Genomic DNA, 72,089 nt, shown 5'->3' on the forward strand with positions numbered 1-72,089 from the left:
CTTATTCATTCATTCATAAATGACAACCTGGATTTAATTTGGCTGGTTTGCATTTTGAGTCGAATCACTCTCTACCTTTGTGATTTGGGGCAATATATTTAACCTTTCTAAGCCTCCATTTCCTCACCTATAAAATGGGGTTGTGGAGGTAGTTTTGAGGACCGAATGAGACATTCTATGTAAAGGGCTCAGCACAATGTCTGACACACAGATTTGCTGCTAATCTGATGCTCATTTCTCAGTGCTCACTTTGCTCAAGCTATTAGTGTTACTTTCCCAGGCTAATCATTTCCTCTCTTGAAATTTTTTTTCTTCTCGTGGCATCAAGTACAACACTCTCAGTTCTCCTCTAACCTCAGCTTTTATATCTTCTCAGTTTTTATATCGTCTGAATTTCTGTACCTTCTTTGTTATTTTTGCTTAGTCTCTAGGGGTTCTCATCCAGTCTCATGGCTTTATATACTGTCTCTAAACTGATTGATTATTCCCAGATTATATCTCTAGCCTGGAATTTGACTTTGAACAGTAGGCTTATAAATCCTAGTGGTGATCTTTGCCATTTTGTCTCCAGATCCATTCCTTGCTCTTCCTCTGCTCTACTTTACATTACAGAAGGTGGTGGGGTCCGACCCCTGCAAGGTGCACTTCTTAGGCTCCTGTGTCAACTAGCTTCAGGCTGCATTTGACCCACTGAAGGGACTGGTGGGAGTTTGAAGAGCTGGACGAAGGAAAAGCCACATTATCTTTAGCTCTTCTCTTTTGTTCTTGGGTAGTGTCTCTGGCAGTGGCTACTGCTCAACACTACAACCTCTGGTTTCTGGTGACACCATTTTCTCCAATAATGCCTCTGCCCTTCTTGCTGTTTGCGATCTCTTTGGGCCTGCCTAACCCTGTTGGGCTTCCCAGCAATTCCACTACTTTTGTAAGCATTCCCTCTGTTTGGAATACCTAGAGTGGGTTCTGTTTCCTGACAAGGCCTCAGCTGATAGAGTTCTCTAATGGGTGTCTCAAAATCAACACATTTAGAACAAACTCTTGATTTCCTTCCTACGTTGCTCCTCTTGGCACTTTGCCCATGTGCATTCATGGCGACCCCATTTTACTAAACTCATTAGCACCATCCTTGACATCTCTTTCTCATACCTGTATCCAACCACCAGCAAATCTTGTTGGCTTGATTTCATGAACATACCTAGAGTCAAGTTTTTTTCTCCACATCCACAACTCTCACCATCCTGGTCCAAACCATCATTAACTCTCACTTGGATTATTGAATTACCTTCTAACTAGTCTCCCTGCTTTCACAATTGACCCTAATAGTCAGAGTGATCTTTCTAAACTGTAAACTAGATCATGTTGCCTTTCTTTTGAAAACTTTCCACAGACTTCTCATCTCAAGTCAGAGGAAAAATCAAAGTCTTTACAAGTGGCTCCCAACTACCTCCAGGAAACCATTCTCCACCTGAGCACATTCTCTCCCAGTGACATTGACCTCACTACTCTTGCTAGAACCCATCAGTAGAATTCCTGCCTCAGGGCCTTTGCACATACTATTCTTGCACCCCAGAATGCTCTTTCACCAATAGCTATGTGGCTCTTAATTACCTGTTTGTGTTTAGATGTCACTTCATTACAGCCTGTACATATAACAGCACTCTCCTTCATTATCTCTTTATGTTGTAGCCGCCAGCCCCCGAAAGACACACGGTCCACCAGAAATCAGTGAGTCATAGGAAACACTCTCTTTATTCAGCCAGCTGGGTCTGCCAGGGCTACGCAGACCCCAAATTAAGCAGCCCCAAAATGTACAGGTACAGGGTTTTTAAGCCCTAAATCCCATTCCTCATTCTGTCTTAAACACAAAGGTCTATTTTTCTCCTGTTCACTACCTGTCAACCCACAGGTCGGTTGTGCAAGCGGGAGTACAGAAGCAGAAAGCTTATTGTTAGAATGTTATGTCCCCATGGGTGATAGCCTATGTTCCCATGGGCGATAGCCAAGCAGTAATTTTCCAGCCAGTACATTTACTGTTGTTTTCTTGTTGTTGTTCATAACACTTACTACTACTTTATATTATGTAGTTATTTATGAATGGTGTGTCTCTTCTCATTAGAAAGTAAGCAGCAGAGCAGGGACCTCGTTTGGTTGGCTGCTATACTCCAAATATCTTAACAATGTTTGGTATTAAAACGTACAGCAAAATTGTTTTGCATCAGGCACAATGCTAAATGCTTTATATGGAGCGCATAATATAGAACTAGGGATGCCGGTCCTGCAGGAGTTCCTGGGGCAGAGCTAAGAGACCAGGTGTTTGCAGCGTGCAAATGGAACTGAGAATCTGCCCTGGGACGGAACTCGAAGGCCAGACCTCGGCTCTTCTAGGGTCCGCCCACAGCGCATGCTCTGCGGTGGCCGCGGGCGGCTGGGATGCCGCGACATTCAGCCGGGGCGGAGTCTAGGCGGCACTTCCCAGTGGCTGGCTGCTCTGATTGGCGGCGCTAATAGTCTGTGAGGTGCAGATGTCTGCCCTCGGGTGGGCGGGGCCTGCCCACTCCAGGTCTTTTCTCGGCTCACCCTCCCCTGCCGACAGGCGCTACGACTCTGAACCGTGGCTCAGGAATTTGGCTCCAGGTGAGCTCCCGCTCCGATTGCACTGTTAGGCGCGGGCGCGGCAGTTTGGGTTCTGCCTCCACGGACTCAGAGGGCGGGCCGCGCACCGCCCCCAGGGGCTCAGTCCCAACGTCCCTGAGCCTCTGAAGGCCAGTAGCATCCTCTGCGCTTGACCTCCGGCGGGTCTTGCCTGGAGCACCTGCGGGCGGCTGGAAGCCCCTCCCAGTGACCCAGGTGTCTGGGGGGTTCTCTGAAGATGTTCTCCCCTCCCCAGGCAGGCGCGGTTGCCACTCAGTAAAGCTTGCCCAGAGGCCTTGGAGTGCGGTGACAGCCAAGATTCCTGATTCCCAGCTCCTCTCCTTACCCCCAGTCGGCAGCCGGCCCGACCTCTAACTTGTTAACTCACAGGCTGGTCAAGAGTGGACTGTGGCATCTGGCCTTGTGAAAAATCCCAGCGACACTTATTTACCCAGCGGGCACTTGGCTTTCAGTACTTAACTCGGGTGAATCTCAGTTTCTTGAGAAAAGGATTTAAGGGTACAGCATAGAATGGGTGGAGGCGTAATTAACATGGTAGGTCAAAAGCGCTGCCTGCGAGGCCTGGCGCATAGCAAGAACTTAAATGGGAGCCGAAATGTTTATTGTTGCTGTTGTAATTATTATTAATATTATTATTGCTGTTATTATTAAGCTAAATGACAAGATGCTTTGGGGCTTTTCTTCAGCCACTGAGTTGTTGGACCGCCCCTATCCCACATTGCAGAATCTATATTGTGCATCTAGTAGGTGCTTGGCACTTAGGTCGTCGGGGTTCAAAATTGAGTCAGACACCCTAAGCTGAATAAAATGGCTGCGGTGAAGTACTTAATTGGATTGTTAAAATATAGAAAGAGATGAAATAAAGTTGCTAAGAGAGCCCAGAAAAGCACAGGTAATCTAGCCTGGAAGGGCATTTTCTAGAGTTTTATATAAATGGAATTGTATGTATTTATTTTTTTGGAAGGGAAAGGTCTGGCTTCTTTCACCATAATTATTTTGAGATGCATTCATTTTATTGTGTGTTCATTTCTCTGTATTGCTTAGTAGTATATATGTTCCACAATATGTTTATCCATTCACCTATTTGGGTTCTTGCAGCTTTGGGCTATTATACTCAGTCTGTTATAAATATTTTTGTACAAGTCTTTATATGGGCATACATGCATGCATCTTTTTAAATGATAATATTTATCTTAAAAAATGTAGGTGGCCTGGGCTATATAATTCCAGCCTTGCCTCTATCCACCTGGGTGTCTTTGAGAGAGCCACTTCACTTTGCCTTTAATCTATCCCCAAGTCTTTGCTATGTTGTGATTTTGTACCTTCGCTGCCGGAAACTAAATGGTCTTTGTTTATGGTTAGAGGGTTTCAGAAGAAAGGAGGGGATGGTCTTCTTTCCCTGTTTTTTTTTACAGACTCTCTTATTTCACTTTTTTCCCCCTTGGTGACAAAATTGAATCCTGACATATAATTTTGAACAAGAACAGAAGTGAGTAGATAGTGAGGGCCAAGAGCTAATATTGGCTGAACTTAAGATGTTGAAATCACAATAAGATGGCAAGAGGTGAGAGGTTAACAGGCTCCAGACTTTTGTAGATCTTCCTTTTTCTCAGCCTAGTTTCTTCTAAGTCCTTCTGTTATTTCTCCCAAAATATATTTTTTAAACCTCGTGGTAAAGAAGTGAGTAGATGTGCTGGGCTCCAAAAGTCATATATTAACAGGGGTGACCAGTGGGGAGGTTTCCAGTAAAAAGAAGAATTTCTCCTTTTTTTGCTTCCAGATATGACTGGAGTCATTTGTTTCAGATTTGCCCTTCACCTAACTTTTGCCTTAAACCTGGTTCAGAACTTCTTATAGGAACATTAATCTACCAACATAATTGTGTGTAGTGAAATTTGGACAAATAAGAATAGACTGTTTTATACAGAATGAAAATGCGGCTCTTGGGTTTGGTGTTCTGTCTGGTTCTTGGGACCCTGCATTCCAAGACATCTGGAGGAAAAGTGACACCTGTGGATCCTGAAACAAATATGAATGTGGTAAGTTTCTCAAAGTCACCTGCTTTTAAAATGAATATGACGAATGTTAATTATTTTCTTAAATTTAGTTATATGGGCTACATGGAATCACAAATTCTAATCTCTTTATATATCGTTGTGCTTGTCATGTTCTCTGAATCTTAGATTCAGTTTGTTAGACTTTCCCACCAGGTAATGTATATTTTATTGATTGTATCTTACTGTTAAAACTATATACTTCTTAAGTGATAAATAATATTTTTATAAATTTGTTTCATTTTTAAGTATCATTAAATTTGTTTAAAGAACAATAAAAATTATCAAAACTTTGCAAGAATGTTACTATTGAGCATTGCTTTTTACAATATATCAAACAAGGATTGTGATTAGCAATGTCCAGGGAGCACAGTTTAATACAAAAATCAAAATATCTGGGTAAATGTCTTATTAGAACAAATAAGCAAACATAACCCCTTGAGTAATTAAAATATTTAAGAGTTATTAATCTTAAGTAAACAATAAAATCTGGAAATGCCTCACTTAGGCATAAAATATTGGGAAAATAGAGATTAATAAAGAAAACAGAAACTTTAAAACATACAATGGAGTGACCCAGTTGAAGAATCAGTCCACCTTAGAGACTGAAATCAATTCATAGTGAACCAAGAGAATATGACCTGACATCAGGGTCTTAAAATTAAATTTTAATTCTTGACTGAAATCTTTTACCTCTCCCCGTCCTTTTATTTTTTTCCTTTAAAAATAATAAAATTAAATGCTTTCACGTATTATGGCAGAGAGGGTAATGAACACTTATTTACATTAAATCTTCTGGATAGTTGAGTTACCCATATCCTACTGAGCTCCTATTAGCAATTGCCCCATGGATCTTACGGAAAAGTGAATTTGATCACAGTTCCATATTTTTAAGCTTTTCTCACTCTTCAGCTTCACCTTGCCATTCTGTATTTTATTAGTGTAATTTGTTGATTCATTGATTAATGCTCTTTATGCTTCGTTTCCCAGGGTGGGACCTCTTAAAACAAGAAAATCAGACTGTTGATAGATCATAGTATTATTTGGCATATTTAGAAAAGAAACAAGGGTTTATTTGTGCCTGGGAGCCAGGATGGAAGCAAAGAGGCCCAAAGCTATGGTAAAATTAGACATAGTTGGTGTAGAATTTGCTAGAATGATGAGACCAAGGTTTAACCAAAATTTGTGAGTAGAACACATGGGTAAAACAAGTGGAAGATTTATTCTTGTCATGGGTGTGCTACTAGATTCAGCAGACTAACATTTCAATTGCAATTGATTTCTTAAGTAAAGCCTAGAGAATGTCATTGACATTTTGTCTTCTGCTTTGCCTGTTAATATGGAATATCTTGTCAGATTTTATCCTTAGAATTTCCATGATTATTACTCTTTTTTTTCCACAGAGTGAAATAATCTCTTACTGGGGATTTCCTAGTGAGGAACACCTAGTTGAGACAGAAGATGGATATATTCTTTGCCTCCACCGAATCCCTCATGGGAGGAAGAACAATTCTGAGAAAGGTATGGATGTTTTCTGTGTCGAGGTAGGAAAGCTCTGACAAGTAACTGCTTTCCTGGAATTTGGTCAGTTTTTATGTCAGTAATCAGATTAAGGAACTTTTAGAGAGACTATTTGAAATTGTTAAACAAATATCAGAATAAGGATCTGACCCTCATTCAATCATCTCTCCAGATGTAGCTTACTCTTTAACATTTTCTGATTCTAGAAATTTTCCCTGGTAAACTAAGATTGATGTTAAGATAATTGGATAAAGATCTCTTCTTTAGTTAAATTTTTATATGAGCAGAAGGGCTTTTGTTTGCTTCAATTCCTTCCCAGTAAGAACAAGCTTAGGGAAGGTGCTTCCTCTTCTTTTTCTATTGCCACCTCTAGGCTCCTCTCTCCATGCGGCAGTTAAAGCTAATAGTGCCACACGCCTTAGGTGTATGTGTCATGATATTGCAAAGGAAGGCACTGTGCCCTGGAATATCAGAAAAGTGAGCATGATTCTTGACTTACTCTCGGGTGGTAGGAAAAAGAGTCAGGAGAACTCAGGGCTAGATCTGTGTCAGCCCCCAAGTGCTCACATGCTTTTCACATCTGTGTGCCTTGGGTTCTTCATCTGTAAAAACAGTTGATTGGCTGGGATGATCTCAAAGTTCCCCTTTAGTCTTTATCACTCTCTGGTTCTGTGGGTTCTATTCGATATTGGTGGGGATTGGGGCAGTAGATACTCTTGGTCTTTAAAATGGGAAACATAGACTGAAAGTGCTCTAGATCTGGTCATAGCATTAGGTTCCCACCTTCTTCCTCTCTTCTGCATTTTCATGGCCCAAGGTAGAGGCCTTTCCTCTTCCTTCTCTCATATTCAGGAGCAATGTTGTTACTTTGGCTCATCTAAGCCAAACAGATAAAAAATTCATGAGGTCCTTCACAACCAATGTGACATTCATCTTCTTCTTATTCATGCCACTTCCTCTCTTGACTTCCTCCTCTATTAATAACACCATCACCCTCCTAACGACCTTCATGGGAAAGTGCAGAATCATTCTTGACTCCCATCCTCAAGGCAAGTCCTCTCTGGGCTGCCCATGTTACATGGCTGTAGTTCATCCCTTCCTTGCTCTGCCAGGCCACCACCCTACTTTATGTTCATGTTACCATTTAAGGAGATGCCTGAAATGAGCTCAGAACCTGAGAGAGGCTTATGCCACCTCCATTTTTGAGGCTTCTCATATATTAAGAAATCAAAGAATTTCATAAAAGAAATATGAAAATTCAGTCTACTTATCTTGTAAGAAATTAATGCTTTTAATACACACAAAGATAACACCGTACATCTGTACTACTTATAAGCCATTACAAGATAACATCAAACCATTATTTATTAGGGATAAAGTGAAACCATTCCTCTTTCCCTTTTTAAAGTAGTTTTTTGTTTTTGTTTTTGTTTTTTGCTCTACTGTGGTGCTGTCACAACACAAGTTTAAAGCTGTATGGTGAGCATCCTTCAGTTCTGTCACAGTGGTCCTCTCTAATTGTATGTAGAGCCTCACTTGAAGATTATTGGAGGTTTCATGATCACAAAGCTTAGCCACATGGCTCTTCTACCTATGCCAACTACTCTCTCCCTGTTCTCGTCCATCTTAACGTAGTTTTGCAGGATTAAGCTCTTTAGAGCCCAGGCATCATTACGTGATATTGCCATTCAACAGTCTTCAGGAGCCTACACATGAAGATACACATTCTTCCTTAATATTCTGTCCTAGCTGTTGTCTGTACCGTTCACTCCGTTCTGTACAGCAATGAGCCTTTGAAATTTACCGTAGTGATCTTCACTGCAAAAAACTTCATGATTCTCTGGATTAGTGGCTACAGTCATAGGCTATGTCTACGTTGTCTTTCTTTATAAATGGGGTAGAATACCTCTTTCACAAGGTTTGTGAGGAGTTCTTGAGCACTGTTGGTTGCCCATTGTCTAAGAAACACTTATTTATCAGCTGCACAAGTTTAAATTGGCACCATAGTCAAATTATGAATGATGATGTAGTTGAAAGTGTGTGTGTGTGTGTGTGATGTTGATAAGCAGCAAGGAACTGCTTTCTGACACTTGCAAATCCAACTGAGTTATTTTCTTTTTGCTAAAGTCTCTCTTGACTTCAGCTGGTGAATGCAACCTCTAGAATGCTGCTCATCCTGCCCACCATCTTCATTTCTATACATATTTTAAAAATAATTTTTTCCATCCTTCCAAGCCCAGCTTAATTTCCAACTCTCCGTGATTGCTTGAGCAGGAAGGAGACATACACTTCTTCTGAACTCCCCAGTGCCTTGCTAACATCCTTCTTAAGGTGCTTTTCTTATTCTGCTTTGGGGTTGCCTTATTTTCATACTTCTCTCTCCCCACCATCCCTCCCTTAGCCACTCTTTGAAGGCAGAGAGGCTGTGTCTTTTTATCTTTGTAGCCCTCATGGCAACCAGCAGCACCATGTCCTCTGCATGGGCACTGAGTGAGAGTTATATCAGGACAGTCTTCAGAATTGGGGTACATAACTGAGTGAAGGCAATGGGCCTTCTCTCTAGTAAAATAATACAAACACTCGTGCACACACAAATTTTATATGTATTTGTAGAGTTTATGGACCCAGTAAAGAATCTCCTGATTTAAACCATCATTTACCTGCCTGGTCAAACCTCTACTAACTAGGCAGCTTGGAATGCATATTTAGAAAGCCCTTGGTGACCTGTATAGTATGTGTGTGCTGTTTTTCACTGGTAAGCAAACTTCTCGATCAAGTGTTGAGCTACTCCTGCTTTGCACTAACTCCATAAAGGAATTGAAATTCAGAAATTCATAATTTATAAGGAAGTGGTTCCCTTTTTGTCTGCTTAGCCTTATTTCAGAAAGTCATGGGACGTTAGCTCTAGAATGATCTCAGTGTCCTGCCTGGGCCAAGGATTTGGAGTGCTTACATTTTTAACATACTCCCCTGTGGATTCCAAGGTAAAATCCTTGGTGTTGGGAACCTGCGTTATAGATACACACCACTTTTTACTGGGTGAGACAGACAAGTTCAAAGAGGGAAAGGAATTTGTGTTAGGCCAAATTCCTAGGTAGTGGGCTGACTAAAGTACATAAAACAGCAACAGCAAGGCAGACTTATCTTCTGCCTAATTGAGAAATAAATTGTCTAGTAAACAGTCATCAAATAAAGCATCATTAGTACCTGAAATGTTCTGTATCTGATGGCCTGATCTGATGGTGTTCTGGGATGTGAATAATTGCCATCAGCGTGCACCAGCAGGCATTTTGAACTTTGCTTTGGCAAAGAGCCCTCAGGGGCCACCATGAATCTGTTTTGAACATACCTATGGATGGGCTGCAACAGAAGAGCCAAGGGAACTTGTTGAAAATATTTCCAGGCTCTGTTCTTGGTGTTCCCGATTCCATAAATCAGGACCAGGGCCGGAAATGTGTGTTTTCTATGTCCCAGGTGATTTTTATACACAGCCAGTTTTGGGACGAGTGTTTGGCTTGCTTTGAAATGGCTGGGTACAAATGGAATATATATGCTCACATTTCCTCTCCCCTACCACTTTGATTTCTAATTTTTTTTTTTCTTTCTTAGGAGTAGTAGTTAAAAGCAAGGACTTTGGAATGAGGCTGACTTGAGTTTTAATTCTGGCTCCCTGCTAGGTGTGTATTCTAGGACAGGTTACTTAATTTCTGTTTCTAGGCATCAATTACCTTATCTTTAACATGGAATGAATCTTAACAACTCTCTTGTAACAGTATAATTTATGTAAAGGGAAGTGTAGAGTACATGATCAGTAGCTATTATGACAAATACTAGTACTAATAACAGCGAATCAGCTAGGTGCCAGCATGCTTGCTAGGGTTTATCTTAAGTATCCGGGTCAGGTTAAGGAAGCCTCCCAGGCCCCGGAGCTTTTAGTAATCTTAAGCCTGTCTTGATAGTCAAACCAGCCTTTGGAATTTGGGATTGTGCCGTGCCGAGGGCCGACTTTGCTGGGCCTTGAGCTTCCTTGAGTTATTCAGTCTTATAGATGATTGCAGAGAGGCGTAAAGTGAGAGTGGTTCTGACTTTGCATTACTCACTATAGAGCGGTGGAGATGCTTATGTACCATAAGTCCTTGATGCAATTTTTCCTCAAACCTACCTTTGCAGAAGAAGAGGGCTTCCTTATGCAACTTACAGCCTATCTTCTAAGCAATTCTGAAAGATTTTAGGTTATGCAAGCTCCTCCCAAACTAGCAAGGAGCCAGGTCTCTCTCTTCTTTAGGACCAGGAGACATACTGCCTGCCTCTGAATCCTGGTTTGGGATTGATTGGTGGCTAAGCAACTGTGTGCAAATTTTTTAGCCACACTGTGCCTCAGAGTCCTTATCTAAAAAATTAGGATAAAAACTTGTCCCCAACTGTATTAGTTTCCTATTGTTGCTGTAACAAATTGCCACAAAATTTGTGGCTTAAAACAACACAGATTTATTATATAGTATCTCGCCTTTTCCAATATCTAGGAGGAGACTGTATTTCTTGGCTTCTGGCCCTATCCTCCATCTTTAAAACCAGTAGTGTACCAGCTTCCTGACTCTCGCTCTGTCCCTCTTACCTGTGCTTGTGTTCTAATAATACTTTATTACAGTTACACATGTATTGTTTTTTTCTAAGTCACTATTATTTATTGAACTTCATTGTCTATTAGTCACCGTACTTTAGAAAAGGAAAGAGATTGAATAAATCCTACAAGGTTTCATAACTGGTAAGAACCAAGGTCAGTTTGGACACCCTGCTCTTTGTGACTTCCTCTTTGTTTTTCTGTTGGTTCTTCCTTGGATGTCAGCTGATTGCTCACATTGTTTTAGAACGTACTGGGGGCCTGTCCAAACACTGCCCTGGTAGAGAAGGCCAGTGCCTTGGAGGTAGGAGGAACTTCCCCATCCACCAGGTCATCTTCCTCTTGAGAGACTGTGGGCTCAGCAGATTCATTTTCGGAGCCTGAGTAATTCTCTCCTCACTTCTACCCACGCTTGGGCCTAATCGGACAGGCAGCACCACAGTGGGACGTTATGGGGCTGCTTTTTGATGGCTCTTTGCTAACTATTTAGGTGACCATGATAACGTCACTTGCCCTCTCTGGGCCAAGGTGCTCTTAGGCCTTTCCCTCAGGCCCCAGCCCTCCTAGAGCCAGTTCGGAACAAACAAATCAATTATAGGGCACAGCCAGGGGAGGTAGCCCTTGTCCTGTTGTACTGGTTTGTTGCTCAGACAAACCAGGCCCCAGGTGCTGTAGTGCATGGATCAGGCTGCTCCTGGGAAGAATTGCCTGATCAGGCAAGGTTGAGTACCATGTCCCTGCCTCCCATTCTCTATCTCCTCCATCTACTAGATATAGCTTTCTTCCAAGGACTCGGTCCAATTCCCTCCAAAATAGCTTCCCCTCTTTGGGCTGTCATTCTCTGAGGGCTTTCTGTATGGTCTAGAATGACTTCTCTCTGGCTAACCTTCTTTCCCATAGCAAATCAGTTATGAGCATGGATTCTGGCATTAGACATTCCTGGGTTCATACCCCAACTCCCCCACTTACTAGCTCTCATTCAGCCGTGGTCAAATTACTTGACTTCTCTTAGACACAGTTTCCTGTCTGTTAGATGGGAATAGTACGAAGTTCATAGGATTTTCACCATAGGACCTTAGAGCTTCTAAGCACATAATAATAGCTAGCTATTATTTTAATCAGCTTCTCTCAGCAAGTTGAAAAGAAATCCAATTAAAATCATTCACTGGAAGATGTGAATGGCACTAGGTGTAACCACACCCCCAGAGTGAAACTTCTTTTGCTAGTAAATGTTTAAAGCTTTGATTGTTGGTGGGGTGGGAAAGAATGACATAATGTTTCCCTTTCTTCCTCCTGGTGGGAGCAAGTGAGAAGGTGGGTAGGTGAGTAGGCCTGTTTCCAGTGTCCTGTATTTTGGTACCCTTTTGTATTCACCGAGTGCCAGAGGGAGGGGACAAGCAACTTAGCACCCATTTTCCACTCCAGGCCAGGATTGTTAATATTTTCTCTTTGTTGATGACCCATCATGTCTAATGGAATCATGGAAGTCTGGTGGGTTATGTCTTTTGCTGCTCCCAACACAGAAGGGCCCTTTTGTTCTGAGAGGAAAGGAAATGGGCCCAGCTTGGAAGGATGTGTACCCCATGAGGTCCTTCATATCCCTTCTATCCCCAGTCAGACAAGGCACCGAACTTTACCAGTGGTTCCCCAACCTGCCTGTGCATCAGACTCATGCAGGGGAATTTAACGTAGACTCTGGGTCCCATCCAGCTGAGGCGGTGCTAGTTCTCTTCACATCCAGGCTCCCGCTTCCTCACCAGAACCCTCTGTGGGGCAGTCTGTCTTTCATTTAAGAGCCAGCTCAAATATTTCTCCTCATGGCTGAGTAACTTGCTTTTCCCTCTGAGTTTCTGGTGGTGGTCTGGCCTTTTTCTTGCTGAGCTGAAAGGTAATAATAGTGTCTGTCTCCTTGACTGTAATGGAGCCCCCTGGGGGAGGGAACATGCTTTCCCCAGTTTGTGTCCCCTGCGTGTAGCACAGTGGCTAATACACCCTAGTTACCAGAAAGGTTTACGCAAAATGTAATGTATGTTCTGAATCACTTCTTAATTTTTTAACTTCAGTGCTCTGCTTAGTGTACAGCAGGTTCTCAAAAAAAAATTCTTCAGGTGAATGAACACGACACAGCTGAGTGCCTCAGTTTGCTCTCAAGCCATGACATTTGTCAGCCATTTACTTCTCCATGTCATCCCTTTTCCTCACCTGCTGGCATTTCCCACATGAAAGCAATAGAGTCTGTGATACACTTTGCCATTCTTGCTCCAGGTCCTCTGTATTTGAAAATATCTGGCTTGTAAAGAACAGATTCATTATTTCCTCCCTATTCAGTGCCATCTCTTGTATCTGGTTGTAATTGAGCTTTTGTAATCAGCTTGGAGTGAGAGATGGGGGTACTCCAACAAACAAAAAGAGTTAGAAAAACAGTGCCTTCTTTTCCTATTACAGTTGTCTTAACAAATCATCAAGTTTTGTCCACCATTCCCTCCCCCTCATGCACACTGGACAGCTTTGCTGTCACTCTGGAGTCTACACAGGAGGGTCTGTTTTTGTGTGTGAGCATGTGTCCATGTGCACAGCTGTGTTCTCTTTATTTCTCCGCACGGTCACTTTGATTTTGTAGCTACCCAACTGTGGCATAGAGTTGGAGGTCATGAGTACCCACAGATGACCCCTTAATGTAAATTTCCAAATTCCAAAGTAACTGAGCTGTTATTTTCTTTGTTTCTTTTTCTGTTAAACACAGACTCTTTATAACCTAGATTGCACTAGTGGTTGTTTTACGCAAAGCCAAATCCACAGAAATTTAATGTAGGGGGCAAATATAGGAGCTTTGGGAAATCCAACTAGTGTAGAGTGTGGGGCTTGGGAATATTTTAAGAAGTCTCTTAGAAGGCTAAGTTCACTCCCTGAAATAACTCTAGTGCAGGAGTGAATGGTAGGTATGGACTGAAATAGAGATATTTATGGATGTTGTAAGAAGCCTCGGAGCTGTCTTAAGTGGCGCAAATGTATGATGAGCACATGCGAGAGTTGGTGGCCTGCATTTCCTCAGATTTTTACAAACTCCCAGGAACGTGTCAGTGGTTTCTAGATGCCCATGGTAGGCTAGGAGTTACGTAAGGGTGGTGGTTAAAGGCTTTCCTGCTATATCTTCAACTTGCCGACTCCCATATTTCTCCTGGGGATTTAGGGAGGAAAGTATAGAAAGGTTTCAAGGGAAGTTTAACATTCCTCATCAAGAAAAGGTAGGGAGCTGACTGACGCCTGGTCCCCACAAACTGGTACCTGCCTCTCCTTCCAGCCTCAGTCCTGGCTGCCCCACTCATCATTTTTCTCTCTCCTCTGCAGCTCTCTCTCTCTCCCTCACTTAAGGCATCTCTGCCTTTCTCAGCACTCTGCCCTGAGATGTCCACTAAGCAGCCTCACGTTTTCCAATAAGGAGGCACAGGTTGGAACAAGCAACAAGGAATTTGCCCACCTGCCATGCTTTCCTTGGCTTCACTCTAACTCTCCTTCCCCCAGGGGAGACCACTGCAGGGGCAGACGCATGGTTATATGTTACCAGTGACCAGTAGGAAGGGCCTCTTGGAACAAGGCAGTCCTGCCCCAGTGGTCCCCATATGCTGTCACAATCTTTCCTTGGTCAGTCTGACTTTCTGATATTTTAAGGTCATATCTTCCTCGTGTTCCAGCCCCAAAGCACCTTTGAGGGGTGAAAAGTGTTTTAACGTGCCAAAGGAAGATGTTAGTACCATCGCACAGCTCCTGGGCGCCCTTTGCCTGGTGTGGTGTGGTGTGATGCCTCCTGACATCCAATGAGGCAGCCCGGCTTAGGAGGAACTGTCATTAAAACACATTTCACCAACTACAATTGGAAAATGAATTCATTTCAGTAATTATTATCGTCACTTGCACTAAAGTTTATAATTATGAACTTTTTATGATTATTATTTCTCTAACTGGATTAGCATCTTCTTCACGGAAAGCAGGGGGCCTGTTCATAGTAGGCCATATCTACCACAGTGCCTTGAATGTAGAACTTTCACGGTCAATATAGACTTGTAAAGGTAGCACTAAAACAAATATTTGATAGCAAAGAAATGCACATAAATCTGCTCCAATCTTGGCCTCTGCTTTCTATTCTCTTTCCACTAGTAGAAGGTCACCTACATGGCCCTGTCAGTACAGAGAACTGCCACTTTGTGATTAGAAAATCATAGCCATTTTGGACCTTTGCTTGAGAGTCTCACTATTTTTACAAATGAGAGGAGCAGCACTCCACATTACATAGCTCCAGAGTTACCATCCATGTCGTCAAGCACATGAATGATGCCTCCTGGAGCTGTCTGTAGGGGCTACCCTACATCAGAGGGACAGTCATTTAAAAAGCAATTTATTGATTACCAAATCCATTTTAAGACATTAACAGAAACAAAAGTTTGTCAGTTCACTTGCCATCTGACTATCTGACAAATCATTCTTTCCATTTTTCCTGAAATTTTACACTCCTCATTTGTGTACATCATTGATACATAGCCGTAGTCTAGATAGTCTATCATTTTATACTTTGTTCTTTTTTCTCTTTCAAGGCTACAGTATAAGTTTGTCTGTGCTGATATAATCCTTGTCATTGTTGATGGCTTAATTATTGCATCAAGTGGATTATAATTAATTATTTGACCACTCAAAAATTAGCTTATTTATGGTGTTTTTACTATTATAAAGAATGGCCAAAAAGCAAAGGAAACTCTAATTTATTCATTTTGACCTATGGGTCAGTTGCTATGCCACATAATTATCTCATTTGTTCCTCTTAACAATTACTTGTGGAACTGAGACTCAGACTGCTTAAGTAACTCAATAAAATGAGCTAATGTTTATTGACCATTCAGACACTTTGCTAAGAACTTTTCAGATATTTTAATTTGTTTCTGTTTAATTATTTGCTTTGGAATCTTTTCTGTGTTATTTGTAGAGCAAAGTATCAGGTTTGTTTTGAAGCTAGGTGCTGCTAACTCGTAAACACAAATTTTTTTTCAGGTCCCAAACCAGTTGTGTTCCTGCAGCATGGCTTGCTGGCAGATTCCAGTAACTGGATCACGAACCTTCCCAGCAACAGCCTGGGCTTCATTCTGGCAGATGCTGGTTTTGATGTGTGGATGGGGAACAGCAGGGGGAACACCTGGTCTCGGAAACACAAGATCCTTTCAGTTTCTCAGGATGAATTCTGGGCCTTCAGGTATATATGAATTAAATTATGACAGGGGTGTATTTCCTTGGTTCTTAACGCAGACACACAAGGAGGCAGACAGATGGGTAACTCAAGATCATATGACTTGGGAAACTGATGCATCATGAAAGGTTTTAAACATTTTTAGGAATTTAATAAATAGCAGTAAGGTAAATTATAAGTAAATGAGTACATTTAAGAATTAGATTCAATTAGGAATTTTTAGTTATTTTGGCATTCCCGGTGATGTGGGAGCTGCTGGGTAAATTGTGTCCCATAACCTTCTTCCTTCCTCCATAAACATGTATTCCAAATGTTCGTGATTCGATATCCAGAAATTTTCTTTTTCTCTCTCTTGCTTCTGGCTCTACCTCTTAATCACCATGTGAAATTGGGCACGTTGCTTAAATCCTCTGTGTCTGTTTTCTTTATGTAAAATGGAGATGATGGATACCTATCTATAAGGTTATTGGGGGATTAAAGGAGAGGATGCAAGAAAAGAGCCTGGTGCATCATAAGTGTAAGAATTGGCTCATCCATCTCCTGATGACAAACATGCACACACTCACATGGGTGTTGGTACCAGGTATAGAGACCATGCTATGGATCCTCCAGACTTGTAATACCATTTGTAATACCAGAGCCTACCTAAGGACATGAAATACAAGAATGAGAGCTTTTACCAATGACATGTATAAGAATATATTTATTGTCACATTATTTGTAATGGTGACAAATTAAAAACTACCAGATGTCCATCAGCAATGAATGGACAAGTAGATGTGGGATATTTACACAATGAACAACCTACAACTATGTGCAACACTTTGAATGTAGCCCAATATAGAAGAATACGTAGTACTTGATCCCATTTATAGAAAGTTCCAAAATGGGTAACACTAGTTTATGGTGTAAAAAATGAGGAGAATGGTTACCCTTGGAAGGCAGATTAAAAGGGGGCCCATGGGTTTCTGCAGTCTGGTAATATTCTGGGGATTTTTTTTTGTGCTAAGTCATGGTTTACCCAGCTGTATTCAGTTTGTGATAACTCGTCAAACTGCACACTTATTATTTGTGTGCTGTTGTATTTGTATGCAATGTCTCAGTAAAAGATTTCCATTTTTGGGTTATAGTTTTGACGAAATGGCAAATTATGATTTACCGGCTTCAATTAACTTCATTCTGAATAAAACTGGCCAACAACAAGTGTATTACGTGGGTCATTCTCAAGGTACTACAATAGGTATGTATCTAATAAAGATTGGAAGTTTCTATAATGTATGATCACAGAGTTTGCATTTGTTCTGAAAAGTGAACTATAAAAGGTAATGTTAGCTCCAATATAGTTTTATTTATTATTATTTTTTTAATGCCAAGCAGAAATAACGGTTAGGGAAAGAACAAGGAATTTGGGTAATATTTCATCTTCTCTGGAAATTCTGACTTTAATGTTGTATAGTTCTCTTGAATTTAAAAGACTTAATATAAGCCACAGCCTATTACGTATTTTTCTAGTTCAGCAATATGAGGATGTGAGAGGGTGGAAAACGAGAAGATTTATAAGTTCAGGGACTTCCAAAAAGCAAACAAGAAAGTACACTGACTTTTAAAGTTAAGTGGAATAAAACTAACTACAAAGATGCCATGTTATAACTTAAATAGTTGTTCAAAGTCATATGCATTTTTTGTTTATGCTGACTATAAGAGTAATGTGTGTTCATTGTAAACAAAAATAGAAAATTTATCAAAGTTTAAAGAAAATAAAAATTACTCATAATTCTAGAGAACAAGATTTCCTCCGACTGGGAACTAGGAACCTGTCACATAATTTATATAATTCCCCTTTTAGTGTTTACTATGACTAATACCTTTGTGTTCGTATCACATGATCTCCTTAGAATACATTCCTAGAAGGAGAATTAACTATATGAGATGTATAAATGCTTTTAAGCGTCTTGATATATATGGTTACATTGCCTTACCCCTTTGCCAGTTTGAGAGGCCACAAACAAAAAGTAACATGGATACATTTGCCTTTCTTATTCATTAAGTTTAGCATTTTTCTTCATTTACATTCCTTCTTCTATAATTTGCCTACTTAATGTCCTTTGCCCGACTGCTTTCTAAACTGACATCCTAGGGCCAAGTTTAAGGCGAGAAGAGACCTGAGAGGAAGAGAAGAGATAGTTTGATGCTAGGGCTCTCTAAACGTGTGTCTCTTGGTCCTTGGCGATTGATTCGAATACCTCTGTAAATTGTTCTTAGGGATGGGGGAGGAGCAATGGGGGAATGGGGCTGGTGGGGCTGAGCTGTTAGAAATATAATCTTTCCTTAGCTTGGTTTACCTTATTAAAGGAATAGGAAACATCTAGTTTTAGCAACCTAGATTTTTTCCAGTGCATATCTAGGTTGAAAATGGAAACAAGCACTTAACAAATACTTGATTTACTAGTTTAGTCAAACTCAGCATTTCTGTGCATAGTTCAGAAACCCCCATTTCAAGTGTTTGCTGGCATGTTTCTCAGGTTGCCACTAGAGAGCATCATGCACAACAGCCTTTGCCTTTTCAGAGAAAGTCCCAGGAGATGGAATTCCTGTTACCTTCCTTTGTTCCTGCAGGTTTTATAGCATTTTCACGGATCCCGGAGCTGGCCAAAAAGATTAAAATGTTTTTTGCCCTGGCTCCTGTGGCTTCAATCGACTTCTCTATTGGCCCTATAATTAAAATGGCACGAATACCAGATCTTCTCCTTAAGGTACTTGAAACTGCCTCCCCGGCTCCCGTTTCTTTTTCAGATTTGAAGAATTGGCCATTAGAGAGAGAACCTGTGCTTTCCTCCTCTGTGCTATCAGTGGAAAGTGGAATTTCTTCTTCTCTCTATGGTTTTTGTTACCTTCCTCACCCCTATTTCCAGATCCTGGGGAATCAAGGAACATGTATTATTAATTCTACACCTGAGCTCTGTGTTCTCATGGTTAATATATCAGTGCAGATCTCCACCCATCACACAAAGGAGCACGAGGAAGTCTGGGAGAGGCAGCTTAAACCTTCTTGGAGTTGTCTTTTATTCTGCCTAGTGAGTTGGAGCGTAGGAGCGGGCAGGAGATGGGAGACAGGCGGTACACCATTCCCACATTCTTGACCCTGACCACACTGACGCTGATCTAAAGACACCGTTACTGTATTTTACAATACACAAGCCAGTAACTTCTTTGGGGTCAGCCCTAGAACTAGGTGACCCTCGAAGAGCCATGTGACCCCCAAGTTCTGTTCAATGAGGAAGCCGTTTTTATGAGGAGTTGAGAGCCAGCTGAGGCCATGTGATCCATTATGCATGCACTACACATGTTTCATGTTTATGCACACACACACCTACACAGGGAATTCCATACAGGAATATATACTTAAAATCAGGTATAGCATATCTACTGGTCATTTAAGAGACTTTCACAGGAAATATAAACTGTACTTTGATCTCAGAATCTGACTCACCTAAGATAGTATTCTCTGCATACGTGGCCAGACATGCAGATAAGATGTGACCTCCTCAAACCTAATTAATGTTTAATGCCTTGGGTAATAGAAGCATCTAATTTCATTATAAACAAATCAGAGATTACAAATAAAGTACCCTTTAACTGCGAGGGCTTCTCTTAGTGCCTTCCTCGGAATTAATCACAGCGCTCAGTTTGGAGTCTTTTCCTAGAGACTGCATGGGTGAATTTACCTACATATGTAGGTCTGGAGAGAAATGTACTGTTTTGTTTTAATGTAGATGGCATCCAGCTATATATGTTGTTCTGCAGATTGCATTTTTCACTCTTGGAGAGCTATCATGTTAATACATAAAACTCTATCACATTTTTTTAAACTGCTGCATAGTAAGTTTTCCATTACAAGGAACTTCTTCTTGAATCAGACACCTGTGACAGACATTCAGGTTGTTGCTCATTTCCTGTTGCTGTATCTTTGTGCTCCTTTTTATGGAGAACTGAAATGGCTATGCCATAGGAATGCTTTCAATTTAATTTAATCCTTGGAGATTGTGATTTAGTAACTTTGTAAAACTACAAACTCCTGCTCCCCACCTTGGAGATGGTATTTTGTTAAATCTGGAGTGGGGCCCAGGATCTGTGATTTTACTAAACACCCTACATGATTCTAATGCAGGCCAAACAGATTGGTATTTGGGAATCACTATTCCAGACAAATGTTTTATAATATCCTGGGAGAATGACAAAGTGAGAGTAAATATTCATAAAAACTTTGAATTAGAGGCTCCAGAAAGTATATGTTGCTTCCATGAAAGCTGAGTATCTTCTTTCTCAGAATGCAAAGGTATACACTATAAAACATCAAAGTTGACACAAGCAGACCTGTAAGTGTGAAAGGTGAATTTTTCTATTTCTGTTATACTGTTCTGTTTTGACATAATTTTCCGTGGAGTTTGCCGCTGTAGTGTTTGGGTAAGTTCTGAAGTACCCACATCCTTTGTCAGACTTATTATGATTTAAGTCAGTGAGGCATCATCCTCTTAAATTGTTTTTAGTAAAGAACTTAAAAAATATGTACATTTATTACATGTAACCATAATGCAGATTCAAAGCCCAGAATTTTAGAAACCGTTGCCTTCTCATGTCATGTGATCTTCTCGGTGTATTTTCTCCCCAGCTAATCTTAGTGCAAGTAGTCTGTAGAAAAGCAACATTCAAGGAGACTTGGTATCTGTTTTTGGATATTGATTGTCTTCAGAAGACAAATAACAGGCTATATGTAAGTGGACCAAATTTGCCCAAAGAAGTGTTGAATATGGTCCATGCAACATTTTAAAGTTAAATTAGTTGCATCTTTTAAAAAGCAGGATATTTAACATTGAAATCTTGATAACTGATTATTTTTTTTGGGGAAAAGGAAGCTGTGAACCACCGAGCAGTTGCACGCATTAGGCTGAGCATAAGCTTTCCAGTGCTCCAGTTCTCACCATTCCTTAATCATCACTTTGGTTTGGACAGGGAGCTATTCTCTATTTCCTGTTTTAGTCATTTACATTTACATGCCTGTCTGTATTAGTTTGTTAGAGCTGTGAAGAAGAATCTGTTCCATGCCTCTCCATAAGCTTCTGGTGGTTTGCTTGGAATTCCTTGACTTGTAGAAGCATCACCTCAATTTCTGCCTTCATCTTCACATGGCGTTCTCCCTGTGTATCTGTCTCTGTGTTCAAATTTCCCCTTTCTATAAGACAGCCAGTCATATTGTGTTAGGGCCCACCCTAATCACCTCATGTTAACTTGATTACCTCTGTAGAGACCCTATCTCTAAATAAGGTCACAGCTGAGATACTGGTGATTAGGACTTTAATGTATCTTTTTTGGGGGGTAGGGTGGGGTAGGTGGGTAGACACAGTTCAACCCATAAAACTGCCTTTGTAGGTGTTCGAATTTTTCATTCCTGCTTGTCCTTTTAGAGGGTAGATATCAGCAGAAGTGTCGATTATAAGGGGGCAAATTTAGATTCAATATAAGGAAGATCTTTTTCCTCTTTCCTGTTTCACCAGTATGTGAAGATCTGCCTTGAGGATATAGTATACAATGTGTAAAGAAATGAGTGTGACTGTGTTTTAATATGCTTTATTTGTAAAAATAGGCAGCGGTGGCAGAGGAGGAACAGAGTTATTGTTTAAGGGGACAGAGTTTCAGTTCGAGATGTTAAGAGAGTTCTGGAGATGGATGGTGGCGATGGTTGCACAACAGGGTGAATGTACTTAATGCCACTGAACTGAACACTTAAAAATGGTGACAGCAGTAAATTTCAATACACATTTCAGCAGTGTTATGTGTGTTCTACCACAATTTTAAAAAATATTAAAAAAACAGTAGACATTGGGCAGGATTTGGCCCACTGGCCAATAGGATCGCATTAGATGTATATGTCCTAGGTAGGCACATTGCAGACCAACTAGTTTCAAATCTTTCTCAGAAGTCACTACCCATCCATCCAAGTCAGATGAAACTCTTTGGGGATGGCCCTGAGCTGAGTGATCATGAAAGCCATTTCCCACTGTAAAAGTCTGCTGTCAATTTATTTGATTTTCTGCCTCCTTTTTTTCATTTGAGGCTTTATACATCTGTAACATTTGCTTCTGCCTTAGCAAACATATTGCGTAAGTACCCTAGTGAGAGCACCCACTGGTCACCATTTCTTTCCTGAGGCCATCTGTGGAGACGCTTGGCACATGTCTCTGCTTCTAAGGTGGGTCATGGAGGCTTGTGTACCAGAATGAAATACTGAGATATTCTTGGGTTTCTTTCTGTTTGTAGGACATATTTGGGAAAAAAGAATTTCTTCCCCAGAATGCAGTTTTAAAGTGGCTGGCTATGAATGTTTGCGATCACGTCCTCCTGAAGGAGCTTTGTGAAAATATCTTTTTTCTTCTGTGTGGATTTAATGAGAGAAATTTAAATATGGTATGTATGTTTTTAATAAGACTTGCTTTAAACTTCCCGTGATTTCATTTTATCTGTAAATGTGCTTATTTGTGTTGGAGGATGTGGGAGAAGTAGGAAGGACATCATCAGAGCTGTCATTTAAGAGGTGCCTGGAATACCTAATGTGCTATCCTTGGGTGAGGCATTGTCAGCTTGCTACATTGTACCTCTGTGGAAACTATTGAATGAGGAGATGTGTCATAACTTGAGTCTCAATATTTATTTTTGTTCTAGTGATTTATTTCTTTAAAAAATTATGAAGTATGTTTAAACTTGAAATGGCCATTTACAAACACACACACGCACACGCACACATGCACACATTTATTTATTTAGTAAAATGTAAACCCTTCGCCGGCAATATGCCGGTGTTTCTAAATATATTTATAGTTGTAATGTTGCGTTTTGAGAACAAGTTTTAAAATTCTGGAATGGATGCTCTAGGGAATTTTTAAAAAGTGATATTAATTTTTCTTGTTCCTGATGATAAAAGTAAGTTATGATTGTTATATAAAATTTTGGAAATTTAGAAAAGTATAAAGAAGAAAATAAAAATGAGCTGTAATCTTAACCCAGACAATCCCACAGTTACTGTGTTGCTCTATTTACTTCATATGTTCTCTCTGTGTGTGTAGTTGTACATATTTTTATAGGACATATTTGTAGTCAAAGAATGTTTTGCCTGCTCTCGATCTCATATGTTTGAAATGTGGCTCTGTAGTTTTTAATGCTTTGAAGTGCAAAATTTGTTTATTATCAATGCCTTTTTAATGCTTTTCTTATTCTTTATTTCAATGTATTTGCAGTCTAGAATATCTGTGTATATAACACACTGTCCTGCAGGAACTTCTGTGCAAAACATGATACACTGGAAGCAGGTAGGCATTCCAGAAGTGCGGCTGGGGTATGTGTCAAATCAGGATTAGAAAGAGCTGCGCATCTCGTGAAGCACCTCTCTGTGAGTTCTTCCCAAACAGAGAGTGAAAATTTGAACTGGTGTCCTTTGCCAGAGTCCTGGATTCCTGCCATTGTGTGTGTGTTGCTTTTGTTATCCCCCCTGGGACCAATTGTACTGTGTGTAAGTTTACCAAACAGCTACTGGCAGTTGACTTTCCTTTCTTTCCTCATCTCAGCCTTCTGTCAGTTTTTCATTGAGTCCTAGATTTATTTTATTTCTGTGTTGCTTCATAAAACAAGGTTCTAGAGTAGCTTTGGAGAAGGTGCTCTTTCAACATTAACGCATGAGAATAATATGCCTGAGACATCAGTGGATAAACCAGAACTCAACCAATCATGGATTTAAATGGGAGCCACGAACTTTTAAAATAGGGTTTGGTTGTTTTATCACATATCACAAAAGTAATGCGTGTTCATTCATTCTAGAAAATTTAGAAATTACACATAGGCAAAAAAATAATTACAGTTCTCTTAAGATTAAAAAATAAAATTATTCTGTAATCCTACACAGACTTAGAAACTGTGTCCCCAGGGATTGAAATGTCTCTGCGTTCTGCTCTCTACCTCTTGCAGCATGTCATTTCAGAAAGAAGTCATTAAAGGTAGAGAGAGAAATAATAGTCGTAGAAACAGATTAATTTGTTTTCTTTTACTTAGTCTTTTATAACTTGCTTTTTAAAAAACCTAACGATATGTCAGGGACTTATTTCCACCTCAGGACCTATTTTTGTACAATTTCCCCCCTCCCTTCTTTTTAAAGGTGAAATAACTTACCATTTAAGCTCCAAACCAAGATGTTAAGGGTGTCTTGGATAGCAATTTCCAAACATTGAGCAGTCACTGCCTGTATTAGAATCACATGAGTTGCCTTTAAAAGTACACCTTTTAATAAAATATTGTTTAAGAAAAGTGAGGAGAGTTGGGTTTGTGGCAGAGCTGCTGGATTGGCTATAATTCGGGCTTTTAAAAGCAAAGACTCCTGTGTCTCATCCCTAGAGATTCTAATTCATTTGTACTGGAGAATCTCTACTTTCATTTTTTTAAAAACAACTTTGTCAAGGTATAAGTGACATATGGTATTCAAAGTGTATAATTTAGTATGTTTGGACATAGGTATATGCCTGCACAATGGTCACCACAATCAAGACAGTGAACGTATCATCCCCCAAAGTTTTCTCATACCCTCTTTTAACACCCTCTTCACCCCCTCCCCCTCCATCCCAAGCAACCACTGATCTGCTTCCTGTCACTATAGGTTAGTTCGCATTTTTTAGAGTTTTATATAAGTGTATAGTATATATTGCTTTTGCGTGGCTTCTCTCATTCAGTGTAATTATTTTGAGATTCATCCATGTTGTCATGTGCATTAGTAGTTTATTCCTTTTTGTTGCTGAGTGGTTAGGATTTGTATTTTTAAAAAATTCTGCCCAGTAGCTTCTTCTGCCCAACTGGTTTTGGGAACCACTGATCCAGGACATCACTGGCGCTTTAGTACCCTTCCTCAGCTGTCCCAGGAACCTTGTCTGTTGGGAGGGCTGGGGTTCGCCTCTCCATGGGCTCATCCCTAGGGAACCAGACAGGATGGGGCCTGAGGCTTTTAGCCCTTTGTAGTGGCTATATAAGGCCCAGTGTTAAGTGTCAGCAAGTCATTTGAGAGTTTCCTGTGGCTTAGGTGAGGGGATACAGGTAGTTCAGGACACACTGAAGAGCACGCCCTTACTCTGAAGGAGTGTCCTGAAACCTTCAACAGTCCTCAAATTCTCAAATGTTAATTCAGGCCCCTGCTTTTCTCCTTAGCCACATTTCTGTTTATGGTCACTTGTTTTCTTTGTATACCCTGTCACCAAAATACTCCTACCCTTTTGAGCATTTTTTACCCTTACCTAATGGATATTTTTCAAAAAGGCCCAGTTTCTGTCACCGCACTTTTGCGTGGAAGATGGCAGAGCTCAGTTGAAGGCAGATGCTGAGCTACCACCAGCTTAGCGCCCATAGCAGCCCACGTGTCATATGCTACACGCCTCAGCAAAGTGCAAATGACCACCGGACCTCACCTTTCAGAGGCCTTTGGGAGTGCGGAAGCCGAGGCTGTCACACTTCTCCGTTGTGTGTTACAGGACGGTGTTAGCTGATGCTCCGGTATGGCAGGCCTGCACTGGCCGTGGGGTCTGCAGTAGAGCTCTTGGATCACTGCCATCCGGGCTTCTGCTCTTGTTCCAGCTCCTTTTAGCCAGCAGCTGGCCGGGGTCAAAGGCCGCAGGCTGAGGTTCAGAGTACTGCTCTCGGACACTGTTGTGGTTTTAGGTTCTAATCATATTGGAATGTGCCTCATGCACATTTCTGAAGTCCAGACTCACTGCAGAAGGCGTTCAGTACTTTTCCTCTCACCGTGTCACCCCCTTGTCAAGCTATTTCATAGGATCTTCTTGATTCTCCCTCTTCTGGGCTGTTGGCCAGGGGCTGCCACTCTCTGCCTATCAGGGACATGCTGGTGTAGGCTGCGTGGTGCCTGCTGGGGGAGGCTTCTGCTAAAGGTGTTCAGGGCCTGGGCAATGGTAGGTTGAGGGCTGCCATTCAGGTGTGAAGTTTAGGGGTTCCTGTGGTAGAGGTTTGGGGGTACCCTTCAAGGCCATTTTATTCATAGTACATTCAGATTTTTACTATGTTTAACTAGCAGGATTTTTTTATTTTTATTTTTTTATTTTTTTTATCAGTTCTAAAACCTAGTCTGGGCTTTTAAATTTAGTTTATGAATCCTATTCTCCTTATAAACCTGACAAGTTTCAGAGACAGCCCTCTCCTCCGCCCCCAACGTCCCAACGTCCCCACGTCCCCCAGGACTCTTAATACTATCTCTAGCACCCTTACTGGCCCTGCCCAGAGCCCAGGTACTTGCTCCTATTTGAAGAAGGCTGGTTCTAATATATTGTTACAGTGTTGTTCAGAAATACTATAGGGTGCTATAAAAACTGCAAGTTCTTGGGCCTACCCATGACCTATGGAGAATTCAAATTCCTGGAGGTATGTCCTTGGAGTCTGCATCTTAATAAGTTCCTCATTTGATTCTGATGTTCTTTATTGTTTGAAACTTACTGCTTAAAAAAAAATGTACATTAGGTAGGCTCTTTAAAACATTGTAAAAAGACATTTAATATAATTTTTATTATACCTATAACATTCATTATGAAATTTAAAAAAATATGCGAGTACAAAGAAGAAAATAAAGCACTCATATGTCCACCACCAGGGATAACGACTATTAGTATTTTGATATTGTAGGGGAGTTTAAAATTTTCCTTTACCCTCTTCGGGTTTCTTACTGGGACTGACATATGACAGATTAGTAGGAAAAAAGCATATGAATTTTAGTTACATGTACATGGTAGCCGTCACAAGAAAAATGGAGACCCAAAGAAGTGACTAGGACTAAGTGCTTATATACTAGGGTGAACCAAGAATAACAATTTTGGAAAAGCAATTAAAATAAATCTGAGCAACTGAAGTAAATGAGGATATACTATTTTTTTAATGAGGTCTTTTTGTGCAGATTTCTCTTGGCCTCCCGTTTCTAGTAACAAGAATGTTTCTTCCTCCTGGTATAGGAATGGCTTCTTTCACATGGGAATTTTATCTGCTTTTACAAAGAAAAAGGAAGGTCAGAGTGCCTTCCTTGTGTCTGCTGTTTTTCAGGTGTCTCTGACTCAAAATAATCAATATGGCCAAAGCTGCATATTTTGTGGTGGCATGTTCTAAACTCTCCTGATGTAATCTTATAAATTTTTTTGCATAATTGTTTCCATTACCAAAGTAGGATCAAACTGCATGCATGTTTTGGTAACTTTCTTTTTTATTTAATTAAACAGCAGGTTTGTTAGATATAGGCTAAGTTGCTGTATCAGAGATATAATTAGAGGCCAAAACACAGGCTCTAAATAAATAGTTTGTTTTTCTCATAACAAATACAGTCCAGACATCAGTGGCACAGGATTGTAGTGGAGCGGGTATGACGGTTGCTCCTGGAAGTCACTCAGGGTCACAATTCCCTCCACACTACACTGTAGCTCTGCTGTCCCTGACTTGCTGTCCTCTTCTGCTTGGTTGAAGCTGGGTTGCCTCTGTTTGTGTTCCAGCTAATAGGAAGGAAGCACACCTGGCAGCCATGTGCTTAGTGAAAGTTTGAGGGATTCTACTACTGAAAGGAAGAAGGCAAGAATGAGCACCGAGGAGCAATTAGCAGTCTCTGCCACAATCAAAAACACCTTTCCAGATCAATAACTAAATTTTAAAACATTTATAACCAAGGATAGTTTTCCTTTCCTTGAATTATTATTACTTACTTTATTTTTTACTGTGATAGCACTTTCTTTTTCTTTTCTTTCTCCTTCCTTCCTTCCTTCCTTCCTTCTTCCTTCCTTCTTCTTCCTTCCTTCCTTCCTTCCCTTCCTTCCTTCTTCCTTCCTTCCTTCCTTCCTTCTTCCTCCACTTCCTTCCTTCCTTCCTATGCAATAGTAAAACATTGTGGGACAGATATTCTTAAATTAGACATCTGTCCTTTTAGACAAATTATTTTCTTAGGGTGCAGTGTAGAGCTAGACTTAGTGGTCAGGGGTAGGCATATCTGTAAGACTTCTGATACCTATTATGGTGTAGAAAGGTTGAAACTTTACATTTTTATTACCATTCAGTACCTAAAAATAATTTTTAAAATGTCACTTTAAAAACCATCTATTTTAGTATCATAATATTATAAGCATTTCTTCCTCTCTTTATCCACATATGATTATTCACCTAAGTGTAACCATAAAGCTAACTCACTTTAATTTCCTGACTTTTTTCCACGTAATGTTATTTACAAACATTATTCATAAACAGTTTTTTTCTTTCTTTCTTTTATTATGTTTATAATTTATGAAAGTGGCATATTGTTGTGTACACTGATCTAACATAATGTATTTAAACAAATATCTATTATTGGACTTTAGCTTATTTCCATGTTTTTGTTACTATAAGTAATCATCTTCACATTTCCCTACTTCTGAGATTCCCTTTCAAATAGGTAGTTTGAAATCCTCTGACTCTGAGCACAAAAGTCAGATTTAAAAGTTCAGTATGGGCTCTAAGCAAGTTTCTCCTTTATATTCCATACTCACTCTGGGTGTTTTATATAAACGCTGAAAGGCATATGTGAGAAAGTGATAAACTGTCTGTCTACAGTGGCAGAACAGCTTGCATTGATATATTTTCACTGACAGCTAGAGTACGAGCACAGATGCACTAACAGGTGCTGTAAATCCATATTTTGTTCTGCTTGTTAAATATGCTTCAGATATTTAATATCTGTTCTTTGCAATGGCAAAAGCGGATGCTAAATATTTCTCTTGTAGCAATCTCCTGTAGTTTATAACCTCACACTGTCTTTTATTACATCAAACAGTAGAATTTTATGCAATTGACAAGAAATGAAACCTCACAGATAACCAGTTCTCATAAAGAATGTCTAGGTTTTCCCTCTCTACCAGACGCCACCCTCTAGCCAAAGCTTAAACAGTTTCCAATTCATTTTTAGCTTGCCAATTTTGGAGTTCATTCTTGACATATTTTTAATTTAGGAACATAGGAGGTATAAATTTACATGATTTCAAATTTTAAAAATAAGTGACTTTTTGTGCATACTTTGATACCATACTTTCTAAATATGCATCAATTTAAATTTCATATACAATGTTATTTCATGGTTCTAGTTAGAATTGTGCTGGTGTGCACTACAATTTGGTGATTATGTTGATGCTGGTACTGAGGAAAAAAGCATTAAATCGATAAAATCATTAAAATATTAAATAATATAACTAGTCAAATAGAGTGGATATATAGAAAATATGGAGATTATATTTAAGCATATATAAATGTTAATCCCAATATAAATATATAATGTTTACATTAATAAATATATGAATATATAATGTTTATTATCATAATACAAACCTATTAATCCATATAAATATATATTAACCAATAGTATATATAATATATATATTTCTTTCCCAGATAAGAGAGTTAACTCTTTGAAAAAGCTTAAGATTTAAATTTCAGTAAAAAAAATGTCAGCATAAAGTTTATCCAGTAGGTGTAACCATTGATCTAGTATAATTTGCAGCATGTGTGTGTAGCTGCTTTATTGTGTCATGCAGAAGCTACTTTCCAATCGTACAATGAGAAACTGAGTCATTTAGTAAAGAAGAACAAAATAATGCCATTTATTATAAATTACACTGGGTATTGGTATAAAATGGATATCTGAAGAGTGGCTCACTCTAGCAATCTGTGATGTTATCTCAAACATCTGTGTCAGATAATTTTATCCTAATTATTTTCTTTTTAGAATTCTCAATTGGGAAAGTTTCAAGCCTTTGACTGGGGAAGCAGTGCCAAGAATTATTTTCATTACAACCAGGTAAAGTCCTCAAAGTCTTTACAATTAAAATGGGCCCCCAAAACTAACTCATCAAGGAAGCCAGCCAAACTTAGAATATGGTCCCGGGATCCGGGCAGGGATCAGATGCCGTGGAAATGTTTGAGTTAACTAGATAGTGTCTCAGTTCCAGAACAACCTAAGCTTTGCGGTTAGTGTTGTGGACTGGGCCTCCCCTCTTTGTCCTTTCCCAGGCTCTGTGCAACAGCTGTCACTGTCATCCGCCATTCATAGTGATGGGGAACACAGACTTTAGAGTCAGACAAACTTACCTAGGTCTGTGATCTGGTAGCTGGAGATCCTTGACCAAATCGCATTGCCTAAGTCTTTTCTCCCACATACCAATAAATTTACCATTTTTTGAGTGCTGAGTGCTCTAAAGTATAAAGTACTTGGCTCATGTTTTTCTTACTTCCACAACATCCCTGTGACGTAATTGTGATTATTTTTCTTATTAAAGATGAGGAAAAACTGAGGCTTAGAGAGCTTCTGTGACTTGTGTTACTCCCCTCAGGGAAGGAAAGTAGGAGGGTAGGGACCCCAAAGCCCCTGCCCAACCACTTGACTCTGCTGCTTTGCACTGACTACCTGGGAGAACACTGTCCTCTCAGGGAATTATGGGCCTGTCACAGTACCTAGAGTGTTACTATATACAGTTAGTATTCTTTCTTTGTGGGTTTGGTTTCTTTTTGTTCCAATAATGATAATTTGAAGAGTGATTTTCAAAATTTAGTCTTTATTCTCAGATCAGATTAACTACTGTGTTTAATTGTCGATTGTGTTTTTGTAAATGAAAATAACCACAACAAAGCTTTCTGTGGATTTTTATTCTAGACTCACCCTCCCACTTACAATGTGAAAGACATGCTTGTGCCAACTACCATCTGGAATGGGGGTCATGACTGGCTTGCTGATGTCAAGGACATCAGTATCTTACTGACCCAGATTACCAACTTGGTGTACCACAAGTATTTTCCAGAATGGGAGCATCTAGACTTTATCTGGGGCTTGGATGCCCCTTGGCGGCTCTATGATGAAATGGTGAATCTCATGAAGAAATATCAGTGAAAACCAGACTGGAGAAATTTACCATCAAGTCGAGGATCAAATCATGTTAAAATTTGTTGGCTTAATTTCTCTAAAATGCTTGTTTTTCTTTCCCAGGCCTTCTGTATTTTTATATCCAAAAAAATTATGGCATTGAAGATGACCGAATCTCTCCAGTTAGGATTAGAAATGTACTCGCTTTTTTTTCTTTGTTTAATCATGGCCAGATATGGAGCTAGTGTCTCAGTCATAGTGCAGTTTCTTTAAGTCTTTTAAAAATATCACTGACTGTGGAAGGTCATTAACCATTCTGTTTAACCATACAATTTTAAAATATACTATATTGCTTTTTTACCCCCACACAGGACACACTGACATATGTGTTGGAATTTTTAATCCTTGTCGTTCATTAGTTTATAATTTGACACTGACTGGAGAAATGCTCAGTGTAAAAGTATCCAGTTCTCATCTCTTTGCCTTAAAAGGCTCTCCAGTGGAATGGCCATGTATTTAGGGGTCAAGTTCTCATGTAGTAGGTGCAGAGTCAAAGTCAGTGACATCCCAGCTGTGTCACTTATGAAGATTCTATAATGAATTTGATCAAATCTGTCTGTGATAGCTGTTATTTAGCAAATGTTTTAAATCGCTCAGATGAAGCCAAATGATTTGCTGGAGTCTTTAAAACCAAATTCCACTCACTGAAAAACAACGACTGTATTTTAAATGGCTTGAAGACTAATATATCCAGCCATCTCTATTCATGAACTCTGTGGCAAGCCATAAATCTACTTGTTTGAGAAGAAAAGTCCTGTGGAGAGACGATACCACTATTTTTCCTGAAATTAATGTGCTCTCTTAATCAGCTGCTGCAGCTCAGGTGAGGAGTGTCCTAATTCATTTTCACACAAAAGAAATGTGAATGTGAATATTTTAAAATTAAAGCTCAGGAAATCACTTTGTTTTTTTTTTTTTGTTTTGTATGTGTCCATGTTTCTAATACTCTCGATTTGCATCCTTGTGTAAGGAAGCCCATATTCACTTGCTTTTCTCACGGCATTGTTTCCTTATAATACTGTCAGATGGACAGAATGACAGTTGATATGTTTTTCTGATATAGTTACTTTAGCTGCAATAATAAACAATATTTTGTCTTGGCTAATACTCAACGACAGCATAATACTTCTTTGTAACTTTTAAAAAGTTTCATTTCAACTTTTCAATAAAACTCAGTGAGCCTCATAGGCTTGAAGGATTGTGTGTATGTGTGTGTTCTCCCTTATTTAACAGCCATTCTCTACTTCCTTTCTCTTTCAGCTTTTCTTTCTTTATTCCTTGTAAACCCTATAGCTACTGCCCTTGAACTTTTGATCTTCTCCTAAGGGGAGCAGAGAATGGTTTCAATCTAAAGGAAGGCTGGGGGATGTTTTGGAAACACTGGCCTTCAGCCTTATCCTGCAGGGTTCACTGAGTGGTGACTAAGCAGTGACTAACCCCATCTGCATGTAGTGGCCGTTTGTAGGCAGGACCATGAATTCAAGAACTGTCCATCCAACTCCCTCCTTTAACAAACAGAGCAGCGAAAGCTGGCAGAGTCAAGTCACACCATAGGATCCCCAAATCTAGGTTTGGGGGTCTCATGTGATCTCTCCCACCGCTCTCTGAGCCTGAGGGCAGAAGATATATCTTACTCATTTTTGTATACTGAGCATCTAACACAAAAACTTAGAATATGGTCAGCAAATATACATGGACTGACAAAATGTGTGAAAAATGATAAGACTTTTGTCATTTAAATGAAATTAGATGCACAGGTAAAATCTGTTTTTTGTTTGTTTATTTTTTTCACTGCAACCACAGAAATGAGTAAAATTGTACTGGGTGCAAAGGATATACATCCCGAGGAGGCTGCTACTTTCCTTGCTGGCTTTATGTACCCCCGCCAAAAGAACACTTCTTTTTCCTTTGGCCAATGGGGAAAAGGGTCAGCAAGCGGTGGTTTTGTTGTTTTCTACCAGAAGTGAGAGAATGCTCACTGGAGAATGGCTTCAGTGCCATAGGTGACTTGGTTTCTCTTGCTTTGGTTGCTGCCATGGAAGCTCCCATAGATGCTCAAGAGAACTTGTCGTTAAAGGTCTCACACACCAGACTGTAGGAATGATCAGGGGTTTCATTCTATAGAGCCCACCTTTTATCAGAGTGTGTTTCTTTCACCTCCTTTCCAAACTTTTCTATGGGGACATCACTTCAGTACATGGGCCAATCTAGAGGTGGAGATGTCGCACTGCTGCTCTTGCTGAAGTTGGGTTACATTGTACACTTGCCTTTGTTGGTGGCCTCTTGATCCCGACACAGCTGTGTAGGCTCTTTACATTATTATTTTTTAAATATATTTATAACTTAAGCTGCTGTAATGTAGTTTTGTTTCACTGTTGGCTGAGAGTGTAGAACCGGTCAGGGCTTGTGCCTCAAGGAGTCCTGTAACAAGTTTGTAGGAGTTTTCACTCTGTTCTTTTCAACTGGGTTTGATATATGTTCTACTGAGCAGATTGCAAGGATTTCCACAGATCTCTAGGGCAAGGAGTAGGCTAGTTAATATTCTGCCAATTTAGAAGTCTAAGATACTGTGTTTATATGATGTGGGCAAAGACACCAAATGAAGTAACTGAGGACGAAGTTATTTTTTTCATTTGCCATAAGAGGGCACTCTTGGCTTTGCTTCCAAATCTTCATGAGGAAACTTTCTAGTACCTCCGGGACGGGCAGAGAACTTTGTTGATTTAAGAGCCAGTTTGTAATTTGAGAACTGGTAAGATCAAGTGTCTGTGCTCATTTCTAGGATTCTGACTACTTCTGTCTACTGCACAACATCTGAAAAATTCTCAAAGAATAGCCATTCTCCAAGTGTGACATGAAAATAAACATTTATCTAATAGAGCGGCCAGAACCTCAGACATGGGGGAGAGAGTGGAGATGTCTTTATTCCAGGCAGGCCTCGCACTTACTAAGGACCAACATTTAGACTACTGATATTATCTCTAAATAATGATGATCATTCTGTTTTTGTGGGTAATAAAGGTCTTAATTTGTTAAATGTAAACATTTAAAATACACTGTAATTTTAACTATTGTCATTTATTTTTTAATAAGAGATTTTCAAAATGGAGAGATTTTCAAAATGTGACCCCTGAAAGGCAACATCAGGTTGTAAAAATTCTGATTTTAAAAACTTTGTCAGGGATTCATTCAAGAGTATGTATTGAGTATTTATTGTATTGTACTAGGTGCAGATTTCAAGTTCACTTTCAAACTAAGCAGAAAACTCTTTCTCTGCCCACACTAGTAGTACTAACACAAATACTTTGCATTTTACATTGTGCCTTCTGGGTTTCTAAAGCCTTTGATCTTTGCAACAACCCCTTTGACAGGTGAGGCAAGTATCTTCTCTGCCTTAAGGCAATGCTATGCCTTTTAATGGAGATGATTTTATATGCTTTGGATATAAAGAGTTTGATGAGAGTTACAAAAAATATCAGCAGAAGCACTCACATGTGACCCAGATGGATCAAAAATGTAAAATAAAAAGTGTTTAAAACCAAATATGCATCAGCATCTGTATCAAAAAGGAGTCTCTTAGGGAATCTAATATCCCCCATACTCTTCATCAGCATCCCCTGTTTTGGCATGGATGATTATGCTGAGTCTTTCGTAAACTGTCCCACAAATGCAACTTCAATGCCCCATCACAACACCAAACTCCTGCTCTAGAGAAGGAAACTGACATTCTCTACTTTGAAACTGACACTGACCAGGTTCTGCTCTCAGTTTGGCTTTGCTATTTAACCCTAACTAGTCTTGACTTTTCTGAGGCTGAGTCTTCATCTTTACAATGAGAGATTAGAGTTTGATCTTTGAGGTTACTTCACTCTCTGTGACTATTACCTGTTACAGTTGTAAGATGTTACATGATCATTTCCAGTAATGATCATTTCATTTAGGTAGATGCTAAGACAGTCTTACCTAATATTGGAAAGAAACAGTCATAAAGGTCACACAGAAAAAGAGATTATGTCATAGGTAAAGGGCTCTGCCAGCTAAATGTTCTCTTCTTTTTTTTTTTTTTAAGGGGAAGGGCAGTATTCAAAGTCTTTTGGTGAGTAGAAACCAAATAACTTTGAGATTGTGTTAAACATGCACACACTAGGTTTTTTACTCTCGAGAGATTGATCTAATCTCTGGGATGGCTAGAGAAGAAAGTATTCTTGTCCTCCTTCCTTGTCAGAAAGACCATGCCAAGATAAAAATGATACACAAGAAGTCAAAATCAACTGGAGAAGCACAAGAAATAGTGTGGCCAAAGTCCTAACACCATCAGAAATCAGTAAATGCTCCCTTTTTTGAAAACCATCCTAGTGGATAAGTAGACCTAAACTACATAACCAGTGCTTAAAAAAAGAAAAAGATTCGATTTTTTTAAGCCTCTATTTAGAGCCAATATCTTATAAAAGGTACACTGAGCCCACAAACATCTCTCGAACACTCATTACATGCCAGGTACAATGCTTGGCACTGCGGGGGGAAATTTTTAAAAGATAAACGCTGTGCCCTAAAATGACCTATTCATCTAGTAAGCCGTTAAATAAATTTTGTGTAAATTAAAAGTGTTTAAAGGTGCACATTTGCCAATTCCAGAAATGACACCACTTTAGTCAAGACTACGCAGGGTTCAATTATATCTGTGTCCATTTATTGATGCTGGTTTTAGCCACCCAACAACTCGTGCCCACTTTTCCATGACATGGAGTGAACAAGTGATAAGATTTTAAGTGACCACTTCCCTTGAGATAGTTGCACTTGTATATTGAACACAAACTTTTGCCCTGGGTGGCTGCATGGGTTAGAAAGGCAGAGAAGCTGGTGGCTACGAGTAAGAGGCGAGAGCCTGGGCCAGGCAAGCTGAAGCCATGGCTTCCAGGTCTTGCCGCACAGGGCTTTACGTGGAATACTCTAACAAGCTTAGTAATAGAGGATGGAAGAACCATAGAAGAAAAAAAATGGGTTGATTGGGGCTGGTGGCTCGAAAGACATAGTCCTGACAGCAGTCTAACAGCTAAGTCCAAAATGAGCAAACCTGCCAGTGCCACCCACTTAAAAGATCTGTGAAAGCACCCAAAGCATCCAAGCATGATAGCTGAAATCACAAGAAAAGGACAGCATGTGCTGAATGGAAATTTAAAGTTTGAATTAATTTCTGTTGAGGTCAAATCTGAGAGATATTTTACTTCTGAACAGAATTCATTTGTAAGTCTGAGAGAGTGAGCTTTGATGTTTCCTTTGGAGCACTGAGGAGCCCAAGAATGAAGGCTTAGTAAATGGTATGTGAAAACCTTTGGTAGTGTGGTATAAATAATTCTCAAATAAATCTTTTTTTTTTTTTTTAATTCATAAAATGAAAGAGCAATGGAGAAGAAGCCCTTCCTCTTTTCTCTGAGATGCTGCTTGAGCCATACAAAGTTCAAGGGCAGGGTAATGTCTGTCAGGAATGGGGAAGAAAAAAGTTCCTGGGTTGCACTAAACGTGAAATGGAAAGAGCACTGGAAGAGGGGAAGATTAAATAGGAGCCTAGAAAAGACAGGTTGTCTAACTGGAAGAAACTCACCAGCAGTGAGGCCAAAGGCCTGCATTGCACCTGTCTCTGCTTACCGTCTAGATAACCAAGACAGAAAATCTACCTTCTTTCTTTTTTTGCATTGGCTATCAAGAAGCTCAAAGTATTTCTGAAACTTTATCTCATTGAGACACAAGCAGAACATCAAAATCTTGTGGCACACTAAGCTTTTCTTTTTTTCTTTTTAAAAAGGTTTTGATAGGACCAAAGGCTTGCAGCTCCAGAGAATGGGCATCCAAGGAATATCCATATTACATCCGTGGCAGCTCAGGGACACACACCAGTTGAGAAGTTCTGAATTATGAACTGTTCTGTTATAGGTTTGTGTGTTTATGTATGTGTGTATGCGTGTGTATGTATGTAAGTATATAACACCCTATATATCCCATATATATTTTATGTTATATATTAATGTATTATTATATAGTATGAATTGGCCTTTATACATATGTATTAGGATGTGTACATATTCTATATATTATTATATTTCTAGCCCCATATATCGGTCTATATTTTTGTTGTACTTATTCTTTCCTCATGATATATGGCTTCATATCTTTTATCTCTTTTTGCATAATTGTATTTGATTTTAATTACAAACTTCCTCAACTATTCTTTAGGTAAAATGTGGAGTGTAAATTTAAAATAATATGTCTTCTTTTGTACATTTACTGTGTGCTAGGCACTATGCTCTTACTTCTGTAAGACCACAGCGATAATAATAACACCTACTTCTTGGCAGCTGGGGAACACAGTTCTTCTAAGGATTGGGTGAAATTGTTTCAGGTAAAACATTCGGCTAACGCCTCGCAGGCATTACATGGTAGCCTTATCATTAATATTATTATTTTCCTATTTAATGCTCAAAATAGACTCGTTTGATAACTACTATTATTATTTCCCTGGAGTAAGAGTGGATATGAAAATGCAAAGCTTGGAGGAGTGAAGCACGAGGCTCCAACCTTATACACACAGAAGGCCTTAAAGCTAGGATAAGGAGTGGTCTCTGGCTTCAAAGTTTTTGTCTGAAACTTCTGTCCTGTGTTGCACGTCAGCGACGCAGGTCAAACGCGGGGGTTGTTTATTTTGGTTTGTTTGATTATTGCTGGTCTTGGGATCTCCTCAGAGGTCTCCTAGTACCAACCTCCTCACGTTCAGTCCCTGGGCCAGTCAACCCGGGTTTGATGGCAGAGACGCAGGCAGGGACGGGGTCGACCTCGCAGTCCCGATCTACACCTGGGATGGTTTGAGGGGATAGGCTGCAAGGACCAGGAGCAAGTTGGTGCCGCGAAGCCAGCCCAGGGAAGGGCAAGGTAGGCGCGACATTATCTGCTCAAACAACAGCTCCGTGAGGCTTCAGGAACATCCGAACATTCCCTCGAAGAACTAAGCAGCTGCTTTACAGATTTCTTTGCTTCCACCCCACAGTGAGATGCCGCGTCTTTTCAGCCAGATCTGGGCAGGCGCTGAATGGAAACCCAGCACTTTTCTTTCTTTTTTGTTTTCTTTCTTTTTCTTTTTCTTTTCTTTTTTTTGTAAAGCGAAGCCTAATAGTCGCGGTCCCCTCTTGCCGCGGTGTCTCCCCCTTTCCGTAGCCGATGTGCGCGTTCTGGACGCGCAGCGGAGGGGAAACACCCGGCGTTTCGGATTTGCGGGCTGCTGCGGAAGAGTCTGCGTGCGGTGAGATCTGGAGTCTGCCTGGAGCCAGAGGGTAGAGATCCTCTCCCGAGACTAGAACTGAAGGAAGTGCAGGTGCCGCCACTCGGTCTGGTCTGATTTCCTGCGCTGATCTCCACCGCGCACAGCCAGGGGGCTCCGTGGTTCCCTCTGAGAAAGGTTAGTAAGCGCTCGGCGCTGGTTAGGTCGATACAGAGTGTGCAGACAGAGTAAGATCAGAAAAACGGAAGGTATGTCACTTTAGAAAGTTTTTAAAAATGCAGTTATACTTGTGCCTTTATGAAAACACATAGACGCAATTATACATATGCATTAAAAAAGACAAGTAATTCTACATTGATTGCAAAGGAGCTCGCTCTTTCTGGTGGTGATGGAAATGTTTCCTATCTTGTTTGAAGGTGGTGATGACAGATTAAATGACTTGTTAAAACTCGTAGAAACTACACTAAAGATGCATGCATTGTATGGTTTGTAAATTGTATGTCAGTTTTTAAAAACAACATAATTCTTCATGCATATTGAAAGTGACAAAGTGCTATAGTATATCGCATATACAAAAGCCGATTAAATGCAACTGCAGACATGTATTTTAGCATCTAGGAGCCATTCTGTGGGGTTATTTATTTATGCAAGCTCAGCGCAGCCGGGAAAGGGAGCGAAAAGGCGGCTGACGTCAGTCGGGGAGGGGCCCAAGTCCTAAGAAAAGGCTGTGAGACCAGAGCTGCAGCAGCTAGCTGCCAGGCACAGCCTCACCATGAGCGGCCGCAACACCTCGGAGCTACACATCCTTTGTAGTGCGAGCCAGCTGTTCCTGCAGCCCCTCTGGGACCACCTGAGGACCTGGGAAGCCCTCATTCAGTCGCCCTTCTTCCCGGTCATCTTCTCCATCATCACATACGTGGGCTTCTGCCTGCCCTTTGTGGTGCTGGACGTCCTGTGCCCCTGGGTGCCTGCGCTGCGGCGCTACAAGATCCACCCCGACTTCTTGCCGACCACGCGGCAACTGTTGCCCTGCCTGGGGCAGACGCTCTACCAGCACCTGATATTCGTGTTCCCTGTGACGCTGCTGCACTGGTCCCGCTGCCCGACCTTCCTGCCCCACGAAGCCCCCGAGCTGTTCCAGCTGGTGTGCCACGTCGTGTTCTGCCTACTGCTCTTCGACACCGAGTTCTTCGTGTGGCATGTGCTGCACCACAAGGTGCCCTGGCTGTACCGGTCGTTCCACAAGATGCACCACCAGAACTCGTCCTCGTTTGCGCTGGCCACGCAGTACATGAGCATCTGGGAACTGTTTTCCTTGGGCTTCTTTGACATGATGAACGTCACGCTGCTGGAGTGCCACCCGCTCACCGTCCTGGTCTTCCACGTGGTCAACATGTGGCTGTCGGTGGAGGACCACTCGGGCTATGACTTTCCCTGGTCCACGCACAGACTGGTACCTTTCGGGTGGTACGGGGGCGTGGCGCACCACGACTTGCATCACTCTACGTTTAACTGCAACTTCGCCCCTTACTTCACACACTGGGACAAAATATTGGGAACTCTGCGGTCTGCTCACACCAAGTAAGCACGCACTCCTCCGGGTTTGGTGGTGTGGCTGCAGGAGTGATGGGGGCCCTCAGACTCAGGACTGTCGTGCGTTTCACACTTGAATCAGGAGAAACACACCTGAGCTTTTAAAATTTTTATTTTTTTAGTAAGTAATTTATTACCTAATGGAAATTTATAGATAAAATCTGATGTATTTTTGCAATCTGATAAAGTAATTTATACAATTTTTGTATATCAACAATTGTATTCTTGGTGTAGAATTCCAGCTCACTTCTATGTCCTTGGTTCCTGGATGTAAAGTAGGTGCTCATCACTGGCACATTTAAATCATCTCTTAAAGGATTTGTTTGAAAGACAAGAAATTTCCTAAAAGAACATATTTTTTTATGAAGATCTCTGACTCTATAAACAGTGAAATGTGTTCCTGCTGGACAGTGACTAAGATTATTGTATTTTTTCTATTTTTTTTTTTTTGTAAAACTGTATATTGATATCGAAAGAAATGTTATTTGTGCTTAAACAAACAAACAAAAAAACAACATAAACCAAACAAGTATTGGCTCCTGTTTCACTGGCATTTTCACTGCCAAAAACTAAACCAGGAGGAGGGAGCTGGGATGGCAGGTATCATTCAGAGCCTCCATCAGCCCTATCTGGTGGTGCTGGGGGTTTTTCCGTGTGGGGTAGTAGAGAAGGGGGTGGGAGAAGGGAGGGGTCTGTTTGACTGTTTTGTTCTGGAGATTTCGCAGAAGAAAAAATACTATTCTTCTGTCAGGATTCAGCTGATTTTGCATAACAGGCAACTGAAAGAATTACCTTGTAAAGTTTTAGAGAGATTAACAATTAGAGAGATTAGCAACGATTTGATTATTTTTTGGAGTGGGGGAGGGTGGTGTTGGGGGATGAATAGAATTTCTGGAGTGCCTTGCTTTGCAAAACTGGTGAATCAAGTGTGTGCAGAGGGACGGATAGAAAGGGGTTCTGAGTATCCTCCCTTTTCATGAAGTCATTTAGTGTAAATGACCATTATACACATCACCTCTGCAATTTCAGGTTTTGGTATATTCACTTTTCTGAAGACAAACATGCTGACTGCATACCCCTTTCTCAAAGAAAAAAAAAAGTGAAATTTAACACTAGACCCCTGGTTCCTCATCTGTAAAAGGAGATTGTGTCTCAGATGTTCTTGAAGATTACTTGTGATAATAAATGTCTCTATTACTGACCACACACCTGTCACCCATCATGTACCCCATCCAGCTGCTGCCTAATTGTTTTAATTTTATCTTTGGAATGTATTTAGATATGGTGAAGTTAAAAATCAAGACAATTTAGATGGTAAAATATAAAGAATAGCAGCTTTGCATGTAATTCTAGGCTTACTATATATGGACCAAACTATCTTGTTTAAAGATGAAAAATCCATCTAAAGACCTGGTCGCAACGGTCTGCCACATGAGACCCCTGCCTTCAGATCTTTGGGAAAATGCACTCGGAATACCTAGTTGCTCCCAGGCATTTTCTCACCTTCCCTCCCAATCCGTGTGTTCTCTTGGCTTCTTCGCTAAAGCTACTTCCTCTTCTGTCTGCAGCAAGACCATTCTGTGACTTAAAGATTATATTGATGTATAAAAGTGAAATCCACAAAAACAGGTTGTGAGATGTAAAGAGGACATGCTGCATTGTAGATAGTATATTAATATGATTAACTTGCTGAGTGGAGAAAGAAGAGAAGAATGAACAGGTAGGTGTGGAATTTGATACAACAAGCAGCTCCAGGCACCCCAAATCTGCCTGCAAATCTTGGTTAATGGCAACTGATCACAGCTCAGTTTCTGAGAATTTTAAAAATGTGTTATATTGCCTCCCTGTATGAGGAAATTTTGCATTTGGAGCAAATTGTACACATGGAAATTATTTGGATTTAGAAAGACTTTCTCAAAATCCAATGTCTTATTAGTTCTTAATACCTTGGGAAGTGGAAGTGGGGGAGTAGACAGAATGAGCAATTTCTCAGATAGTTTGAAAGACTGATAATAATAATAATTTATAATAATAATAATGAAATAGTTCACATATGCATGTGCTTTCAACACACAATGTTTCACCTGCTCCTTACAATACTCTAAAGGATGTAGGATAATTGCTATTATTTTTTAAAATTTTATTATTTTTATCATCTCGTGTTACAGATGGAGAATTGGTACCTTCACAGGTTGAGTAACATGCGATGCATATTATAAAATACTAGAAGGTGGAGCCAGTTCTCAAACTTAGGTCTTGTAGTATATATCTATACCTCTCCTCTGATGATGCTTATGATAATTTTCACAACTGCTAGAAAGATACAAACTCTGCAACACCAACAAATGGCCTCCCTCCATTATTTCCCCTCAGCCACTGCCCCTGGCACACTACTTTGATGTGGCTGTCTTCGGGAGAGAAAACCAGGGGAAGTAAGCCTAGGCTGGTCTAAGCGGAACTTGGGAAAGCATGAGGCAGCTCAGGGCCCTATGTTCCCTCACTGCACATCTGCTAAGAGCACACATTCTGAAGGCAGATTGCCTGAGGGGAAACATGACTCTGGAATTTAAGAGCTGAATGACACTGGACAAATTATTTAACCTCTCTGTGTCTTGGCTTCCTTGCCTATAAAATCATAGAACTCACGTTACAGAGTCGTCGTGAGAGATTTCGAGCTATTTTGTGTGCGCTGCTAGATGGGTTGGAGGTCTTGGCCACGTTGGCTGGTGGATGCTTCACGACATGAATACCGGGACTGCAGTTCAGGGCCGTAGCCTCCTGTTCGTAAACTTGTTTTAACTCTCCGTCTTACAGGGAACCAAAGAAAGCTGAGGTTTTGATTCTGCTTCCATCAAAGCTGCTTCTCTTGTCATCCTTTCAAGGCCAAAGTGTTGGAAAGAGAGAGTCTGTGTGTGTCTGACTCTACTTCCTCACGTTGAGTCATCTCACCCTACTTCTTCCTGAAACTTTCTCCCCCTGTTCACTGCCATCTTCCTAATTATCAGGTCATTTATACATATATATTTCCCCTTGCTTTTCCACCTGCTAGGCTTTTAAAAATGCATTTGTTTTAGCTACCCAGCCTCTTAGAGTATGGTTCTTGCTTGGTTTTAGTGAGATTTCTCTAAATTGTTTTCCTTCCTAATTCTCTAGCTTTTTCTTTTTCCTTCGGGGGCTCCTCTCTCCCCTGAGCAGGGAGGCAAGCCTCAAGGTTCTTCTATATATATATATATATATATATATATATATATATATATATATATATACACACTGTGTAATGAATGTTTTTTGTATCATATTCAAGTATACCTCTACATCTCTGTTTGCATTGCATTCTAGTACACACACACAAATTATATGTACACATGCCATGCATATGTGCATATATTCAGTATGTATGCATGTACTCTATATGCTATTTATGTACATACCACACACAAAATATATGTCCACACACTATATGTACACAGGCATGTGTGTGTACACTGTACATGTATATATGCACATACACTATACATGTATATACAGTACATATGTACAAACACATTTTATACACACTAAACATGTATTATGTGTATGAGTTATATATACACACGCTATATATATAAACATTATATAGAGAGAAACTATATACATATGCCCACTATATATATATATCCCTACTGGTTCCTCTCCACAACACACACAATACGGCCACACACACACACACACACGACTCATACACACACACACACGCACTCATACACACACACATGCTCACACATACACACACGACCATTTATCTCTGCCCCTAGTACCATGCCTCATTCTTAATAAGTATTAGTTCAGTTTTTCATGAATTCTGGAAGCAGTAGAAACACACCTTTGCCATTATTCATGTCTTTCTTCATCTATTTCATCCCCCATCACTAGTTCATCCTAGCTTCCTAACTCAGGCCATGTTCACAACCCATAATATCTGTTCTAGAGAAGGTCATGGTCTACTGTAAAAGTGAGTCAAGCAAGCAAAAGCATCTAATCTAATGTAGTCAGTGCTATAATGCAGGGTAGTAAGAGATCGTTAAGGGAGCCCAAAGAAAGATGGGTTGGTTGAGCCATAGAAATCTGGATTTGTATGTGTTCACCAGGCAGGGTGAAGGGCATACCCAGCAGAAGAAACAGAGCTGCAGAATTAGAGAAGAATGAAGAAACTTGACATGCTTTAGACATAGTATGAAGCTCAGAGTCCTGAGAGAACAAGGAAGGAAAGTCAAGTTATGTTGTTTTGTCTCTTGATAAGTCATTCAAACTGCTTAGAACTGTTTGCTCAGCTACTTATGTCACATGGTTATTGTAAGATTGTATATAAAATTGCTTTGAAACAATTGTTGGGGCTTGCCATTATTTGTTGATTTATAACGAGTACATGAATAAATGCATTGTAAACTGGACTTAGAAGTGACATGTTAAGAAGCATAGGTTATGTTCTCAGGCCAATGAAGGGGGTGGGGTGGGAGTGCCCTAGATTTTAAGCAAAGGAGTGATGAGATTCCATCTTATGTAAAGGTAACTGGCAGCAGAGAATGGTGGTAGTGAATCCAGTTAGGAGACCATTGCAGGTTCTGCCTGGATTCCAATCCTGGCTCTGCCACCTGTGAACTTTGTGACCTTGAGCAATTTAATCTCTCTGAGGCTCAATTTCCTCATCTGTCAAAAGACGGTGGTAGTACCCACCCCTAGAATTGTAGTGTGTAAAAGGAAGATATTTAGAGAGTCTGGCACTCTGCCTCACATACACTCTGTAATAGAAACTCTTTTGTTACGAGCTGTTACAGAAAGGTTATCACAAGTGAGAGAAGATATGCCTGTCCCAAAACAAGTGGAGATGACGTGGAGAAGAAGACATGCATTTCTCTTTTATTATAAAAGTAAGACATGCTCATGGAAAAATTTTAAATGCTAGAGAACAGTATAAAGTAAAAAGTAACTTTCATCCCCATTCGATGAATTTATTCCCACGTCAGATGTAATCAAAGTTAACTCTTTTTTGGGTATCAAACCAGAGGACAGTCATTTAGTGTGTCTCTCTTTCTCCCTTTCAGATGAGATGCATTAATTTGTTTTTAAAAGTTAAAAAAAAAAAAGAAGTTAGTGTGAACAGAAATTCTTTAGACAAAGGCCCAAGGGCATTCTTCCCCTCCCCCCAAATATCTTTTGCTTATTTCCTTTTTCTAATACCTTTTGGTCACTACTCAAAAAAAGAAGAGAAACTTAAGTTATCTTTCTTCCATAGCTTGCTTGGGTGACTTGCTTGGGTGACTGGTCTGTACCTGAAACAGCAGGATGAAGGCCAAGCAAAGTTTTCCTTGCTCCTTGCAGCTGGAAGATTTCTTCGCTCTCCTCGTCTCATGCCCACTTCATTGACACCTCTTACATTAACTTCACTCTGTGCCTCCTCTACTAGAAAGAAAGGTCCCTGAAGGAAGGGACTTCTTCAAGGATCTTACACTTGGACAGAACTCAATAAATGTCTCTTGATGCAGGCTCTAGAGTTTGGAGCCTGTAATCGCTGGGTTTGAGCCGCTCGATTTTTTTTTGGATTAAATCATTGAATCACTCTGAGCATCAGTTTTCCTCTCTGTGAAATAGGTGGAGATCGGGGTAATAATAACTTGCCTGCTTCCTCAGGCTGCTGTGACAATCAAGTGAGATAGAGCAGTAGGACGCTGTGTGGAAGAGTGAATGCTGTCTGTGCCAACTGTGAGCATGTGGGCCTTAGGCATCTTCGAAGATAGAAAGGTGCTATGTATCCTATCTCCCCCCGTCTCTGCCATGACAGTACTTCTTCACAGCTTCCTTCATCCAGCCACTGCCTCTCAGGCTCCATACCAGCCTCCTTTCCTTCTATTCCTTTCCTCTGCACTTCCTGGTTCTTGCTTCCCTGCTGAATCTCAGGAGAATATAGGAGGGGGCGGGAGACACCTCAGAGAGACCAGGGTTAGAGAAAGCTGGCCCCAGGACAATGTGGTTTGTAGTAGGAGCCAGAGCAGTAGTATTCGCACCAGTCAGAAGCAGTGTCAATCTGAGACACGCCAGGAGGGGGCTCTTCTTTCTATTCCAAGAACCTCCAAGCCAAGAACCGCAGCTGGCTATGTAAGCAGAATTTGGCAGCAAAGGGCTTTTAAAAGAAGGAGGCTTTTGCTATTGGACACTAACAAGGAAAATGTCACCCTCTACTAGGCAGTCTGAGCCCCCCAGTTAGGTGAATAAAAGAAAGAGTGATCCATTCTTGTCAATGGTTTTGATCTGCCTGAGATAAAGCGTTGCTGAGGGAATACAACTCATGTACTAACACTATCAGAGATTCTATGAATGCGAAGTCTGTTGAGTTTCCCTATTTTATGAATAAGGAAACAGAGGCTCAGATGAGAAGTGACTTCCCTGAAACACACAAGTGGGCCAGAACTCAAAGACCTATGTATGCTCTTTCTGTTTCTCCCTGCTGCTTCCTTCCCCTCTCTGGGTCCTCAGAGCAAAGAGGGGCTGTCTTTTGCTGAAATTCAGAGATGTGGTTATAGGACACTGCTTAGAAAATTTTGCAGTCCATATTTTTGTTAATCATTTGCATGAACACAACATAAATAGCTCTGCTTGTTTTGTAGCAACTTGTGAGAAGTGTTTATTTGAAATTTTGCTAAGATCTATCCTGCCACATAATTTGCAGGTAATTGGTGTGAACTTTTATTTTATCCCCGTGAACTCTGAAAATCTCTGCTTAGAAAATGGTTTAAAAAGCATCCACATGACGGAATACAACTCAGCACCAAGCAGGTATGAGCTACTGATGTGTGCAACAACAAAGATGAACCTTAAAATAATTATGCTGAGTAAAGAACACCAGACCAAAAATGTGTGCACTATATGGTCTATTTATAGGGTGTGTGTATGACATGTTTCCATTAACATAAGATTTCATAAAATGCAGATAAATCCATTGTGACAGAAAGTAGGTCAGTAGTTCTTTGGGGGAGGGCGAGCGGCTTCAAAGAATCACCAAGGGGCATAAGAAGACTTTCATGGATAATGGATATGTTCATATCTTGATTGTACTACTGACTTAATACATATATACATATGTGAAAATATATTGAATTATACACTTTAAATATGTGTAGTGTATTGTCTCTCAATTATACTAAATAATAGCGATGATGATGATAAGTTAATCTAGGACCTCATGTTCTGAATCTTAGCTTTGGGCTGCTATAAAAAAAAACAAACCATAAACTGGGTGGCTTAAATAACAGGCATTTATTTCTCACAGTTCTGCAGTCTGAGAAGTCTAAGATTGAAGGCCTGGCAGATTCAGTGAGAGTCCTCTTCCTGACCTGTAGACAGCTACCTTCTTGTTATGCCCTCACAGATAGGGAGAGCAAACCCTGGTCTCTCTTCCTCTTCTTATAAGGACACTAATCTCATCATAAGAGCCCCACCATCATGACCTTATTTAAATCTAATTACCTTCCAAAGGCCCTACCTCAACCTCCATTGTGGGGTAAGGCTTCAATGTGTGAATTTGGTGGGGGGACACAAACATTCAGTTCATAACAGTACTTGTAAAGAGTATGTATTCTACTGGATGGAGTGTTCTGTAATTATCAATTACATCAAGTTGATTAAAGTGTTATCAAAGTCTTCTATATCTTTATCTTCCTTTTACTTGGTCTATCAATTAATAAAGAGGGTATCTGAAATCTCTGACTATAATTGTGGATGTGTCTGTCTACTTCTTCTTTCAGTTTTATCAGTGTTTGCTTCATATATTTTGAGCTCTGTGACATGAGATACAGAAACATTTAAGATTATTGTGTACTAATTTATTGAGCACCTACTATGTGACAAGAATTATACTACATGCTTTCCACATATAAACTCCTTCATTGTTAAAGGCTTATTCAATATTTTCTATCTTAGTTTTATAGAGGAGAAAAAAACTGGCACACAAAGTTGCGAAGAAACTTGCACGAGGTTTTACATAGCAGGATAAAACTCGAAGCAGTTAAATTTCAGAGTCCTCAATTTTGCCTAGTTTGCTATTTGAGATGTGGAGTGGGGATTCAAACCTTGGGCAGGGTCAGGGTAAGAAATATGGTTAGATTGTAAGCTCTTTTAAAAATTTGGCCTTCTGTTGTAATTATTGAATTGGTTCATATCTTCCATATCATACACATCTGTTATCAGATGAGAAAACGAAACACATTTCCCGCCCAAATGGAATTAATTTAGGTTGGAGTCAACATTTAAACTCCATATGTTTCATTTCCTTTCTCTTGGTGCTTTGTGTGTGGCCTGAGAGCTGATTGCTCTCTTTTTGTCCATAGGTTGTACAAAAGCAGTCCCAAGATGGCTGATGAGAAAGAAAAGAAGTATCTTAAGTATTAGCGAGTCTACAAAATCCATTGCCAAAGAAGCTCAGTAGCCAACCCCACTTTTCCAGTAGAGCTTCATTCAAGTGCCTCCTCCAGCCCCCTCTGTTTCTTGCTGACTCTCTCAGAGATAGGGCATTAGACTTTTAATAAAAAGAAGAAATTTGAGGGGGAAAAAATGGCATAGATGATAGAGGCTTTGTTCATCCCTCTTGCGACCAAATCAAAGTTGTGACAGAAACGCAGAACAAACAACAAGGAAAGTCGCCTGGGATCTAGATGAACAGAAGTACTACAAGTAGGGAGAGAAATAATTAATCAACCTGCAATGGTGGAAGGTAGGAGGGGGTGAAAATGTGAGGCTGCCTGGTCCCGAGCAGCTGAGTGGGACAGAGGCTGTGGCAGCGGCAGCGGCAGCTGCAGACGCCTCTTAGAGGGGCCGTGTCCGCTAGCGGACTTTCCCAGTGACGGACCTGCTTGCTCTGAGCACCAGTGCCAGGTCAGCTGCACAGAGGGCACCAGGGACTTACAGGGAGACACTGAACTGTCAGAGCGAGGGCCGGAGGCCAGAATTTCTCCCGGGCAGAAGGGTCAGTGGTATCCATTGTTCCCTTGTTGAGCCCTCTCCACTTCCAGTGTGCAGACAGAGCGCCGCCATAACTGAGATGTTATCAAACTGGGTAACAGAGGTCACTCCGCCTACTCCAACTTGCGGCCCCACCCAAGCCACATCCAGGTGTGTCCTTGGTGAGTCAGGTGCTCCTTGCTGAGCAGCATCAAGACTCACACTGGTGGCAGCTGACCTCGGTTTTTGCCATGGGCTCTTGAGGCAACTATAAGCACAACATCTGTGATTGCCTGCTGAATCTTAACAGATGGCCCCGAAGGGGCACAGGCTGCGACTAAACTTGGCCTGCAGCTGAACCCCCCTCAGGACTGTGCCACTGGACACCTACTTCACAAAGCCTCACTAATAAGCCTGGGAGACTTAGGAGCTTTGCTTGGTACATAGAAACAGACACAGAAAGGCAGCCCAAATGGGAAGACAAAGAAGCAGGTCCCATATGAGAGAACGGAACAGAGATCCAGGAATAATGGAGTCGAGCAATCTAACAGATGCAAAGTTCCAAACACTGGTTGTAAAGATGCTCAGTGAACTTAGGGGAAGTGTAGATGAACTCAGTGCAAATGTTAATGAAGAGATAAAAAACATAAAAATGGAAGTGGAAATTATAAAATAGAACCAGTCAGAAATGAAGAACACATTATCTGAGATGGAGAGTATATTAGAGGGAATCAGCAGAGTGGATAAAGAAGAGGATCGAACTACTGATATTGAGGATAGGGAAGCCAAGGACACTCAATTGGAATGGCAAAAAAAAAAAAAAAAAAAGAAAAGGTTATAATAATTATTTAAGGAGCCTAAGGGACACTACTAAATGTCAAAATATCTGTGTCGCAGGGGTACTTGAAGGAAAACTAGACATTAAAGAGCTATTTGAAGAAATAATGATGGAAAACTTCCCTAACCTGGTGAAAGAAATAGGCATACAACCCCAGGAAGCTCAGAGAGTTCCAAGAAAGAAGAACCAAAGAGGCCCACACCAAGATACATTATAATTAAAATGCCAAAGTTTAAATACAAAGAGAGAATCTTAAAAACAGCAAGAGAAAAGCAGTTACCTACAATGGAGCACCCATAAGACTGGCAGCTAATTTCTCAAAAGAAACTATGCAGGACAGAAGGGCTTGACACATACTATTCAACATGATGAAAACCCAGGATATACAATCAAGCATATTTTATCCAGTAAAGCTATCACTTAGAGTTGAAGGACAGATAAAGAGCTTCCCAGACAAAAATAAACTCAAGGAATTTATCAACACAAAGCCAGTATTGCAGGAAATGTCGAAGGGACTTCTTTAAGAAGAAAAAACATGTATCAAAAACAGGAATAAAGAATGGTAATAACTACATTCCTAAAAACGAGGACCTCAAATGGAAAAGAATTAAGTGCTCCAATGAAAAGATAGAGTGGCTGAATAGATAAGAAAACAAGACCTTTACAAATGCTACCTGCAAGATACTCACTTCAGATTAAAGGACCACACAGATTAAAAGGAAGGGGATGGAAAAAGATATCACCTTGATGAACCTAGAGGGTATTGAGCTGAATGAAATGGGTAAGATAGAGAAAGACAAATATCGCATGATTTCACATACATGTGGAATCTAAAGAACAAAATAAACATCAACAACAACAAAAGTGGAAATAAACTCATAGATACAGAGAATATTTTGAGAACTACTAGACAGGAGGGAGAATGGGGGGATGGCAAAAAAAAGCAAAGGGGAATAAGAAGTACAAATGAATAATTGCAGAATAGACATGGAGATGTAGACCGTAGCATGGGGAAGATGGTTAATAACGTTGTAATAATTAGGTAAGGGGGAAGAGGGGTACTAGATTTAGTGGGGTGATCGCTTTGCAAGATACATGTATCTCTGATCATATGCTGTACAATTGAAACTGGTGTATTGTATGCCAACTTTAATTGGAAATAAAAAAAACCTAAATGAATTGTACAATGTAAATATGAGCAACTAATTGTCTATTATATTTCAATAAAACTGAAAAAAAAATTATTCTTCACTATAGAATAATTTTTTAATAGACCCTAAAAAAAAAAAAGGAAGGAATTCGAGTTTTGGCTTTTCCACTTACTAACTATGTGACTTTGAGAAAGTAACTTAACTGATCTATAAAATGTATCTACTACTAGTACTTACAAAAAAGGTTATTTTGATAGCAATACATAACACTACTTAAATGTGGGGTATTATTATAATTAATATCTCTTCTTATAAATAAAGGAGGCCTCCTTGCTCCAGTATCTGCTTGGCAGACTAAATCATTGCTAATACTGGCATGCATTGCATGATGACATTTCTGTCAGTGACAGACAACATATACAATGGTGGTCCCATAAGATTATAATGAAGCCGAGAAATTCCTACTGCCTGGTGGTGTCAGGAGAAATTCCTACTCCCTGGTGGTGTTGGAAGGTGGCAGGCCTGTAGGGGCATAAGAAAGGTAAATACCTAAAGAATAGTACAAATGCACACATATTCATTACCATCTTATTGAGGAAGACACATCACAAAGTGAGAGGTGATGTGGTCAGGTCTCATCATAAAGTCATAGCATAATGTTGTAGCTGTCGTAACATTGTAGCCAGGGTAATGTCATACCCATCCTAACATCACAGCACATGTTACATGTTTGTGGTGATGCTAATATAAACAAATCTACTGAGCTGCTAGTAGTACAATACAGTAGTAGGCTATACCATCTAGGTTTGTGTAATTTTAGTCTATGATGTTTGCACAATGACAAAATCACCTAACAATGCATTTCTCAGAATGTATCTCCATTGTTAGATGGTGAGTGATTGTAATTGTCAGTTACTGAGTCACTTCCATGTATTATGCACTTTTATCTACATAATTTCATTTACCCCTCATTTATCCCAGCAACCTTGTAGAATCTTTTCGTGATCACCTTTTTTCAAAGGAGGAAATGGAGACTCAGAGAGGTTACGTGACTTGATGATGCTGTCCAGAGTGTATGTGGAAAGCGAGATAGGAATTCAATCTAAGTAAAGCCTCTTTCTTCCACACTCCTCTATTCCCTCCTTCTATTCCCTCCCTTAAACGATAGAACGAGAAGCTCTCCTTGGCCTGCCACGTATAGCCATGCAGTTTGTACACTCAACAACTCCAGGGAGTGTCATTGTCATCGGCATCAATGTGAATGCTGCCCCCTAGAGGTATGCAAAGCATAAAGCATAACTTTCAGTCATGTATGAGGAGGCCCTGGTACAGCTAATGTGTTTTATTCAGAGAAGAGAGAAGATTTTGGTGACGGTCACATTGTTATCCCTGCATTCCTCCTTTCAATCATTCTCAGAGATGCTTTCCATGCTTTTATACTTCTGAGTAAATGACCTGAAGAGACCTGACCACGTCACCTCTCACTTTGCGATGTGTCTTCCTCAATAAGATGGTAATGAATATGTGTGCATTTGTACTATTCTTTAGGTATTTACCTTTCTTATGCCCCTACATGCCTGCCACCTTCCAAAAAATGCTGTGCAAGAAGTTGCATAGCTGGATTTGGCAGTATGGTGCAATGACACAGGCAAAAGTAAGCTATTTTATTTGAGTACATCTTGGAAGATTTCCTGCATGTACCTGTGTGTGCTTAAGCCACTAAGAGTCTTAGAGGCATGAGATAAACCCTTGCATGTCTCATTTTCCAGAAAATGCAGCTTAGCATTGCTCTTGCCTTTGGTCGTGCCTTTATCCATATATGAGAGGAAATGTGAATTTAGGAATAAGTGAGAGCACGTGAATAGTTTTCATCTGGGTTTGTTTCCGTCTTCTCTAGGCCAGTATCCTAAACGCTATAGTCCAAAGAGATCTTTATCTAGCAGCCAAGCTTTAACAATGGTATTTGTACTCAGAACTGGAGGCAGTAGAAACACTAATTTTTGGTAGATCTGAGAAGGGTCTATGATCTGGGCCAGGCCCGGTTAATAATTTCATTAAATTACTTCGGTAATAGTTACAGAAAGTTTATTGTATTTTTCTTACATTTATATAGGGTTTTACAGAAAGTTCTCAAAGTCAACAACTTTGCTTTATATCATAACCTTGTGAGGCTGGTTGGATAGATAATTTTATATCTCGCGAAAGAGAAATATGTACTATGAAGTTAGAGATGTCAAAAGAGCTATCCAAGTTCACAAAGCAAATAAGAGTCCGAAACCCTATTTGAGCTTTTCTTCCCAGAATTCACATAGCCATCACTGCATCCATTTGGAAGTCGTAGAGACAGATCTTTTGCTTTTCTCAAATCCTAAACCCAAAGATTCACTACAACAATGTGGGGAACATTTAAAACCGGTCCAAATTATTATAGTGATTTTAGACTAATTAGAGGTGAGTGAGTATTCCAGCAGAACAAATTCATGCCTTGTAAACTGCCTCCTCCAGAAGTGCTTTTTCTGTAACCCTAATCAGCTAGAGGTGCCACCATAAATAGTAAGGGGCAGACCTCCAATTGCTGTCTATTAAGAATTGCTTCAACAAGAATTACCCCAAGACCATGCAGTTATTGGTACCCCTATATAAACATGTGACCCATGTTGACCTACAGAGGTGTAGGGAGGTAGAGTGCAAACAGCCCAGTTTGTTGTCAATTGCCAGATTATGATGCTATATTCTTTCTCAGGAACTTGGAAATAACTTTATCCTCTCAGAAATCTGTGCTTACACCTCCAAGTGGTCCTTCTACTACTTCCTGTCTTAAAATGTGGTCTCTGGGGCAGGGGTGACGTATGACTCTTGTGTGTAAATGTGTATGCTGATAGAAGCATATGCATTAATGTACATTATTAATTGATGACAAATAAAGAAGCCCTTCTTGTTCTCATTCAACATCTAGATCCTTGTGAACAATTACACTACCTCAAAGCTAGGCTCTTGATGTGAAAGACAGATACTAGTTTAGAAAATGGAAATATCTTTTAATTAAGTGGAAGCAGGCACTAATCCACAGATCAGTGGGAAGCTCAACAAAGAGGTTAGCTTAGACCAAGTTGGAATGAGAATTCAGGAAATGGGAAAGTTAAGGTTTGTGGTTTAGAATTTCCTTGTGTGGCTTGATGTGGTTTTCAAAACTTTTTCTAAGAAAAATACCAAAGCAATAATTTCACTGAAAGTTAGTGTTTCTAACTGCCTCCAGCTCCCTTGAAGGCAAACACCTTTATAACATTATAGCTGGTGGGAAGTTTATGACATGTCAGCACCAATTCAAGGTGTTTTCTCTGATTTAATCAGAAACATCAAAAGAAGACAGAAAAAAGGAGGGGCGGATAGAATACAGCATTGAAAATTCTTTGTTGGAGATAAATACTTGGAAATATATCTATTCTAGGGTGATACTTTACAAACTTTCTTTCTTATTTTGAAATTTCATGTGGACATGTAATAATAAGTAGAGAAAACTGGACCTGTTATGGTTGAACGGGAGGTAGTTACACGGAGCCTACTTGATCTGCCACCCACACGTCCCCTGGGGAACATCTGAGACACTTCAGAGCTCTAAGGAACACAGTGAAAAATCAGTGGACTAGGAAATTTCTGGAATTTCTTTGTGGTGAATGAAGTGGTTTGTCTGTAGCAGTTGCTAGAGGAGGCTAAGAAGAAAAGATTAGACTGCAAACTCTTTGGTGGGCAGGATTCTAACATGTTCATTTCTCTGTTGTTGACAAGCATATGACCTGTCTCATGGCAACTGCTGATTAATTTAGCAATTTGTTAAATAAATGACTGTATTTTTTAAAATCTGCATTTGAATGATGAAAGTGCTTAAAATCAAGAGAGCACAAGAAAATAAGAATATTGAAGAGAATGAATGTGGGCCTTGTGTATCTCGATGTCCTCATAATTGCCTATCTGGAGAGGTACCTCTCGCTATTTGGTCCTAATGAGAAATGAAATATGTAACTCTAAGGAATCTTCCAGCTTAATGAAGCTTTACCTTGATATATTGTCAAGTCTAGTTTATAAGCACCCTAGAGGTAAGCTTTAAGAACCTATAAAACCATGGTTCTCAAATTTTAGAACACATAAGAATCACTCCAGAAAACTATAAAAAAACATAGATTTCTGGGCTTTACTCCAGATGTCCTGATTCAGCAGATTTTTGGTAGGGACTTGGAGTCCTTTTACAAATGGTTCATGGGCCATAAGTTTGAGAAATCCTGATGCCCTGGATGAAAGGTGCAGGAGAGGAAAAGTAACTGCTTGTTCTTGGAGGTCACAAATACACTTCCTGATTCTAGGCAAACTGAGACTCTCGGCACCAATTTTGAAGGCATTCTTAGTCCACCTCCATTCTTCAGCAGTAACTTCTACCCACAGGGCTTGCAGAAATCAAGGCCTGGGAAGATGACCCCAACTGTAGCTAGCCTGAATTTGCTCTTCGGACACATTTTTAAAAAATTCCCATCTCCCTATCCCCTTCCCTTTGGCAACTATCAGCTTGTTGTCTATATCTACAGGTCTGTTTCTGTTTTATTTTGCTTATACATTTGTTTTTGTTTTATTAGAGTCCACATATAAGTGAAGTCATATGGTACTTGTCTTTGACTACTTTACTTAGTATAATACCCTCTAGGTCCATTCATGTTGTTGCAAATGGCAAGATTTCATGCTTTTTTTTTTTTTTGCTGAATAATATTTCTCTATATATCACATCTTCTTTATCCATTCATCTATTATATTGATGGACATCTAGTTTGCTTCCATATCTTGGCAATTACAAGTAACATCGCAATGAAAATAAAGGTGCATATGTCTTTTCGAATTTGTGTTTTTGTTTTCTTCAGATAAATATCCAGAAGTGGAATTGCTGGGCCATATGGCATCTCTGTTTTTAATTTTTTGAGGAATCTCCATACTGTTTTCCATAGGGGCTGCACTAATTTACAGTTCTACCAATAACATACAAGGGTTCCCTTTTCTCAACATCCTTATCAGCACTTGCTATTTGTTGATTTATTGATGATAGCCATTCTGATAGATGTGAGGTGATATCTCATTGTGATTTTAATTAGCATGTTGAGCATCTTTTTATATGTCTGTTACCATCTGTATGTTATATTGGTCCTCTGTCCATTTTTAAATTGGATTGTTTGTTTTTTTGATGTTAAATTGTATGAGTTCTTTATATATTTTGAATATTTACCTTTTATCAGATATATCATTGGGGAATATCTTCTCCCATTCAGTAGGTTGTCTTTTCATTTTATTGATGGTTTCCTTTGCTTTGCAAAACCCTTTTAGTTTGATGTAGTCCCAGTTTGTATTTTTCCTTTCGTTTCCCTTGCCTGAGAAATATCCCAAAAGATATTGCTAAGAGTAATATCAAAGAGCCTACTGCCTATGTTTTCTTCTAGGAGTATTATGGTTTCACGTCTTACATTTAAGTTTTTAATCTGTTTTGAATTTATTTTCATATATAATATAAAAAGGTAATCTAATTTTATTTTTTGCATGTATCTATCTAGTGATGTTTTCCCAACACCACTTACTGAAGAGACTGTCTTTACCCCATTGTGTATTCTTGCCTCCTTAGTCTTAGATTAATTGACCATATAAGTGAGGATTCATTTCTATTCTCTCTATTCTATTCCATTGATCTATATATCAGTTTTTATGCCAGTACCATATTGTTTTGATTATTGTAGCTTTGTAATATAGTTTGATATCAGAGGGTATGATACCTCCCACTTTCTTCTTTGTCAAGATGTCTTTGGCTATTCAAGGTCTTTTGTGGTTTCATATGTATTTTAGAATTAGTCATTCTAATTCTGAGAAGAATGCCATTGGTATTTTAATAAGGATTGCATTGAATCTACATATTGCTTTAGATATTTTAACACGTTTTTATTCAAAGTCTGGAATAGCCCCAAAAGTATCAAGTAGTAGTCAAAATGTGTTCAAAATAATGTGAAAAGAATGACAGAACACAATGCAAATCTCTATAACCACATTCTTTCAAATAAAGCCATCTTATTAGCAGAGTCTATTGATATTTATCATCAGGACAGAATGGAAAAAACAAATTCCTTTGTGATTATGATATTTTGCTAGTTGTTAAATATTATAACTATAAAGGCATGACCTTTGGATAATAATAACAACTGACATTTGTATACAATAAATGTTTATAAATGGCTATTCTAATCAATTAGTCCACGAAGAATCCTTGAGAGGTAGGCATGGCAGATTTGATTTTGGAATATTAAGTGCTTTTTTAAAACAAAGAAACATAATCTTAAATGATGTTGGTTCCATAATCAGTTCCACTGTCAAAAAAAGTTTATTGATACCTTAGAGCATGGTTGACATAATATGTAGCAGACAAAAGCCTATGAAGACAGGTTGAACAGGGACCTCCCCCCTCACACTTCCAGAATTTTCTGAGCAACAGTGACATCTTTACAGGAGGCAAAAATTAGTCCCATCGTGTCTCATTGGAATAAATCAGTGATGGTATCTTTCTTTCAACAAAATACTGAAACATCTGTCCTTTACGGTCAAAATAGCTCCAGATAATTGATGAGGTCTGTCATCCCAGCTACCCCTCAGTTTTGTCAGCTCTCACTCAGCAATAGCTAAATGGGAAACACTACAACAAAATTTATAAACTCTATTAATATAATTTACACAGATTTCTAAGGGAACCAAAGATGTCTATTAAGAAGCCTCTTAATACTTAGAGTTCTCTTACTAAAACAATGTTTTTCAAACTTTTGGAAATATATGCCTGTCTCTGTATTAACATTAAAATCTCAAATTACATCTTGCTCCAATTCAATGCCTCTTCCCTTCCTTTGAGAATCACTCTTCTTGGATGAAATCTTATGTTAATAAGTATCCTTAAAAATAATGTTCTGCAAGTAGAGAATAGAATAAAGCTGTGTGATAAAAAATTCTGGAGTAGTTTAAAAAATAATGGCTTTTATTTACCTCCAGAGCCCTACTCCACCAAATAGCCTTGTATGATTCACTTTCTTCTTTGGTTTTTCTCAATTTTCATTTATGATCCTCAATCTCTAATTTCCTTCCCATCTCTGATGAGTTATAACGTAATCAGAAATAGAACCGAGTTATAAATTGTGATCATGACTGATGGGAAATGTAAAATAGCTGGTTGTTTCCAAGTCAGATAATTTTCTCAGATGGGACTCTGGAAAGCAAAAACACTACATGTGAAGGAGCAGAGAAAAGTATCAAGAGTCAGAATCAGTGCTAGTCTCTTATCTAGATAAGATCTAGTACAGAGAACACAGGTGCAAGCATATCTAGATAACTACAAAGCCAAATTTGAGCTCTGCTCAACTAACTGCTGCTAATAAATTCATCCATGATGAATGGGAAGGGTATGGAAGTGTTTTCTTTCCCTGGAACACAGTTTGTGGCAGTCTGCAGCAGTAGTCTTGGAAGAAAATAAATGTGCATGTGTGTTATGACAGGGATGGAGTGGTTCTTGCCCTTTTGGGAATGCCAGCTAGAGTGTCATCCTGCAGCTGTCTGATGTGACAAATTGGAATTAAGCAAGGGGAGCATAGGCTGAGGACTCTGTGGAAACAGGAAAGTGATAAGAGTCATAGGGCTAGAAGTTCACTCTAAATAATTTTTGACACATGTATGAAATTTGGCCTTGACTGCACCTGTCTTCCGATTCTTACAATCAATACTCCACAGATAAATAACACTTCTTTTGAATATCTATAATAAGAAATCACTAGGAAACCAATTATTTTCCTCATCAAAGAATTTCATTATATGTTTTTTACTACTAAAATTACATACATTGTCTACATTTATAGATATTATTTTAAAAGATAGAATTTATAATAATATATTAAGTCTAAAATATATACACTAAAATTTTTACAGAGGTAATCTCTGAGTAATAATATTAGAATTGCTTTTTTCCTATGTATTTTTAAATTTCCAATTTCTCAAAACATTATTTTATATTATATTTTATATTTTATAATTATTTTATATTAAGAGAAATACAAATGTTACTCAAAAACAATGTAATGATAATTGCTAACAATTATGGAGACCTTTTTCTATGCTTGGTTCTGGGCTTGGTGCTCTGCATATGTCATCTGTTTTAATTCCCCTAAATACACATTGAGAGTGGAACTTGTCTACATTTAACCCATTCAGAAGCAGGCTTATCTCAATCTAGTGACTTACTCAAGGTTGTGTATGGCAAGTGTATGACATAGCCGGGATTTGAATCCAGGTGCTTTGTGACTCTAGGACCTTTGGCCTAAACTGCATTAAAATTGGGATACCCCTTCAACTTTCCATTGTTGTCAAATCCTAATATCTCAATGAAATCTAACCACGAAAGTGGCAAATTCTAGATTCTTATCTCAATAATCAGATTTTTCCTTTATTTCATTCCACTTTATTCTATAAAAAAAATTTAGAACCCCAGGAACAAACAGCAAGAAACAGGATTTTGAAACTTAGTTTTAATTGTCAGGGCTCTAGATGGCCTAGAACATAGATGTCAGAAAACTAGTTATAGTTACAGAATTTTAATTTTTCTTATGGGTTGCCTCTCTCTTTTTAAAAGTAGAGAGCTATACAATTTTGACTGAATAAAAGTTCTATTGGTGAATTTTGCTAAATGGAGGACTTATTATATTCCCCAGGGAAAGCATAAGCATCAACCAGTTAAAATGGTAGTCTTTCCTATTACGGAGGGCCCTGCTGGGACTTTGGTTAATAGATAATGGAGAAGTCTAGAAAAATAAGGGGGGAAAGGAGAGGACAGGTCAGCCAAGGCATTGGGAGGACACTCAGAGTGTAGGACTAGTGGCTATTTACTAGAGAATGTTAAAGTACGGTTGATTCTCATTACTTGTGGTGCTTACATGCTATAAAGTTGCCATGAAGACTGAATTACTGAACAATAAATCATTACTTCTAAGAGAGAGCCTCTGGTCATAACATTTTTATCAACTGATCTGTAGAAGCCTTGTTTTATGTGTGTTTCTGTTTAAAGACACCTTACTTAATATACATTGTTGATTCATTAACATTAAACACTAGGACTCACGCCTGAACTAAGTTTATTTTCTCCATTAGTCACACTCAGCCTTTTTGTGATTAGGATCAGTAGACAGCACTGATTTTGAAACAGTGAAATAGCCTACAAAGAGCACAAAATGTGAGAAAACGTAGCACTACATACACTATGAAAAAGATACTTGTTTATAGTATGAAAGCTGAAACAGGAAGACAGCATGTCACCTTGTTCAAGCTTAGCTGGGAATGCATGTATAAGTTGACTCAAATTTTTTGCTGCTTTGTAAATGTCCATGAATGACTATGAAAATGCCATGAGAATTGATTTTGGAGTTACAAATGAATTTTAGCCAGTAGACAAATTCTCAAATACAGAATCTGTGAATAATGAGGATCAACTATTTCAATATTTTAATGGCTGGTAAGACCATACTTGTACATGGAGCTTGAACATCAGCAGTGGCATATAATTCTATGGTTTTGGGCACTGTAGCCTTGTTCTGTGAGGTTGCCTTTCTTCCTCGCACCTTATTCTACCATCTGTGTCTCTGTTCTAGCTAGTCCTTCAGCTCTGGCAAATTACTCTCTCCTTTTTTCCATTTAAATATTCTGTAAGCCTGTCAAATATTCAGCTTCTTCCATAACATCGCCCCTGATAATCTTAGTCAGTATTAGCTGCCTTCCAACCTTGCCCCATCATAAATATCACTCCTCGATGATATCTTGCTTCTTAACACTAGGGCTCTTTCTACTACTACATTCAACTAAGGGTTACTTAACAGAGTGGATCCTTTGGGACTGTGACCCATCCCTTCCATGTCTTCACACCTTCTCCCACTATAAACTCTGTTTTCGAAGAGTCATAGAACGCAAAAGCTCTTATGGGTCACTGCAGTAAAAGTTATATACATAGATTAAACTTTCATTTACTTGATCTAAGCTTAATATTTTAACCCTTAAGTAATTTTCTTAACAGATCAAATTCAGTAATACTCCAGATACATCATTCCTCAAGCTCTGAATTTTGAAGTTGTTTAATGTATATTTTAGATGCTTATACTGATATCTCCAATCCAGGTTGAAGCCACTTTCACTATAACTAAATGGAGGGCTTATTATATTCCCCAGGGAAAGCACAGGCACTAGCCAGTCAGAATGGTAGTCCTCCTTGTAATGGAGGGCCTTGCTGGGCCTTCAGTTAATAGATAACAAAAAAGTCTAGAAGGATAGGTGAGTGGGGAGAGGACAGAGCAGCCAAGGCACTGGGAGTATACTCAAGGTGTGGGATTAGTATTTACAAACTTCATGCCGGGAAGGACCCTGTCTGATGTATTCAGCACTGAATCTCTAGTGACTTGTGTAGAATTAATGAATATAGTCACTTTAACTCCCATGGAGAGATTCTATTCTCAGATCAGTCCAGTCCTCATTAATCAAATCTAAGCCTGCCTTCCTTGGCACAAAGTGACTAGCTATTTCATCAAACATTCTCTTCTCAAGTCACCTTGTAATTTCTCTTTTCCCCTCTTTGCCCTGTTACGGCACTCAATACTGCCTTGTGTTATAGTGATTTTTGTGCATTTAACATCTCTTCTTCAGGAATATTAACATCAAAGACAAGAATTGTGATTCAGTGGCCCTTTATTTCTACTCTAGCCCTCAATACCTAGCAAGTATGTGCATATGTTTTCATTAATTAATTAATCAAATGAGCACCTATCATGTGCCAGAGACTATCTAGGTGCTGGGATGTAGTTATGAGTGAATAAATAGCCCAGCCTTCATGGAACTTACTTCATAGTGGGGGAGACAGACAATAACCAGGATGAATAAGTAAGCTGTACAGTATGTTTGAGATTCCTGAGTGTTAAGGGGAATAATAAAACTAGAGTAGAGGACATGTTGTCTGGGATGGTCGTGGGAGTTGTCACACAATTTTATGTGGGGTAGCCAGGGAAGGCTTCACTAAGAAGGTGACTTTTGACTAATAGCCTAGAGGTAGTCAGAGATCCGTGGGCCTAACTGGAGGAAATTCTAGTCAGAGAAAATATCAAAGATAATGACTTGAAATGGACACATGCTTAGAGCTTGTGAGGAACAGAAAGGCTAAAGTGGAGTGAGTGGCTGAGAGTATATAGGAGGGGAGGTCAGAGGCCAAATCACAGAGATCCTTGTGGGCTATTATGAGGATTCTGGGCTGCACCCTTCCATGGAAAGCTATAGGAGGGGTTCACACAGAGGAGTAACATGTTCTGACTCTTTAACATGCTCACTCTGGCTGCTGTGTGGAGAATAGACCATAGAAGTTGTGGTTGAGTAGAGAGTTGGGAGATGCTTGTGGCTTGGAGCAGGGTGCAGCAGTAAAGATGGTGAGAAGAGCTTGGCTTCTGGATAAATTGTGAAGGTATAACAAGACAGGATTTATAGACTGAATGTAAAGTGTGAGGCAAATAGAGGAGTTTGGCTTGAGAAGCATGAAGAATGGGTTTCGGTTTACTAAAATCGGAACGTTTATGGAAGCAGCAGGATCTGGGATAGGAAAAGAGGGTAGAAGCTTAGCTTTTGATATGTTAAGTTTAAAATGTCTATAGAATCTAGATGAAGATGTCATATAGCAGATGGATATGTGAGTTCAAGGGAGAAATGTGGGTCAGAAATATAAATTTGAGAGTAATCAGCATATAAAAAACCTTAAAATCCATGAAACTCAATGAGACTCATAAAGAAAATAACATAGATAGGAAAGAGAAGACATCATTCCAATATTTAGAGAGAGGAATAAACAAAAGAGACCAAAAAGGAATGGCTAGAGAGATAAGAAGAAGACCAGGCAAGTGTAGTGTCTTTGAAGCCAAGTGAAGGGAGAGTTGCTAGGAGGAAGGGAGCCATTGTGTCAAATCGACTGATAGTTCAAGCAAGAAGAAAACTGAGCACTTACCATTAGATTTTGTAATGTAGAGACACTGGTGATCTCAACAAACGACATTTTGGTTAAATGCTCAGAGCAAAAAATCTCATTTGAGTGAGTCCAAGAGACAATGAGAGGAGAGAAATTGGAGACAATGAGTTTAGGCAATTTTCAGAGTTTTACTAGAAAAGAAAGGAGAGAAATGAGAAAAGTAGAGCCAATAATTTTTTAAAGATAAGTGAAATAACAGCACATTGTATGGTTCTGGAAATTATTGATGGAGGAAAGTGAATTGCTAGAGCCGTATTCATGAGAAGGTAATATGAGGTGAGATCCAGAGTATTTGTGGAGGTGCTGGCATGGGAAGCATGGGAAGGTCTTTTCCACACAGGAGAGAAGGCAGCCTGGTGGGCATTCATGCAGATATATGGGTAGAGGTAGTGGTCAGAGTTTTGGAAGTTTATGATTGCTTCTATTTTCTCAGTGAAGTAGAAATCAAAATCATCAGATGGGAGAGAAGATGTCAGAAGAAGTGCTAGAAATTCGAGGAAGAAGAGAAGGAACAAAATAACTATTTAGGAGGGTGAAAAAGTAAACAGGTTAGGGGAAAAATTACCAAGCAACAGGAAGGTCCTATTCGAGGTTAATTGTCATGAATTTAAAGTATGGCCAGTCAGCACGAATATGTGTTTTTCTCCAGTCCAAGTGTTTGTGTGGGAACAGGTGCAAAATAGGTGGAGAGTTGGGTTGAAACAAGCTTGGGGTTTTGCCAAGCAACTATGCCAAACAATAGAGGGAAAGGGAGATGGGGGAGAAAGCAAGGGAAGGGTTATAATAACTGACCATTGCATTTCACCTAGAGAAAGAGGAAAGTGAGAATACAACTGGGTGAGGCTACTGAAGAGTGGGAAAAACCTGTGGATTAAAGATCTTCTTGGAGTCAAAGGACCAATGGAGCTGAGCCGGGAGAGTGAGGAGCAAAGATAGGCAGTGGGTAGTCAATAAATGGGATGGCTGAAATTAGATTTGGGTGGAAAAACAGTTATTGGTAGTGACAATGTCTAGCTTAGGACCTTGGAAGTGAGTGACTGTGGTAGTGTGGAGGTCGTGAAATTCAGAGATCAGGGAATTGGAAAGATGATTTTTTTTGTTGTTGAGATTTGGAGAGAATGATAGTTATTTGGGAGTTAAAAATCTTCAAGGAATGCATGTCCCAGGAATCTTTAGATGACTGTAACAATATTGAATAGAAGATGGTATAATCTAATAATATGAGAATCAAAGCTAGTTGATTTTAAGGAGGAGAGAGGGGATATGCTTGAAAGTAGCATTAAAGAGGAAGAAAGGCACCTACCCACTCATCTTTAGATCCAGTATACGGGGCTGGGAGGGCAGCATAAGTGGGCAGCAGGGGACGCAGTATTCTCAGGCAAGAGTGAGGCTTCAGTTAGGACATGGAGGTGAATAGAATTCTCACCAAAAACAGATTGTGGAAAGGAGATTTTCCTGAAGGTGAATGATGAGTCTACAGTTGATTTTAATTTTGGTTTACAGGGGATGTGGGGATGGGGGTTAGGAGATGGAGTCAGAATAGGTGGTGAGGATTATGAACACCATGAAGACATGAGAATCTTCCTTCTTTTTGGATTATCCCTAAATTCTTCTTCTTGTGACATACCATTTGGCTCTGTTTTGTCCTAAGTCTCCTGCTCCCTATTCCATACACAAATCTAGAATCTCAGTCTCCACATGGATAATGTAGCCATCAGAAGCAGCATGAGAGATTCGAAATCCAGAAGCACTACAATGCGCGTGAGAAGCGAATTTATACATGTGCCAAATGCAAACCTCATCCGCCACAATTTTCTCTGTAAAACATACGCACAAAATAATGATAAGACATTGATATTTCTGGAAAATGTCTCCCCCGCAAAAAATACACCGAGGATTGTGAATCAAGCTAAAGAAAATGGATTTCTGACAAACTGTGTAAGAATAATAGAAATATCAGATAAGCTTGGTGTACTTCCAAATCTTCCACTGTTTATTATGAAAGATAGCAAATGGCTTAAAAACATTTCCTCAAGAACATAAACTAGATTGTGAGAATGGACTACAGATTGCCCTAAGAACTTTCTGATAGCACTGTCTGGAAAGGGTAAGCCAGTGTTGCCAGTGGCTAGTCTGGCACCGTCTTCTTAATTTCTCCATACGTGGTCAGGGGCCTGGAGCAGTGTTGGCAATTGGATCTCTCCGTCTCCCTGTGCGAGCCCTCTCCATTCAGCTTCCCACATATAGTCTCTCTGTGTGGGTCTCCCTCTAGGGTACATTGGTGGGCACTGACTCCCAGAGCAACTTAGTTGCACCTGGGTTACCTGAACCAGGTTCTCCACCCCATCAATAGCGCCCTCTCTAGAAGAATTTAGATGTGTCCTCACAGAAGCAAGTTTGGGAAGGAGTCAGATAGCTCTGCATTAGATCACAATTTTCACTGCCCTCAGCAAACTTTCCCCGGCTCTGATCTGAGGTTCCTTCTCTGAGATTTGAAGTTACCTCTCCTGATACTTTGCTCAGGGTGACTCTCTTGTTTCCTTGGCCACTGTGCCAACTTCCCTACAACTGATCTTGGGATGTGTGTGTGTGCGTGTGCGTGTGTGTGTGTGTGGGGGGGTGGGTGTGCACGCGCGCGCATGCGTGCGTGTGTGCATGCTCTATCTGACCCAAGGGTTGAGAGTAAAGTGTTGGAAGCTTTGCCCATGGCCTCTTCATGTTCTTCCCCTCTAGGGAAATAAATGGAACAAATACGTAGGACGATATCGGAACAAGGACTCTCCTGTACTAGACTTTGAACTGGCAGTCCCTTAGTCCTTTTGTGCTGTTGTAACCAACAGACTAGGTGGCTTGTAAACAACAGAAATTTCTCTCTCATAGTTCTGGAGGCTGGAAAGTCTAAGATCAAGGCACCAACATGGTCAGGTAAGAGCTCTCTTCCTGGTTCACATACAGTGCCTCCTTGCTGTCTCCTTACATGGTAGAAAGTGTTAGGGATCTCTGTGGACCTCTTTTATAAGAACACTGATCTCATTCAGGAGGGCTCTACTCTCATGACTTAAGAACCTCTTAAACACCTACATCCTAATACCATTATCTTTGAGGGTTAGGATTTCAACAGAGGAATTTTAGGAAGATACAAACATTCAGACCAAAGCAGGCAGCATTTGACCTTAAGTTTGCTGGAAGGACATTCTGTTCGCCCATGGAGTAGATCTGAGGTTGCGATCTCACACAAGTCCTCCACATTACTCACCGCAAAGGATTAAGCCTTCCTAGGAATGAAAAAAATAAAGTGTCATCGTGGTGCTGGTAATTCACTCACTTTGTGTGGCTTCTGGGTGGGAGATGACTACCATTCAAGGAAGGGAATTTATCTTGGCAACTCCAGCTGCTAATGGAAGAAATAATGAAGGTCATGTGAAGTTTACTAAAGATAGACCATCCTGAGTTGAAGAGCAAGATTCTTCTTGTCCTAGTACTTCTTAGTGAATAGAATCGCAAGCTACACTTCTCTGATGAAATACAGAAAGATTTAGAATGAATTTAGCAGAATCAGCAAAATTGATTTTGTTTTCTTCAGTTCCATCTTTGAAAAAAAAAAAAGACCTGCAGAAAATAGTTTCAAATACACAGAAACGTATGAAGATTTTTGCCTTAAAATCTCCTCTGAATATTGTTGAAAACATTTGACTGTTGTATACGGATTCCCCATGAGACTTTTATTCCCATGCCCCTTTTATTAATTTGCATATCACTGCTCTGCATTGTACAAGCCTAGAATATATTTTTATTGAGTAAGTCACAAGCCACAAACCACACTTGGCATTTCTCAGGCTAATGCATACTTTTCATTACTTGTTGAGTTATCGTCACTTTTCTTCTTCCAGAAATTATTTCAGCTCATTTTCAGATGAAGTTCGGAGGTCATATTGGCTGGTTTCTAAAGCTCCTGATATCTTTTGAGAACTAATAAAAATAGCTAACATTTATTGGGCATTCTGTGTACACTAGGGAGGGTGCCAAGCACATTGTAATACTTAATCCTCACAACTGTTAGGGGAAGTTACTGTTAATATCATCATTGTTTTGAAAGTGGAGAAAAATGAAGCTTGAGGATATTACTCAGCTCACTCAAGGCCCCGTGATTCATAAGAGGCCAGACCTGTATTGAAATCCACATGTACTGCATTCTAGCCTCTTACCTACAATCTCTACTGTTATGTGGTTTGTCATTTTTATCTGAGGTTATCTTTACATAACTCAAGATGAATGGATTTAGGAGGCAAAACATCTATAAACCAAAGAAAATATTACTTAACATTAGGTCACACATAGGCAAAGATATCTCACCTTTAACTTTCAGAGCGGCAGCTGCTAGATTTCAGCCTTTACTGAGGAAAAACAAAGCCCTAGTCAGCCATATGGAATTAGGTGCCAAGAGGTCATAAAGATCGAAGATGAGTCAGACAGAGTGCTTGTCTTCTTTGAGTTTATAATTGAGAGAAAGACACATAAACTATAAAAGGCAATTCTCTCTTGTGTATATGTATGGTGTGGTGTGTGTGCATGTGGGCAGCGTGTTTGTGGTGTGTGTGTGTGTGTATGTGTGTGAAAGAGAGTAGTGTGTGTGTTGTGTGTGGGGTGGTGTTTGAGTGGTGTATGTGTTGTGTACACGTGTGTGTCCCTCTGCACGTGTTTCATGCCTGTGTGTGGTGTGTAGTCTGTTACACTGCATTCGTGTGAGACGTGTGTGGTGTGTGGGTATACAAATGTGTACTCGGGCATATGGGCATACTCATGTGAAATTGTGCCCTTTGGAGAGTTATGCTAATGATGGCAGAGTGCAATTATCCCACTGAATGATTTTGGGTTTCATTTTCTTCTTAGCCTTCAGACTAGGCTTAAATTTTTAATACAGCAGGTGCCTTCAAGTAACAGAGAAAACTGGATATATCTTCAAGGAAGCAATCACCGTAAAAAAATTAAAGGAAATTCATGTGATGAATACTCACCAGCTTTTCAGAGAAAGCAATGGTAGAGTCACATAGTTTACAAGGAAAGCTTAGCTCATAAGGAATGTTCTGGAGCTAAAAAGAGTCTAGTTTGTATGTATAATCAGAGAGGAATCTCATGGTTTTTCTTTTATTGGGAAAGCACTGATGAAGTGACCTCTACTGTCCCACTCAATTTATTTGGCTGTGTTTTCAGTGATAGCTCTCCCTGAATTCTGAGGGTGACAAACTGGATTACGTATAGGGCTGGCATGACAGTGCACAGTAAATGACTTCCACAGCCTCCTCTTACAGACGTTAATAATTCATCACAAAATGCCTTCCAGCCCAGTCAGGAGCTGGCTGCGTTTCTGAACACTTGACTCCTTGCCTTTGACTTTAGTTTAGCCTCTGGCCTTTCAGATTTGCTGTTCTTTGCTGTGTATCCTGGCATGTGGACAATGGACATCTCTTATATCCTGTCTTTATCTACCCTTTTGTCTAAGCATCTTCCATTTTCTCACATTAGAAGTTTGTACTCCAATCCAAGAACTTGATGGAGCATTACAAATTTTGGGGTTGGCATCACTTTGGGTCAATTCTGGCTTTCTGAATATTTGGAGACCTGGCCCATCTGTTTGGTTATGCCCTACCTGCTTATTTATATCAGTAAGCCTCTAATGTAGTTATAAAGCTTCATATTGTTTCAATTTTCTAAAGTGTTTATTCAACCTGGATCCTGTCTTACAAGTATTTGTGCTCCTCATGGCAACTGGCAGAGATATTGGAGCATTGACACATGTACTCAGTGGCTGCCCAATAAATGTTAGTTCCCTTCTAGTTCTCTGGCTGTTCCTTAGACCTTCAGGGTATAGTGCTATAATACTCTCTTTCTACTCTGAATTTAATTGTTCTGCATTTCCCTTCTGCAGGACCAGGATTCTGCCTTCTACGGTGACAAGATACTCATTTAATTCAAATATGTATTGGGCACAACTGAGTATTAGGCACTCAGCTAGACAGCAAGAAGGACACACACATGCTAAAGACACTTTGTTTACCACTCAGAAACCTACAATCTACTGAGTCGGTCAGTTGTCTACATGGAACTTGGCAAGAGACTAGAAAGTAGGAATATGATGAAACTTGTGGTGAAAACAATAGCACAGCGAATTTTGGAATAAGATGCTACATCTTGTGTAAAAATGAAGGAAAATAAAAATACATACATATGTATGTGTATTCACACACACACGCACGCACATATATACCTATATATCTATAAAGAGACTGAAAAGATTCACAAGAAAAGAATAACAGTGGTTATCTGTATTGGAAGGACAGTGGGTGGGAAATGGTCAGATGGGGTAGGAGTGGTTGAGAGATTTTACTGTATTCATTATTAAATATTTTTTTCCAATAACAATTACTAATTTTTTTTAATTTTCTTTTTTTATTTAATTAGTTCAAGTATACAGTACATTGTTTAGACATCTATATAGTTCATAAAACGATTCCCCCTATTGCTCCCTCTCTCCCCTGACCCTCCACCTAGCCAACGTATTAACGCTAACTGCATTCCCTATGCTGTGCTCCCCATCCCATGACCATCCATCAGCTAACTTGTACTTCTTTAACCCTTCACCCCATTCTACCAGCCCCACTCCCCTCTGTCCATCACTAAATTGTAAATTGTCCACTATATTTGTGAGTCTGTTTTGATTAGTTTGTTCTTTTTATTCCTTAGATCACACATGTAAGTGAAATCGTATAGTGTTCATCTTTCTCTGTCTGACTTAAATACCTTCTAGGTCCATCAAAGCAATATCTTTTTCCATCCCCTTCCTTTTCATATATACGGATCTTGTTTTCTTATCCTTTCAAGCACTCTATCTTTTGATTGGAGCACCAAAATAATTGTGTGTTTCGCTTTATTGCAATATTTGTTTTATTGTGGTGGTCTGGAATAGAACTGCAGTATCTCTAAGGTATGCCTATATAGAGTTTGGAATTATCCTCAGTTTCAGGCATCCACTGGGAGTCTTGAATGATATCCCCTGTGGACAAAGGGAAGCTGTATTTTGGTAAAACTACTTTGGAAAACTGGTTTATTTATTAAAGGTGTACTTATGAAGATCTTATGACTCAGCAATTCCACTTCTATATATATGCCCTAGAGAAAAGTATACATATATGCATCTAAGGACAGTGTAATAAAATGTTTATAGCAGCATTTTTCATTAAAATCTTAAAATGGGTATAACTCAAATGCCCATTAACAATAAAATTGGTACACAAGTTGTGGTATATTTATGCAATGCATATTATGAAGCAATAAAAATGAACAGACAATAGCTACATGTGACAACACGTATGTAACTTACAAACTTAATGTTGAACAAAAGCATAAATATAATAACATTCCATTTATATAAATTTCCAAAATAGGCAAAACTGCACTATATTGTATAAGGATGCATACATAGAGATAGAAATTAAAAACAAAGAAATAATAATAATAATCAGAATAATGGTTACCTCTAGGGAAAAGGAAGTTATTCTGGACTGGAGTAACTATTAAAATAGCTCTCTGTTGTATGTTCTTTATATTTTTTTCTGTCCATATATTTCTTGTTACAATTAAAATATTTTAAAAAAGAAAACATATATTCTCCTTCCTATCCCCATCCCTCATCCCCGGTCCCCCCAGGAGACAATCTTTAGTCATATTTTTCAGTATTCCTCCCCTTTTCTCCTTTAGTTGTTTCTAATTCTCATTTTAAATGACAGTTTTCCCCCTTTAGTTCTAATACTTTTGTTTTCACTAATATATGTTATCCAGTGTATTGTTTTCCTTTTCCGGTAGAGATCCTGCTCAGACGTCTCACTTGCCTGTGAGTTCAGGTTGGCCACTCGTAACTCTTACTGTGGTAGGGCCAGAGGACAGACTAGTTCAATGGTTCTCAACCAGAGGCAATTTTGTACCCTAGGAGACATTTGGCCATGTCTGAAGACATCTGTGATTGTCATGACTCGGGGGAACTACTAGCATTTGTTGGGTAGAGAGAGGCCTGGCTTGCTGCTATACATCCTACAATGCACAGGACAGCCTATTGCAGCAAAGAATTACCTGGCCCAAAATGTCAATATTGCTGAACTTGAGAAACTCTACTCTAGTCTGTGTCCACTCCGGTAAGTTCAAGGAGAGATATGAGCCCTGGAACTTTAAAAACCAGTTAATCAATCTCCTTTGGAATCACCCACCTAGCAATCATTCAGGAACTCTGATTATCATCAGGGCTTCATTTTCAAAACCTCAGAGAGAATGGAGGTGGGAGGCAGGGCAGAGAGGGGTTTTAGAACACCAGCACTGGGTGCTTACAGGAGGTATGGTGGTTTCCTGAAGCCATTCAGTCTCACTGTTTTTTTCACCTCCTCATCCCAGCTGGCTTCTGCTTTTCTGTGATTTGATTTCCAAGGACTTCTATATCTGGGCTCTGGTTGCAGATTTCTGCAAAGAGGAAACAGGCAATGATTATCCCAAGAGATTGGAGGGGGCGAGGCAAGAGCAGAATTTATGCTGCTTTTCTCCAACTTACCCTCTCACAATGCCAGCCACCCTCCTTCCTAGGCTGCAGTCATCACTCACTGCACTCAACACACACACACACACACACACACACACACACGCACGCACACACATGCACGCATTCATGCATGCACACATGCACGCACACGCCAGTTCAAAATAGATTTCTATCCAAGGGGTTTCTTGTCTCATTCACCCTCTTGCTCTCTGCTCCTCCCCTTTCTTCTCTAACTCTGCTTCCTTTTCCTTCTCTTCCATTTTCCTTCCCTCTCTTTTTCCTCCTCCTTTTTTACTTCATTTTCTCCCTCTTTAACTTCTTTTATCTCTTTCTTAATTCCTAAAGTCTATATATTTCTCTATAGTTTCTTTGGGCCTGATTTTGCTAAGGGAGCCAGCATCCTGTGATAATGCACTGTTTTTACCGGCATCCTGGCTATTATAATGACAGCACTAATTAGGCAGGTTATTTTGCAGTGTTGTTAATTTTAGTGCATATCAT

At 39.7% G+C, this 72,089-nt stretch overlaps 2 protein-coding genes across 2 annotated transcripts; both read left to right on the forward strand.

The window, feature by feature from the left end:
- Window positions 1-2,473: 2,473 nt before the first annotated feature.
- Window positions 2,474-32,289, forward strand: LIPA (lipase A, lysosomal acid type). Its single transcript, XM_039871768.1, has 10 exons — window positions 2,474-2,631; window positions 4,577-4,688; window positions 6,107-6,224; window positions 15,886-16,084; window positions 17,209-17,318; window positions 18,695-18,831; window positions 22,394-22,540; window positions 23,368-23,439; window positions 29,898-29,969; window positions 30,822-32,289. The coding sequence occupies exons 2-10, from the start codon at window positions 4,578-4,580 to the stop codon at window positions 31,053-31,055; spliced, it is 1,200 nt and encodes a 399-aa protein (XP_039727702.1). The 5' UTR covers window positions 2,474-2,631; window position 4,577; the 3' UTR covers window positions 31,056-32,289.
- A 6,577-nt stretch (window positions 32,290-38,866) lies between these two features.
- On the forward strand, window positions 38,867-40,616 carry CH25H (cholesterol 25-hydroxylase). Its single transcript, XM_039871769.1, has one exon. It carries the CDS (start codon window positions 39,131-39,133, stop codon window positions 39,941-39,943), a length of 813 nt encoding a protein of 270 aa, XP_039727703.1. The 5' UTR covers window positions 38,867-39,130; the 3' UTR covers window positions 39,944-40,616.
- The last annotated feature ends 31,473 nt before the right edge of the window (window positions 40,617-72,089 follow it).

This window comes from Pteropus medius, unplaced genomic scaffold, assembly GCF_902729225.1.
Source record: "Pteropus medius unplaced genomic scaffold, Ma_sr-lr_union100, whole genome shotgun sequence".
In the NCBI taxonomy this organism is placed as follows: domain Eukaryota; kingdom Metazoa; phylum Chordata; class Mammalia; order Chiroptera; family Pteropodidae; genus Pteropus; species Pteropus medius.

What these genes read in the sequence shown, in the direction of transcription:
- LIPA (XM_039871768.1), top strand. Translation starts at nt 4,578, where the DNA reads ATGAAAATGCGGCTCTTGGGTTTGGTGTTCTGTCTGGTTCTTGGGACC. An exon ending in CTGAAACAAATATGAATGTG is followed by an intron (nt 4,689 to 6,106) that starts GTAAGTTTCTCA and finishes TTTTTTCCACAG; the next exon opens with AGTGAAATAATCTCTTACTG. An exon ending in TACCAGATCTTCTCCTTAAG is followed by an intron (nt 18,832 to 22,393) that starts GTACTTGAAACT and finishes TTCTGTTTGTAG; the next exon opens with GACATATTTGGGAAAAAAGA.
- CH25H (XM_039871769.1), top strand. Translation starts at nt 39,131, where the DNA reads ATGAGCGGCCGCAACACCTCGGAGCTACACATCCTTTGTAGTGCGAGC.